This window comes from Elaeis guineensis, chromosome 6, assembly GCF_000442705.2.
Source record: "Elaeis guineensis isolate ETL-2024a chromosome 6, EG11, whole genome shotgun sequence".
Taxonomy (NCBI): domain Eukaryota; kingdom Viridiplantae; phylum Streptophyta; class Magnoliopsida; order Arecales; family Arecaceae; genus Elaeis; species Elaeis guineensis.
The window spans coordinates 8824048-8896136 of NC_025998.2; the positions used below are offsets into that span (position 1 = coordinate 8824048).

At 38.9% G+C, this 72089-nt stretch overlaps 4 protein-coding genes, 1 long non-coding RNA gene, 2 other non-coding genes and 1 pseudogene across 9 annotated transcripts; 4 read left to right on the forward strand and 4 right to left on the reverse strand.

Annotated features, from left to right (window-relative positions):
* Nucleotides 1–959: 959 nt before the first annotated feature.
* On the reverse strand, nt 960–1032 carry TRNAV-UAC (transfer RNA valine (anticodon UAC)). Its single transcript has one exon. It is a non-coding gene; the product is annotated as a tRNA-Val (tRNA).
* A 2995-nt stretch (nt 1033–4027) lies between these two features.
* On the forward strand, nt 4028–6499 carry LOC105047406 (inositol oxygenase 1). 3 transcript variants are annotated; one of them, XM_010926322.4, is made up of 11 exons: nt 4028–4255; nt 4368–4461; nt 4548–4629; nt 4737–4941; nt 5166–5225; nt 5335–5387; nt 5475–5597; nt 5703–5772; nt 5875–5953; nt 6075–6156; nt 6240–6499. In XM_010926322.4, exons 1-11 carry the CDS (start codon nt 4225–4227, stop codon nt 6264–6266), a joined length of 906 nt encoding a protein of 301 aa, XP_010924624.1. In that variant the 5' UTR covers nt 4028–4224; the 3' UTR covers nt 6267–6499. The 3 variants fall into 3 exon arrangements, with proteins under 3 accessions (XP_010924624.1, XP_073116074.1, XP_029121035.1); XM_073259973.1 differs by having other exon boundaries at nt 6075–6123; XM_029265202.2 differs by having other exon boundaries at nt 4374–4461.
* A 1446-nt stretch (nt 6500–7945) lies between these two features.
* Nucleotides 7946–22753, forward strand: LOC105047304 (uncharacterized). The gene is made up of 7 exons (XM_010926176.4): nt 7946–8149; nt 9744–10080; nt 10878–10922; nt 20508–20559; nt 20707–20785; nt 20972–21004; nt 22392–22753. Exons 1-7 carry the CDS (start codon nt 7946–7948, stop codon nt 22443–22445), a joined length of 804 nt encoding a protein of 267 aa, XP_010924478.2. The 3' UTR covers nt 22446–22753.
* Nucleotides 10929–13068, forward strand: LOC140858439 (uncharacterized). Its single transcript, XR_012142009.1, has 3 exons — nt 10929–11617; nt 12200–12285; nt 12586–13068. It is a non-coding gene; the product is annotated as an uncharacterized lncRNA (long non-coding RNA).
* A 5600-nt stretch (nt 22754–28353) lies between the features above and the next one.
* Nucleotides 28354–30333, reverse strand: LOC105047305 (transcription factor MYBS3). Its single transcript, XM_010926177.3, has 3 exons — nt 29849–30333; nt 28990–29186; nt 28354–28927 (listed from the first exon to the last, which is right to left on the reverse strand). Exons 1-3 carry the CDS (start codon nt 30150–30152, stop codon nt 28583–28585), a joined length of 846 nt encoding a protein of 281 aa, XP_010924479.1. The 5' UTR covers nt 30153–30333; the 3' UTR covers nt 28354–28582.
* A 5000-nt stretch (nt 30334–35333) lies between these two features.
* LOC105047306 (probable acyl-[acyl-carrier-protein]--UDP-N-acetylglucosamine O-acyltransferase, mitochondrial) lies at nt 35334–45162 on the reverse strand. Its single transcript, XM_073259055.1, is given in 12 exon segments — nt 35334–36572; nt 36644–36730; nt 39139–39243; nt 39965–40048; nt 40148–40264; nt 40337–40429; nt 42781–42818; nt 42821–42888; nt 43487–43611; nt 44564–44625; nt 44628–44642; nt 44740–45162. Coding segments are annotated over 12 exon segments (1011 nt in total). The 5' UTR covers nt 44837–45162; the 3' UTR covers nt 35334–36452.
* A 14811-nt stretch (nt 45163–59973) lies between these two features.
* Nucleotides 59974–60080, forward strand: LOC140858914 (small nucleolar RNA R71). The gene has a single exon (XR_012142318.1). It is a non-coding gene; the product is annotated as a small nucleolar RNA R71 (small nucleolar RNA).
* Nucleotides 60081–70529: 10449 nt separating this feature from the next.
* Nucleotides 70530–72089, reverse strand: part of LOC140858712 (probable E3 ubiquitin-protein ligase LUL4) — a 4414-nt pseudogene continuing 2854 nt past the window's right edge.

The following is a 72089-nucleotide window of genomic DNA, read 5'->3' on the forward strand; positions in this document are numbered from 1 at the left end:
CTCTACTGACGTGATACCATCTCATACCTACTAGTAGCTAGTTTAGTGTAGAATCACCAAAATAATAAAGCTTCTCAGATTTATCGATCTAAAAATATGTGTTTACTGGAACAAAAAAGACCTAAAACATTTGAGGATTGGGAATTATTAAGTGGATCTTCAAAGGCTTTCTTCTGCTTCCCACCATGCCTGGCAATTGTGAGAAGAACAATGCATTTTTCCAAGAAAGAATTATATTTGTCCACTGCTCCTTTAAAGTAGGTGTGCCATCTTCATATTAAAACTAGTCTAAACTCTACATTGTCTAATCACTTAGACTGCATGTGGAAGTGAATTATAAGAAGTCAGACCAAGTTATTTCAATTTTTTGGAGCCAAACATTCTTTGCAATACTCGAATCAAATCACTTTTCACAAGAGCAAAACGAACATTCTAAAAAGTTAGTATTTACTTTCCAAATCCATTTACCCGACTTAATTTAGGAATTCAGCGTCAGAATAAGGGAATAAGCTAAATATGTACTCCAATTAAACTTTTTCTCTTCTAAATGTAGTTTTAGCTTAACTTTAAAAAATAATTACCATAGCCGCATCACCATGGTATGATAGGCATACGACCCTTTTCAACCGAAATAGATCATGGTATGATAGGCATATGGCCCCTTTCAACCAAAATAGATTACATCAAAGCTAGAATTGTATAATTTTAAAGTACTAAATTTAGGTGAATTTGTATCATATTGTGTTTACACTTTAACTTGATTTTAAAATTTATTTTAATGTGTTAAAAAAAAAAATTAAAAAATAAATAGAAAATAAAGATTGGTATTCTTTCTACTATTAATAAAACTCAAGATAAAAGTATTATTTTTTTTACATTTAATTGATTTAAATTAAGATAAAAACATCAATTAGAAAATTAATGGAAAAAATGGGTAACTGAATTAAAAAACCAAAACATGTTGCTGCCCAGGATCGAACTGGGGACCTTTAGTGTGTAAGACTAACGTGATAACCACTACACCACAGCAACGGGTGCAGATCTTGAATTGTTTTCTATTTCCTAGTGATAATAATCCAGCATTTGACTGCAACAATGCATTTATTTTAATATTGGATTAGGTCCAAGTATGATAAGTCAGTTCAAATCAGAATCAAGAAAATGGGTCCAACTTAAATTTAGGAATTACAAGAATTTTTTGATTTCTTTTTTGCCAGTATTTTTTGTAAGGTACATTATGACCATGTTCTTTGATCTCAGAATAAGAAAAATCTTAGGCTTACATATTCACCAAATTATGCATGGGATAAATTTTTCTCGTATATATCTCATGATTGGATGAATCACAGAGACCGACATGTGATCCAAATACAAGTGCCGCTAATCCATATATGCAATGCTAAGCTGTTTTTTCTCAGAGCATGGCACCAAGATATGATTCGAGGGTTACTTGGACTATTAAATGATTGAGAATAGCCACCAAATGTTCCAAGGAACCTCACATTTGGAAGGGTGTTCTTTAGAGTGCTCTCTCTCTCTCTCTCCCCTTTTTTTTTTTATTGTGAAAAAAAAAGGAAGGTTGAATCCAAACCAGACCCACAAACGCTCAGATCCGGCTTCTTTGGACCAGTTCTGAGACTAGATATTCCAATGCCGTATGTTGCAAACTGGGGAAAGTTCGGGGTGTTTGGATATTCCTACAGAATTAGGTTGAAAATTTCACATAATCAAGTTTGTTTCGATATTACAATAAGATATTCGGTTTAATCTATAAGAACAGCCAAATAGGTCCTAAAAAGGTGAGCATTTATTTTGGAGATAGGGAAATTGATGGTGCAGTGACCACGACAGGCTAGGTTTAAAATAAATGGATGCATCATTGAAAACTTGATGGATAACCAAGTGAATGGTCCGCTTTGCATGGGACCAAGCTAATGCTCACAAACCTCATAAGATGGTCCACCTACGATTCAATACTGTATCATTTGATTTGTGTTTTAGCTTTTCCTGAATTTTTATGCACTACAACTTAATTGGCTGATCCAAATGAAGTCTGTAAACCAGTCCTCAAATTGACGGTTGAAGCCATATTGATCACAACCATAATGAAATTACTTTGATGGGGTGATGTAGAGTTGATTCATGTGGTTGACTGGTTTGTAGAAAGAAATTCCATTTATTAGCATGACTCTTTAATTTGGTGCTTCATGTAAACATGGATGCAAAGTCACTCAAGGTGCCCATGATTTAAATAGACCCATTAACATGCATGTGTGTCCAGTGCACATATTACACCAACAGAAGATAACTCAAGTTTACAGAAGATAAAGTAGTATATACAGTTGCAAGAAGTAGCCTACTTATTATGTGCATTCCCTGTTGTTTGTCTTCCAAACAAGTACATTGAATGCTGTTTTGAATACAATATATCAAATACAAGAGAAATAAATAGCAGATTTTGTATATATATAAAGTTATGATTGGATCATAATCTACTGAAGTGCAATTGTATTTCTACCTAATACAAATTATTTTCTTCAAATTTGTGAAGGAAATAACTCCAGATATATCACTTAAAGCTCCAAATGAGATTGTCATGAGGCAGCAGATGAGGGAGGGCATTCCAGAGAGAGGCAGGTACTGCTACTAAGAAATGGTTTGAAAGATGGTAGAAGCAAATAACTCGAGGAAATCAGAAGGCTTTCTATGTAGAATGGATAAGAAAAGTAGAGAAGGCAGCTCTATGGAGGATAAGAACAGTGTGGAGGATAAGAAAGGAGGGTGTTCAGAGAGAGCTGAAAAACTACCTCCACTCATTAAATGTCTCCCAAAAAAAAAAGGGGGAAAAAACCCGGCCTCTAATATGTTCTCGGTTGATGTTTGTACTGTTGGCATCAACTTCTTCACTTATTGTTCCTTTAAAAGAAAAAAGAAAAACGAAAAAGAAGAGAGAAAGAGAGAGAGAGCAACTTCTACACTTAGTGTGGAGCTGAGGGTAAACAACTTGGTATATACTGGCTTCCAAACTTGGATATTTTTTTTTTTATTCTTGTGGATGGGCATGTTAGAGGCACTCTGTTATTCTTTCAGTTTGTATGTGCTAGATGATCTACTGAAAGAAGAGTCTAGTTATAATGATTGCTTTTGTCCCTTACTTTGGCATGCAACCTCGTACCACGTAAGAGCTTTAGAGCAAAATCTCCTTTGTATGTGGCCATATCACACTGTCATTCTCTCTATACCATTTGGCAATGGCTATGATTCCATCAGTCCATCCTATACTAATAGAATCTTTGATAGATGAATAGATGGATTGGGTCCACGGCCATTGCCTTTGATAACTCTAATGAGCTACAGTGCCATTACTGATCGATGTACTTGTTTCTATTCTCTCTCTGATTTGCTTTATATTGTCTTATCTGACAGAGGCTTATTATCTTATCAAGGCTTTCTGGCAGCAAAGATACATTAGACATAGGAGACAAATTAATGCAAAACCTTTTTTATTTTCATTCTTTTATACCATTAGTTGTTGGCATGTTATATGTGTGTTCTGCTTAACTAATTCAATAGGAAAGAGTATTAGGTGGATAGCCACGATTCCACAAGTCCATCTACTAATAAAATCCTTCATAAATTAATGGATGATTGGTTATCGGTCATTGTCTTTATTACGACAATTAGCTCCTTTTCCTTCTCACCCCAACTTAGATATGCATAGATAAGATATTTTTACTACTCCTGCATTCTGATCTCCAGCCTTCATCCTTACTCCTTTTACTATTCTAAGTTTATTCCAGCCTTCATCCTTACTCCTTTTACTATTCCAAGTTTATTCCAGCTGTTTCTAATTTACGCAGTCAACCCGTTAAAGCTGCGTAGATCTCCAACAATTCTGGAATTTCCACGCCATTGCTGACTCATCCTTCGAATCGTCTTATCTTTATCCTCTAAATCTTTAACAATTCTCAATCCTCCAGTTAATATCTTCTCCACTTTTCCTTCCCATAAATAGTCATCAAGGCCCTATGTGATCTCTAAATGAATGCCATGTTTCCAGATATTGGTTATTGCCACGCTTCTACTCATTTTTAGGCTCCTAAAACCCCACTCCATCTTATATATACCCTTCCCTTCCTCCTCTTTCTCCACACCAGGCAGAAGAACCGCATTGCCGTAATCCCATCCTTATTCTTGGAAAAGATTATCTAACCTTAAAAGAAGATGACTATTGTCGAAGAAAAGCCTCAACCTGGTAAGTTCATTGGGCTTCCCTTGTTTTCTCGTCAAAGTTGGTGAAGTTAATGCTTGGCTTTACCATCAATGATGTGTTATGTTTCCTGATATTGTTTCTCTTTTAATTTTAGCAACAGGAGCTGAGGAAAAGAAGCTCCCTATCGACTTGGTGTCGAATGCTGGATTTGTTGTTCCTGGCAATAACGCGTTTGGCAATACTTTTAGGTACATTTTTTCCCCTTAGTTTGTCAGCCTCTCTGCTATATATATAAATTCCCATCAGTGCTTAACCCAGAGAGAGAGCATTGCAGGGACTATGAAGCCAATTCAGAGAGGAAGGACACCGTCGAAGAGTTCTATCGGAAGCAGCACATGTATCAAACGGTTGAATTTGTATGTAAAACATGCTTCTTATTTGTTGATGGTTGAATGTTTTTGCTCCTTTTCAAGCTATGTGTTTCAATTTTTGGTCATAGCAATTACACTTATTGTTTATGCAGGTAAAGAAGATGAGGGAGGAGTATGGCAAACTGAACAAAGCGGAGATGAGTATTTGGGAATGCTGTGAGCTACTCAACGAGTTTGTGGATGAAAGCGATCCCGATCTCGATGAACCTCAGATCGAGCATTTGCTCCAGACTGCTGAAGCTATTAGGAAGGATTATCCTAATGAAGATTGGTTGCATCTCACTGGCCTTATACATGGTGCGTGCATGCAATTCTACTCCAACAGCTCATATAATAACCACAACCAGATGTTCTAGTCTCTTTCCTCCAAGGAGCACTGTTTGATACGATTTTCTTTGTTCAACACAATTTCTAAACATCTCAAAGTTTTTATATATGCGTCTTTATGGGATAGAGTGTGCCTTTGAAACTTCTCAATGGAAGAAAAATCTAATTGGCTTTCTTTTTCTTATGTGGTTCAGATCTGGGAAAAGTTCTTCTTCATCCTAGCTTTGGACAACTTCCTCAATGGGCCGTTGTTGGTGAGCAACATATTTTACATTTTAATGTTCTTTGATTCTTTTAAGGAAGCCATTACTATTGGCTCACCTGTTCTTCTCCTCAAATTACTAATAAGGATCCATTTCGTAGGTGACACGTTCCCTGTGGGTTGTGCTTTTGACGAATCCAACGTTCATCATAAGGTTTATCCCTTATCTAAATTTAACAAATTAGTGTTTTGCATGGTTTGTAGCAAATATCTAACTTGATTCCATGGCAAATTACCGCAGTTTTTTCAAGAGAATCCTGACAACGACAATCCTAAGTACAACACCAAGCACGGAATCTACTCTGAAGGATGTGGACTTGACAACGTATTGATGTCATGGGGGCATGATGGTTATATGCACATGGTAATTATGCAGTAACCTCCATATCCTTGTCAATCAAACATGAAATAATTCTCCTTATGTTTGCTAAAGTTGGTATTATATCCCTTTTGTTGGGTTAAATTCTAGGTGGCCAAGGAAAACAAAACTACTCTACCTTCAGCCGCATTGTTCATTATCAGATACCATTCATTCTATCGTTAAGTCTCGAGAACTTAATAGCTTCTTTGGCAGTCTCTCTTAAATAGATTAGTAGTTCCCCTTATTTGAAACTAACATTATATATCCCGTCATCATTCAGCACTGCACAAGGAACGGGCCTATAAACACTTAATGAATGAGGAGGATGAAGAAAATCTGAAATGGCTGAAAATATTCAAGTAACATCTATCTCTTTGTAGCCTAAAATTTAGATACATTGGAGTTTAAAATCCTGCTGTTAATTTAGATATATTAAAAAAAAAAATCATCTCTTTGACTAATTTTTCCTATAATATACAGCAAATATGACCTCTACAGCAAGAGCAAAGTTAGAATTGACGTTGAGAAGGTGAAGCCATACTATCTATCCCTCACCGAAAAGGTCGCTACATTAAATTGAAAGTAGTTTTTCCTTTTTCTGATATTATTCGATACATGTTTACTGATACGGAATTTATGTTGCAGTACTTCCCTGCCAAGCTGAGATGGTGAAGCACAAAATCCTACTCTATTTGGTGGATAATATATTTCATTATCTTGTTCGAACCCATGGCAGCTGGTGAAAGAAGAAGCAATCTGTTTGAAAGCCATAATAATATGCTTCTTCTCTTTACTTTTCCTCCTCCTCTGTTTGAGAGTGAGAAAGTGGGGCAAAGATCAGTAATTAATCCATAAAAAAATAATTGTCCAGTCATGTAATTAATCCATGTTGATGGATTTATGTATATTTTAAATTATCCAATCTCTTTAGCTATACTTGAGAATCTTTTTAAGGGAAAAATCTGAATTTTTTCAAAAATTTTAATGAACTCGAAATGAAAAAAGCTTACCAAGATCTAATCATGGCATGCGCAATGCACTTTGAAATAAAGAGCGGTTGGGATAGGGAGAGAGAACATTTTAAATGTAACTATCCCTGTAAATTCGTGCAAAAAGCTAAGTACAGCTAGGTGCTATTTACAATCATAGCATGATGGTACTGTTGATATCCTAGTCCCACTTGAATCTGGCCTAACATGGATATTTAGATCGCCTAGATCTAGCAATCAAAAATTTTATGGCAATAACCCTGGCACTTGAGACAAGAATGCACTATATTACCCGAGCTAGACTCACCCCCTCCAAATTTTAAGGTAGACTCTTATAAAAGATTTAGAAGGTATTTGGATGGAAAAAATTGGGGTTTAGAATCGGAATGTGAATAGGTGGCTCCAATTCCAATCATTTGGTTAGAAGAAGTCCCATTCTGATTTTGATTATGGGACGGAATTGGAATGGTTCCATCTATTTAAAACTCAATCTCTATTTTTTCTTAAATATTCAAATTTTTATTTCGATTTCGATTCTGGTCACAAATCAAATGTTTCGAAGAATGTGACCATTGTAATTCTTATTTTAATTTTGAATTTAGTTGCCAACCAAATATCTTCTTGATAGAAAGAGGGAGAGATCCCTCAGAAAACTCTTACTCGGTGGAAGAAATATCTCAACTTGGTGATGAAACCACCGAGGGCCCATGGAAGGATGTATGGCTGCACTTAGCATCACGTAAAAAAACAGGCATCATGATCCGAGAAAAAATATCCAGCAAGTTTTCTTTTTTTTTTTTCTCGAAAGGTAGGAAAAATATCCATTACAATTTATTGCCTTCACAAATAAACTCAAAAGTTGTATTGTAACCTCAAACCGATGGCTCGGATAGTATAATATTTGTACTGTCATATAATATTTATAGGGCTGGAAATGGGCTTCGATTGGTCCGACTTCGGACTAAATTCGAAACAGTTCAGACTGGATTTGTACTGAATTATAGAGCCCATTTATCTTTCGGACCGGATTCGGATATACCTTTGGCCCAATCCGGGCCCGATCCGAAGTTCAGCTCATCATTTTTGGCCCAAATCCAGTCCAAATTTCAGCCCGTTAGCCCAAGCCTAGTTCTTAATTTTTATGAGTTACTCTCCTTGGGCCTGGGGCTTGAGCCAAATAGGATTATAGCTAGTCATCCAGCCCCTAGCCTTTCATCTTCAAATTTCGATCTTCCCAAATTTTTCATACGATACCCTAGCCCCTAGCCGTGTAGTGGACCGTTGTCCTTGTCCGTCCACCGATCATCATCGTCTTCGTCTTCTCACATCGCCGACGAAGCAATCCATCGGCCAAAACTTCCAATGGCAATGAAGCCTCCTCCTCCCGGGAAGAGACTGAGGGCCCTCGGCTTCCCCATCCACCGCATCATCATCTCCTCCTTCCTCCACTACCTCCAGACCGCCATCGAGGCCGTCTCCGCTCTCTGTGTCGATGTCGATGATGAAGCCCGCCTCCTCGTCATGGAGACTAGCCAAGACGTCATCATCAATCTCTCCCACGTCAAGGTATTTCAGTCTGTCAAGGTTTTGTCCTCTCCCGATCTACCTCCTACTCCGCCCAGCCCAGGTGTCTAGTACATGGTCGCCGCCACCGCGGCGGCCCCCTCCTCCTCCTCCTGCACCCCCGACGAGTCGACATGACGGTAGTGGGTGGGCACTCCAACGGTAGTGGGTGGATGCGACAGCGATCATGCGGGTGCGGCTGGGGGATAGAGAAGACATGGAGGAGGGGGGTCGGTGCAATCAGGCTCGGGTTGGCCCAATTGGGCTCAGGCTTGACTTGAGCTTGGGCTCGGGCTCCTTTTTTTTTAAAATAATCATGTGCAAGCTCGGTTCGAAGTCTGAAAAATTTTTTCGGACCGAGCTCGACTAAAGGTCTGGCCCAACCTAGTCCGACCCAGTTCCAACCCTAAATATTTCAAATATTCTTCTGTGCATGCTTATTATTGGTAACACAAAATATCCATTACTTTCGCTCAAAAAATAATTACTTTGTTGCTGCTATGCTACAGCAATTACTATTTGACATTTTTATTTCTTATTCAATTGAATCAACATATGCAATTCAAAATTTTTCGACCACCTAAAATTATATTTATTTTATGAATACCTTTTTTTGTTAGCTTACATGCATGTTTTTTGCATCTTAAGTATGGTATTCTCAATGTTAGCTTATATATATTAATTTTAAAAAATAAATTTCAAAATTAAAATTTTTTTATTACTAAATTTATTAATTTTATAATTAAAAAATATAATATTCTCTTTCTTTATATTTCTAGTACATATTTCTACCGATACATGCTATATAACCATATGATATATACTAAATAAATGAATCATTATGTAAGTCAATACAGATCTCCAAATAAATCAATACATAGTTTTCAAAATACGAAATTCACCAATGCATAATATACGGCTAGGTAATATATACTTAGTAAATTAGTCATTTTGCAATCCAATATATAATTTCAAGTAAATTGGTACATAATTTTTGAAATATTATATTTATTAATACATACTATATGATTTGGTGATACATATTCATCGACTTTTTGATACATACTGTAAACTTCTTTGATACATATTCAACAATGATCTAACATATATCCTCAAAAAAAAAAGCATGTCCTAAAAATCGTATATGATTTATTTGAATATGTGTATTAGATTCTTACTAGATATATATCAAAGAAGTTTGTAATATGTATCAGAAAATTGATAAGTGTATATCATCGGGTCATATAGTATGTACCAATGAATATAATATTTTAAAAATTATATATTAATTTATTTAAAAATATATATTAAATTACTAAATGACTAATTTATTAAATATATTTTATCAATTATATATTATATATTAATAAATTTTATGTATATCAATTTATTTAAAAGTGTGCATGGCTTACTTAATATTTGTAGCATATATTTTGTAACCGCATAGCATATATTAATAAAAAAATATATATTAAAAATAGAGAATAGAGAGAATATTATTTTAAAAAAATTATTGGAACGGCAACTCTATTAATAAAAAAAATCTGTAATTTTCAGTTTTATTTTTTAAAATTAATATTAAAAAAAAAAGCGGTAAAGAAATTTGTCCCGCGCCCGTTGCGCAAGAACCACCAGTGAGGGCATACGGTGGCGATCTCACTCCCACTCCCCGCCTTTTACCAAAAGGCGAAATTTCCCCGTCTGTATTTTCTGCCTCACGCTCGTCTTGTTTCTCCCTTTCTCCTCCCAACTCTCTCGTCTTGTTTCTTCTCTCCACGGCCTCCTCTCCGCCCCCGGCGGCGTTGGCGGCTGCAGGGCGGAGCGGAGCAACGCGACGGATGCGTTGAGGGCATTGCCGGCCCACGAGAGCTTTGCCAACATGATTGATCAAGCTCTCAGGAAGGAATTCCCCGAAAGCGAGCAGACCGATGGAGGTCCATAGATCTGATTCCCTCAAAATTTCTTCCCCTCGAATCTCCCTTTGTTGGCTTCGCTTGATCCCTTCTGCTGGCAAGGTGATGCAAAAGGAGTTAAAATTCTCAAATTAGGGTTATTGATCATGGAATTAGGGATTCGGGGGGATCTTGATGCGCGGTGATCCAGCCCGTGCCTCGCACTTCCTCTCTTGGTCTTTAGAGTACTTTATAGTGTAGATATTTTTCTAAATCTAGTGCTAATTTGGACCAAGATTAAAGAAAAAAGTTATGTATAAAGATTTTGTTTGCATTTTGCTTTATTTGATGCTGAAATGCGTACATGAAGTGCCTAAAAATCTGGCGCTAATTAGGAAAAAAGATTAAAGAAAACAGTTCTTTAGAAAGAATTTGTCTGAAACGGCTATATGAAGTGCTAGATCTGATTGAATGTTTGTAAAGTTTTTTGTTAACCAAACACCCTCTTATGCCCTTCTTGGTTTTATGAGGATTCACTCACTCTCCCGTAGCATTTAGTATTCTTGGCAAATGATATGCCTTTTTTGTTATTTGGGAAAACAATTTGGTCACAATTCGTTATCTCTGTTCAAAGAGCTCACTGGATTTTTTTTTTCTCCCACCCAACATCATTATACAATGGATTGAAAGTATTCAAACATGGCATCATTTAGGCAGGTTGTTCTCTCGTAGTGTTTCATAGTTGGAATATGCACTGAAGAATAAAACGAACACTAGTATTTCACAGTACATAACATTTTTGCCTGCTCTGATTTTTTTATTTTTAATCTATTTCACAGAAACTGATCCTGGTGGCTTCTACGAAAAGTGTTGCCAAGGAACACGTTAGCTTTCTTCTTCTTCTTTGCATGTTTTTCAATTCCTTTCTTTCTTTCTTGTTTTGCATAAGTATGAGATAAGTAAGTTGAATGGCATTTCTTTGCAACAAATGAAGGATGTCATATGTATATGACCTATCTTCTTATATATGACCAAACGTCCTCATCTGGTGAATTATAATCTGTATCTTACCCCCCCTCTTTGTTAAGTGGGTGTCTCTGTTTCTTTTCCAGCTCCAGGAAATTTATTATTGGCTAGAGGAAATGATTATAGTCTTTCATAGGACAATCTGTTGCCTAGAATTCAATTCTTTTTTCCTTCTTATTCTTCACTCTAGCTTCTATGCTATTGTTTTGTCGAAGTAAAGTTCACCTAATGTAGCAACCCGTTTACTTGGGCCTGTAGCCCAGATGGCCCAACAACACATAAAAAAAAAAAAAAAAAAAAAAAAAACAAAACAGAGAAGGAGGAAGACTCCTAGCCGGAGTCTTCTTCCTTCACGATACCGGCAAAATCGGACTCAAAGAGTCCGGCTAGGGTAGGAAACCTCCTGTATAAAGATCCCCCGTCCTCTCTTAGGAAATCACAACCAAAAATTTTGAAGTAAATCAAGGGATTTGAGGGATTTTTCTCAGAGATTTCCGTGGTGGTTGATCGGAAGAAAAGAGGTCGCCGGAGCTGTTTTGGCCGCCGAAACAAGGTATTTCCTCTTCTCCTTGTTATTCTCCAGTCACCGGTGTTTTTGGAAGCCGGCGAGGTGCCGGTTCGGGCTTCCGGTTCGGGCTCAAACAGGGATACCCTGTTTTTGTGATTGTCTTCCTTCTCTGCCGCCGGCAACGAGGAAGGTGGCACTGCCACCGACTTGGTAGCATCGCCGGCGTCGGACGCTGCCGGGGAAGGTGGCCGGAAGAGTTTTCTTGGTCGGGATGTGGGAAGAAATTCGGTGGGGGCTCGGGTCCCTGTTTTTTTTAAAAACGTGGAGAAGAGAAGAGAAGAAGCCTCTTCTCTCTTCTCCAAATAATATATATATATATATATAATAATAAAATAAAATAATAACAATAATAATATATGTATATATATGCATATATTAAATAAATAAAAAATAATGAATAAAAATAAAAAATAATAAAGATATATAAATACATAATATATATATATATATGTATATATATTTATATATATATATATATATAAAAGGGGGGACATGGGTATGAGTTAGATAACCTCAATATATATATATAAAATTTATTTGATTAAATTAATTTATTTTATTTGATAGGAGAGCAGTCTAACGATCAGGGAGACAACGAGTAGGACTTGATTTTCGGACTATAAGGTTGTGAATTTGAATTCTCAATTATCGAGGTAAGAATCCTGTACATGATCATCGCTAAATTTATGTTATTTATTTGTTAGTTTTATATGTTGAATTTGCAATATTGAAATTATAATCGATGAATTTTTTATGTTTGAGACATTGAGATATGGCTTATATGAATATTTTTTTTTATATGAGTATATTATGAAAGAATTTTTATGATTGATGGTATGAATCTTATGGACATGATTTATCAACTTATTCATTCTGTAATTTGAAATAATTCGATAAAATTCAGAATTGAATGAAAAGGGTATGTTTTGGACTAACCCCGACATATGAATCAGCCGGCCAGGAGCTTATGCCTGGGACAGCCCCCACTGGCTTACAGGTGGATCAGCCGGCCAGGAGCTCATGCCTGGGACAGCCCGCCAGGAGCTTATGCCTGGGACAGCCTCTCATGGGCTTTCGTACGTGGGACAGCAGGCCAGGAGCTCATCCTGGGACAGCCTTGAAAGGCTTTTATGAAAGAATAATTGGATTGGAAAGAGATTGAGGTATGGTCTGGGTTAGTCCAAAGCCAAAAAGGGATGAAACATTGACAGATCAAAAATATGAGAAGATACAATATGAAATTCAACAATGAATGAAGATTCCACCTGATGATGTATGATGATACATATGCATATTTGTGACATTATTCTAGTTATTGTATACCTAGAAGATTTCTCAATTGCATTGGTTTTAGAAATATTAATTCTATTTACTGGCTTGATGTACATGTGCAGTGATTCTTACTGAGTTGGAGAAGCTCATATTTTTCTTCTTATTTTTTTTCAGACTCACAGGAAACTTAGATTGGATGGTTTGGACGAGAGCAAATGAGGACTGAAGTCTTTAGTAATTTAGTTAGTTTAAAATTCTCTGATGCCAAAGAACATTTGAATAGTTGTATTGAACAAGTTGCATTTGATTTGAAGTTGTGACATTGGTTGATTGATTTGGTATTTAATTAGTTATTTAAAATTTTGAAGTGTTAAAATTTTAGGCCTTACATGATCCTAGGGTGCTGCCCTAGGGTTTGTGTGGCCGTGTCATGTGCCCAACTCAGGTATTGGGTTTGGGCGTGACAGAGTGGTATCAGAGCCTAGGTTTAGGAATCCTAAGGTTTATTTTAGAGAGAGAGTTTATGGGTAGACCTTTAGATGGAAATTGACTAATATGAAATACTATTCTTAAATTTTTGACTCAAGTGAAACTGTGTAGGTTGTCATGGCAAGAGGGACTGAGCGTGGGCGAAATCGGAGACCTACTCGTTTTGCGGATGGCTCTAATGCTTGGGAGCCAGCTACACCACGAGAAAATGCTCCACCCTCATCGGATGATGAAGCACCACAACAAGAACATCCTACTGAGCCGGCAGAGGTCACTCCCGGGGAAGAAACTCCAGGAGAACCTGAAATTCAACCTGGGGAACAAATTACTACAGCTCAGTTAATGCAAGTACTGGTTCAACAACAAGTGGCTGCAAGGGAAGATATGAGGAGGATATTGGAGGTGCAACAGGGACACCAACAGCAGATCATACAACAAATATTTCAGGAGCGGCAGTCCCAGCAGCAACAAAGAGCTGAAAATCAGTATGAACGTCAGATCAATTTATTAGATTTCAAAAAATATGCACCACCGGCATTCTCAGGAACCTCAGATCCTATGGAAGCTGAAAGCTGGCTAAAAGCAATAGAGAAAGTTTTCCATGCTTTGAGATATCCTGCTGAAGACAAGGTCACCTTTGCCACATTTATGTTACAAGGTGAGGCAGCCGATTGGTGGGAGATGAAATTGGAAAGCTAGGGCCAAATGATGTACCTTTTACATGGGAAGAATTTAGAAAAGTTTTCTATGAGAAGTATTTTCCCCAGAGTATCCGACTCCAGAAATTTCGAGAGTTTGATCGACTGGTTCAGGGCCACATGACAGTTGCTCAATATGCAGCCAAATTTGAAGAATTGTCTAGATATGCCCCCGCATTAATAGCTGAAGAAAATGTTCGAGCCAGAAAATTTGAGAATGGATTAAGGGATAGAATCCAATAGTTGGTGACTGTCTTTGAGCTGCCCACTTATAAAGAAGTCGTAAACAAATGCTTAATAATAGAAAAAGGACTCAATGATGCTCAAGCAGCAAGAGAGAAAAGTATGAAGAAAAGGGATCGAGCAACTGATTCTCAAGGTCAAAGTAGCAAGGCCTTCAAGCCAAAAACCCCAAAACCAAGCCAGTCTGCAGTTGAAAGTAAAACTCAATATCAGGGGAGCATTATATGTTATAGATGTGGAGGACCCCATCTTAAACGAGATTGCACATGGCCTGGGGGACAATGTTACAAATGTGGACGAGATGGCCACAAAGCAATTGTATGCCGCAATGGAGGAGAATCTCAGAGACAGCAGATGCCTCAAAATTATCAGAATACTCCTGCAAATCGAGCACCCCAAGATGTACAAAGACAAGATGCGGGACAACAAAAATCAAAGACCCAAGGACGAGTCTATGCACTTACACAACAGGATGCTAATGCTTCTAACTCAGTGGTGACAGGTACTGAATCGATCTCTTAAAAAATTCTTTTATATATATGTCATGAATTATTATATGCTTAGATATATAAGGACATATAGCACTGAATGATAAATGAATATCTGACAGGTATGATTAAAATTGCATCCAACAATGTCTATGCTCTATTTGATCCTGGAGCTACCCACTCCTTTATAGCAACTAGTTTTATTAAGAAGAATAAAGAGATGTCTCCTACACCTTTAGAAAATAATCTCTGTGTCTGTACACCAAGTGGAGAGGTGATCTTGGTAAATTCAATTTGCAAAGATTGTGTGCTAAGTATCGAGGATAGGGAGATGAAAGCAGACTTATTAGTCTTAGAGATGAAGGACTTTGATCTAATCTTGGGGATGGATTGGTTAGCAGCATATCATGCTACAGTTGACTGCTTTCAAAAGACAATAATGTTTCAAATTCCAGATCAGTCAGAGTTTAGTTTTAAGAGTACTAAATCTTTCTTTCACCAGAAGTTCATCTCGGTTATTCATGCTCAGAAATTTCTTAGAAAAGGATGTGAAGGATTTCTAGCCACTGTATTAGAAACTCAGAATGAAAAACTCAAGTTAGAGGATATCCCTATTGTGAAGGAATTTTCTGATGTTTTTACTGATGACCTACCTGGACTACCTCCTGATCGAGAGATTGAATTTTCTATTGACCTGATCTCTGGTACGAGTTCAGTTTCTAAAGCTCCTTATCGAATGGCTCCAGCAGAATTGAAAGAATTACAAAAACAATTGCAAGAGTTGTTGGACAAAGGATTCATTAGACCTAGTGTGTCACCTTGGGGAGCTCCAGTACTTTTTGTAAAGAAGAAAGATGGTAGCCTTCGGCTTTGCATAGATTATTGTGAATTAAACAAGGTAACAGTGCGAAACAAATATCCTTTACCACGAATCGATGATCTGTTTGATCAGTTGCAAGGGGCTCAGGTCTTCTCAAAAATTGATCTTCGTTCTGGTTACCATCAGTTGAAGATACAGCCGGGAGACATATCAAAAACAGCCTTTCGGACTAGATATGGGCATTATGAATTTTTGGTCATGCCTTTTGGTCTGACCAATGCACCGGCAGCCTTTATGGATCTTATGAATCGAGTATTTGCATCATACTTGGATCGATTTGTAGTTGTATTTATTGATGACATTTTGATTTACTCGAAAAGCTCATTCGAGCATGAAGAACATTTGAGGACTGTATTACAAACTCTGAGGGAAAAGAAGCTGTATGCAAAGCTACAAAAATGTGAATTTTGGATGAGCAGTGTTACTTTTCTCGGGCATGTCATCTCCAAGGAGGGTGTCTCAGTTGACCCAAGGAAAGTGGAGGCAGTAGTTGACTGGAGCCGACCCACTAACGTATCAGAGATACGCAGCTTTTTGGGATTAGCTGGCTATTATCGAAGGTTTGTGGAAGGTTTCTCTAGTATTGCTATGCCTCTATCTCGTCTAACACAGAAACAAGTAAAGTTTGAATGGACAGACGAATGTGAGCAAAGCTTCCAAGAGTTAAAAAGACGATTGGTGACTGCTCCAATCTTAACCATTCCATCTGGGACAGAGGGTTTCACTATCTATAGCGATGCTTCTCGTAAAGGTCTCGGTTGTGTTTTGATGCAAAAAGGAAAGGTGATAGCTTATGCCTCTCGACAACTGAAGTTATATGAGCGGAATTATCCTACTCATGACCTAGAATTAGCAGCTGTAGTTTTTGCTTTAAAAATATGGAGGCATTACTTATATGGAGAGCATTGCGAGATTTTCACGGATCATAAAAGCTTAAAATATATCTTTACTCAGAAGGAGTTAAATATGAGACAAAGAAGATGGCTGGAACTATTGAAGGACTATGACGTGACAATAAATTATCATCTCGGGAAAGCAAATATTGTAGCCGATGCTCTAAGTAGAAAATTTTTTGGTGAATTGGCTGCTCTAATTACCTCACAAAAATCTATATTGCTGGATTTGGAGAAATCAGGAATTGAAATACGACCACATGATTCTCAAGTTCAGCTTGCAAATCTTGTACTACAGCCTACTTTGATTGAAAAGATTAAAGCAGCTCAAAAGGAGGATTCAGAGTTACAAAAGGTCATAGATGCAGTGAAATCCGGTATACAGACAAAATTTTGGATACATGAGGATGGGTCATTGAGATTTGATAACAGACTATGTGTTCCCAAGATTTCAGGATTAAGAGACGAGATCCTAGAGGAAGCTCACTGTTCGGCTTACACTATGCATCCTGGAAGCACAAAGATGTATCAAGATTTGAAAAGAAATTTTTGGTGGTCTGGTATGAAAAGGGATATTGCACAATTTGTAGCCCAATGTTTGGTATGTCAACAAGTAAAAGCTGAACATCAAAGACCAGCAGGACCACTGCAGTCTCTTCTTATTCCTCAGTGGAAATGGGAGCATATTACTATGGATTTTGTGATTGGATTACCAAAAAATTTCGAAATAATAATGCTGTATGGGTAATTGTTGATCGATTGACGAAATCAGCACATTTCTTACCCTTTCGGATTGGTCTCTCCTTAGAAAGATTGGCAGGCTTATATATAGAGCAGATTGTACGACTGCATGGAGTACCAGTTACTATTGTGTCAGATCGAGATAGTAGATTTGTTTCGCAGTTTTGGAAGAGTCTTCATAAAGCTCTTGGAACCAAATTAAATTTCAGTACAGCTTTTCATCCTCAAACTGACGGACAATCAGAACGAACCATACAGATCCTAGAGGATATGTTAAGGGCTTGTGTCATGGACATAGGCGGAGCATGGGATAATCACTTATCATTGGTTGAGTTCGCTTATAATAATAGCTACCAAGCAAGCATTCAGATGGCTCCTTTCGAGGCATTATATGGAAGAAAATGTAGATCGCCCATTTGTTGGGATGAGGTGGGGGAAAGAAAACTGTTGGGACCAGAAATAGTGCAGCAGACAGTGAAAAAAGTACACATGATTCAGGAACGACTTCGTACGGCTCAGAGCAGGCAAAAGAGTTATACTGATAATAGAAGAAGGGAGCTGGAATTTCATGTAGGCGATCATGTTTTTCTGAGAATTTCTCCCACTAAAGGTGTAATGAGATTTGGAGTTCGTGGTAAGTTGAGTCCAAGGTATATTGGCCCTTTTGAAATTTTAGACAGAATTGGAGAGGTTGCATATCGATTAGCATTACCACCGGCTTTATCTGGTGTTCATGATGTATTTCATGTATCGATGTTGAGGAAGTATATTCCAGATCCAAGTCATGTGATGAGTTATGAACCTTTGCGTCTTCAGAAGGATATGACTTATGAAGAATATCCAGTACGGATTGTTGACAAGAAAGATCAGGTGTTACGACATCGAATTATTCCTTATGTGAAGATCCAATGGAGCAATCATAGCGAGAGAGAGGCTACATGGGAACTCGAGACAGAAATGAAGATCAAGTATCCACAACTCTTTAAAAACTCAGGTATGTAAATTTCGAGGACGAAATTTTTTTAAGGGGGGGAGATTGTAGCAACCCGTTTACTTGGGCCTGTAGCCCAGATGGCCCAACAACACATAAAAAAAAAAAAAAAAAAAAACAAAACAGAGAAGGAGGAAGACTCCTAGCCGGAGTCTTCTTCCTTCACGATACCGGCAAAATCGGACTCAAAGAGTCCGGCTAGGGTAGGAAACCTCCTGTATAAAGATCCCCCGTCCTCTCTTAGGAAATCACAACCAAAAATTTCGAAGTAAATCAAGGGATTTTTCTCAGAGATTTTCGTGGTGGTTGATCGGAAGAAAAGAGGTCGCCGGAGCTGTTTTGGCCGCCGGAACAAGGTATTTCCTCTTCTCCTTGTTATTCTCCAGTCACCGGTGTTTTTGGAAGCCGGCGAGGTGCCGGTTCGGGCTTCCGGTTCGGGCTCAAACAGGGATACCCTGTTTTTGTGATTGTCTTCCTTCTCTGCCGCCGGCAACGAGGAAGGTGGCACTGCCACCGACTTGGTAGCATCGCCGGCGTCGGACGCTGCCGGGGAAGGTGGCCGGAAGAGTTTTCTTGGTCGGGATGTGGGAAGAAATTCGGTGGGGGCTCGGGTCCCTGTTTTTTTTTAAAAACGTGGAGAAGAGAAGAGAAGAAGCCTCTTCTCTCTTCTCCAAATAATATATATATATATAATAATAAAATAAAATAATAACAATAATAATATATGTATATATATGCATATATTAAATAAATAAAAAATAATGAATAAAAATAAAAAATAATAAAGATATATAAATACATAATATATATATATATGTATATATTTATATATATATATATATATAAAAGGGGGGACATGGGTATGAGTTAGATAACCTCAATATATATATATAAAATTTATTTGATTAAATTAATTTATTTTATTTGATAGGAGAGCAGTCTAACGATCAGGGAGACAACGAGTAGGACTTGATTTTCGGACTATAAGGTTGTGAATTTGAATTCTCAATTATCGAGGTAAGAATCCTGTACATGATCATCGCTAAATTTATGTTATTTATTTGTTAGTTTTATATGTTGAATTTGCAATATTGAAATTATAATCGATGAATTTTCTATGTTTGAGACATTGAGATATGGCTTATATGAATATTTTTTTTTTATATGAGTATATTATGAAAGAATTTTTATGATTGATGGTATGAATCTTATGGACATGATTTATCAACTTATTCATTCTGTAATTTGAAATAATTCGATAAAATTCAGAATTGAATGAAAAGGGTATGTTTTGGACTAACCCCGACATATGAATCAGCCGGCCAGGAGCTTATGCCTGGGACAGCCCCCACTGGCTTACAGGTGGATCAGCCGGCCAGGAGCTCATGCCTGGGACAGTCCGTCAGGAGCTTATGCCTGGGACAGCCTCTCACGGGCTTTCGTACGTGGGACAGCAGGCCAGGAGCTCATCCTGGGACAGCCTTGAAAGGTTTTTATGAAAGAATAATTGGATTGGAAAGAGATTGAGGTATGGTCTGGGTTAGTCCAAAGCCAAAAAGGGATGAAACATTGACAGATCAAAAATATGAGAAGATACAATATGAAATTCAACAATGAATGAAGATTCCACCTGATGATGTATGATGATACATATGCATATTTATGACATTATTCTAGTTATTGTATACCTAGAAGATTTCTCAATTGCATTGGTTTTAGAAATATTAATTCTATTTACTGGCTTGATGTACATGTGCAGTGATTCTTACTGAGTTGGAGAAGCTCATATTTTTCTTCTTATTTTTTTTCAGACTCACAGGAAACTTAGATTGGATGGTTTGGGCGAGAGCAAATGAGGACCGAAGTCTTTAGTAATTTAGTTAGTTTAAAATTCTCTGATGCCAAAGAACATTTGAATAGTTGTATTGAACAAGTTGCATTTGATTTGAAGTTGTGACATTGGTTGATTGATTTGGTATTTAATTAGTTATTTAAAATTTTGAAGTGTTAAAATTTTAGGCCTTACATGATCCTAGGGTGCTGCCCTAGGGTTTGTGTGGCCGTGTCATGTGCCCAACTCAGGTATTGGGTTTGGGGCGTGACACCTAAAAGCCTAATTTTTCCTTGCTACATGCATGTATCAGGGAAAGTGATTTTTTTTTTTTTGATTGACTAGGCAGTTCTAGAAACCGTAGCTAGAGTTTCATCGAAGAAAAATGACACCAAAGAGAAGTATGCTTTACTATTCTGTTAATCTCTGCAAATATTACATTATTCACATTCTTAGAGATAGTTCATATATTTCCAAATTATTATATCAAGCATGTTAGCTATTCTTCAAATTGTTGATATATCAGATCCATATTTTTGTTATCGTAGGTTGTTTCAGTTTCATGATGTTTTCAATTTAGACAATGAGAATCTGGCTGAAGATGCCCCTACCTTGATAGACTGGAAGGTATGCTATGATAATTTCATATTGGAAAGCCCTCTTTTTCCCCCAAAAAAAAAATTACTTTGACACTTGAAATAGATGAATTTCCCAATCAGTTTGATTTTGCATGTTATTATTTAAGCTATTTTATTAATTGCACAACACAAATTTGTAATTGCAGCATAATGTCTTTATTATATCAAATCCCAGGTAAAAATATCCTGTACGGCAGTGAGACTTGAGGTATGTCTTCTCTGTGTTGTCCATGATCACAAGGCTTATGTTTACTCAATATAGATTGCCAATTTCTCACCCTTCTAGTTAGTCTCTTTCTGTATAAATTAGACCTTAGCTATGAATTATTCACCATTTGATCCTATCCAGCACTTCCTCCCTGGTCAACTGAGCATTTTCTGTTCTCTCATTTCTAAGTTTGTCTTAGATTTTAGCCTTTGCCATCCTGAAATGCAAGCTCCTCCATCATAATGCCTCCTGTAATCTTTGGTATAAATTTCCTTTTCATTAGTTGATTTTTCCACCATTCAACCTATGGTTTATAGTGTATACTTTTGTTTGGAACTCTTTGGCTTGGTGTTTCCTTTCAGGTCACATGTCAAATAAATTGGTTCTGTATTGTCAATGATCAAAATTTTGGCTGAAGTTTTAAACATATATGTTTTTTCATGCATGCGTGTGTCCCTAATACTTATCGAACCATATGTGCTAGCATGCGACCGATTTAGGTGAAAACAACATCAGTTCTGGTTGTCTTGGTTCAAATGGAACCACTTTCATTGTGAATGAATCCACTAGTAAGTTGTATGCGATGTATTAAATAGGTCATAATCCCCATGTTTCTTGCAATAGCACTTCTCTTCTATAGCTTAGTTGCTAGAAGTGAGTGCGAGTGCAGACGTGGGAATGGGGAACTGGCTGTCATAAAAATGAATTTTGGTAAGAAATGCTTGTTCTTGTTCCCATTGCACACATTTAAACTATCTGGCGCACATGGATAAATAGGAGACAATTTTTTGTATGCGGTGTAAGACAAATTGTTATAGTATAAGTGTTATTCACATTTGGACCAACCAGTTCACGTATTTATCGGCACACAAAATATGGAACAGGTCCAACCGTCTGTCCAAGCATGTAGCTCTGTTACCATGTGACTTTCGATCACATCATAACAAATGCATTTTTAAGACATAAGAACTTTCTGCTCATTGCATACGGTTGATGATGGTATTTACAGAAGTCATTTGTTGTGTCTAGCTTTAAACTAGAAGACGTCAAAAAGTTTCGTTATTATCTATAGTAGTATGTGCAGAATATTTTTGGTAATGGGTGACCCACGTAGCTGACTTATCTTGCATCTCTTCTTTAGCAGAACAATTCTCTAGAGGTTTCATTCTCGTCAAATTTTCAAGCAACTATATATGTTATTCCATTATCCAGTATGTTTCACATTAGATTACCTTCCTGTTAAGAGAAAACTAGGTTCTGATGGTTACTTACTGAGTCATCTTTCCACCAGGTTGATTGTACTGTTTACTTTCTTGGTGCTACTTTCTATGCTCTCCTGTAAATGTGTGCCTTGGTTTTTTAAGCTGATGATAAGTCTTTCATTCAGGTATGTTTTATTTATCCAAGGTTTGGGTGCCATTCCAGTGCTATACTGGCCTAGCAATGGCTTGATATGCATCATGCTGTGAAACCATTCTAGTGCTTGGCATGCATCATGGGCACACACTGGCAGCAATGCGTTGTCATGCAACTGCACCAATGTGTTGTTAGTCCTAAGCTGGCACCATACGTGCTGAGTTGTGCTGATCCTTGTCTTTAATTTAGAAGGATTGTTGCATAAAAATGCTTTCTTGTAGTACATTGATGGATATGTCATTTTGTATTACAATTCCTGTATCTGCAATTCGGACCTGATTCTATGTGTTATTTCTTCAGACTAATGAACTTTACCAACTAGCATCAGTTTCATTCTGTTTGTTGCTTGGATTTGTCTCTGATCACTTCATAATACCAGTCATTACTTGTTTCACATTACTTTTGCTCAGTCACTTCAAAACTGCATGTGTCCTTATGAAAACCCTGTGTATCTCCATTTAGTGAGCTTGTTGATGGGCACCATTGCCAATGGCCTATGAGGAGGTCATGCGATTAAATTTTGCGGCATTAAGTGAGTCCGAACATACATTTCGAAGGGAAAAAATGCTGAAAGAAACTATCTGATGTTTCATCAGGTGAACATTCTGAATTTCAGAAATCCTAAATGTTGATCCTTAGACAACTTGCATAAAATAATGTGGGAAGTCATGCAAATTATTATCATCATGGCAGTTTTTGTTGTTCACCTAATTTGAAATTTGTTTATTATTTCTAACACTTTCAGACTACTAAAACTTTTCCACATATTGACTTACCAAATCCAATGATTCTCTTTTTCTTAATTGTGTCAAATAATTGGTTAACCTCAATATCTTAAGCTGATAGGGAAAAAGATAGACAAGAATTATGACAACAGATAACTGGATATAATTAGATAGATAATTGGCGTTGGGGGGTTTCGAACTGATGACCTCCAGTAAAACTGAGCTCTCATACCATGTTGAGTAATCAATTGACCCCAAAAGTGTAAGCTGACGGGGAAGGTCAACAATGTATGTCGGGCTTAACAAATTGGATTATGAAGTAGTTAAGACTATTCTACTGGTGTCTCAACTCTGACATTTGAAACAGAATTCTTATGCAGATCTGACAGTTATTGATTATAGAATGAGAATTTTCTACAATACCTTCTTGCTGTGGATACTTAATAACATATTTTGCAAGCCTTTTCATATCAAATATAATATTTAATAGCATATGTTGTAAGCCTTTTCATATCAAGTATACTATGAAGTGGCACAGAGACTTTGCTTCGACATTTTATGATTCTCTACCCTCAAGTTCTATCACACATTATATTTCATCCATTTTTTAACCTCACCGCATTATGCACTCTCTGAAACATGGTTTAACAATTCATTTCTTTAGTAAAATTTCCTTCTACTATTACAGGGAAAAGCTTAAAAAAGGAGTTTGTTAATTAATTCATGTTTTTCAGTAAGGCACGATTGAATTTGGACATTCAGTTTTTGATCTTTTCATATCTCGATGGCTTCTCATAAATTCAACAGATCTTGTAATTTTTCAGATAAATGTATCAGTATCATTATTAATATTTAAAATCACCAATAAAAAAACATGTAATTTCAACAAAGGGGTTAACTTGATGTTAGAAATTTGATTGCTTAGATCTCTCCCTCTCTCAACCGCCCACCATCATGCCCAAATTTATTCATGCATGCATGCCATAAAAAGAGTATTGAGACATCTATTTTCATGATGGTATGCACCATGAGAACAAAGTGTTGGTGAGAATTATCTGCTAATAGATAAAGGGAGCTTACATATACAATTCCTGAATTCAGTACCCTCAAATGTAATGCCCTCAGGTAACTAATGAGCAAATGATGCATGAAGAATATATATGAAACGATAAGATGAACCTATTATACAGCTTTATACAACTGAACTCCAGCATAGCTTGAGTTTATGGCAATTAATTTTAAAATATGAAATACCACGATCTATTTAAAAAAATAACCATGTTTTACAATGTGAACAAGTTTTGAATAAATATAATAAACCTTAACTATATATTAGAAGTTGATGCTGCCATAAACCTTGATATCCGTATTTGAATCTGGAAAGAACCTTGATATCCGTATCCGATTCCGAATCCCAAAAAAAAAAAAAAAAATCTTGTTATCCATATTTGTATGTAATATCCAGCAAGTATATATCTGGATCTGTATCCAAGTTTGATCGCATACAAGAATTTCTATCCAAAATCTGTTCTGAATCGGATAGGAAATGGATTTGGTGGGATAATATCCAATTCGTTTGTAGTCTTAGAATCCTGTCTGGATTTCAAGGAAGGGACAGCGTTGGAGCAATGCTAGCAACAAATGCTGCTTCCTAACTTCTCCTGCCATTGTGGCAGAACATGTGAAAGCCAAAGCTTCTTTCTTCTCTTTATATATTTAAACTGGCCTCGGATTCTTCTAAGGCTGGGCCGTATGCCTGAATATTGAAGATACTAACATATGGGTGACCTTTGTTAATTTATATAATAAATAGTTTGCATAATAGTTTACATTCAAGTTGCACTTCAGCAATCAAACTTAAATAGAATAGCACGAGGGACAATTTTTTTAAAAATAAAAAGATAATGAGTATATTTTATTATCCAACAGCTATTTGTTGGACATAAAAATAAAACCTTGGACTGTCTCTTACTGGCATATATGCTGGATCCTGTGGCATGGCATCATAATCGACACATTAAAAGGAGTGAAGGCCCGTAATCAGAGGTCTAACACATTTTGCCCTTGCGTGGATAGACTTCCATCAAGGATCAAACAGCAGTTTACCATTCGCACTCACACATCTTTCCGTTCGGTTTCCATCGAAAGCAAACAGGACCACAATGGCTATTAGTCCAAAAGGAGGACAAGGATATCCATGAGCTGTAATGTCTGCTGGCCATCTCTGATGTTCATTACTTGGACTAAATCCACGGGGAAATATGTGGACCAAGAATCCATTAGGTGGTATCGTCCATTGCAACAAGATGCGCTTTTGAATTTGTCATGTAGCAAGACATGGTAGTTCCCCTGTCGCCATCCTTCAAAAGTGATTGATGTTCGAGCACAGAATAGGAGCGGCCTTCATCATTTGGAGCCGGCTTAGCTGAAAAATCTTGACCTCAAATTTATAATATGGTTATTCAAGGTCTAATTTAATACCTCTGATTTAATTTGCAATGATTGATCTCGCAACTTAGAAAGGAAAGAATCGCCAAAATACTGTAGGCACATATCTGAGATAGGAACATGAACTACTTATGTAATAGTATACTAGTTTTCAAGTATCACTTGATTCACACTTTTTTTTTTTTAATGTCAATTTGCTTGTTTGAGAGTTGTTTTAAGCCTTACCCCCCAAAAAGGTGTAAATGGTTCTATGCTGGTGCAAAATTATTAGTAAATAATGATTTACAATAAGGTTGTACAAAAGCTTCTACTTTGGTTGTGAGCTTCAGGATCATTGTCGGTTTCTTTTTGAGGTAAAATGGAGGAAGCAATTAGCTTTCCTCAGTTATATTAAAAAGGTAAAGAATATCCAAAGAAGAGATAAAGTAAAGATTACAGAGTAGATGAACAAGCTTCAACACAACAAAGCTCTAGATTGCAAGTCAAAACAGAAAGAAGAATGAATCAAAGAACCTAAACATTATCTGATCAAGAGAGATCCCAGAAGATTCCATATTAATTGATGATTTTCTTTGGATTTTCAGAGCAAAGATGTTCCCATTTAATAAAGGAAAGCAGAGCTTTTTGGAGAGTGGCATTGATGGAAGAATGTTTGTGAAGGAAAACCCTTGAATTTCTTTCATGCCACAAGTGCCAGCACACTGCCATCGCCAATTGATCCCAACCATCTCTAAGGCTACAATGTTTGTGAAGGATCATTGTCGGTTTCAAAATTCTATCTTCACCTAAAACAACAAAGGACAGGATTGAACAATAAAAACCAGAAAGAGATGTCGATAAGTGGCCAATCAAAAAAGAGTGGTCCAAGGTCTCCAAGCCACCAGAAAAAGGGTGCATATTGGAGCCCACATGAGAAACATTATTCTTGTTCTTCAAATCACTTGTGATAGGCTCTCTGTCTCTCTCTCTTTGGTTTCTCTCTTGTCGTCCATATGTGTGATAGCAGTTAAAACTATCGGATAAGTGAGATATGGTAGACGGCCTATCCCTTTGCACGCAATGCACGTTTCCTTGGTTACCAAGCCTTCTTGATCCCTTGACAAAACCCCACTATTTCGATCGATTTCATTTTTTGTAATTATTCCTTATCTTTCTTTTTCCTGAAAATTGAGTTTGGATTCTTATTTGTGTTGCTTTGCTAGAATATGTTAAGAAAATTCCTATATATCTTTCAAGATCAGATCAATGCCTCACCACCAAAATTCATTTTCTTTGGTGATCTAGATAAGATTTTGTCTTATCTTATACAATCCTTAACATTGGAAGTGCCAAATTTTGGAGATTTAGCAAGCACTATGAGACCTTAATAAGTCAAATAACTCAAATTCGTCTAAAGGGATGGGAAAAGTGGAGGATGTTGCTCGCTTGCTATTCTGGTAAAGTTCTATGGTGCCGAGACGACAGAAGTGGTTCAAATCCTACATGCCTCCACTACGTTTCATGATCAAAGTCAGTTTGGTGGGCCTTGCCTCTCTTTCATCCGAAGGGAGAAGGAACAAATACAATAATAAAAGATGATACTAAATAATTATGTATGAAAGTTGCAAGAAAGAAAATCTTTTGAGAGCTAATGGAAGAACAATGGATGGAAAATGAAGGATTGGTTGTTCTATCTAAAACGATTGGAAAATGGAGACAAAATCATATGTATGGAAGCTGCGATAGAGAAGATTTTTGAGAACTAATGGTAAAGAAGAATCGATGTAAATGAAAGTATTGGTTATTCTGATAGCGGCACCTTCTATTATCAAGACCTAAAGCTGTAGAAATGGATGAAACAATCATGAAATAAGCATTTTGCCATTTTATTTTTTCTGAACTACTGTGGCAATGCCACCACCAAGGTTTCACCTTGGATCTCTCCCAGCAGGATGAGGGGAGAGATGTCGACTAGCTAAGCTGAGGCAGAGAATGATTTCATGTTAACTTATCATCCTCGATGGCAATCATATGTTGCATATATGCTGTCCGCCACTTGAGCAGAATGCAAACCAGAAGGAGGTGATTTTCCACCATACACATTTGGATAAATATTTTGATTGTGCTATGACATCAAGTAGCATTGCTGCGGGCTGATAAAAAAAAGAATCAAATGCCTCTGATTTTTTCTTTTTTTATTGAAGGGATCCCACATGAAAAGCCATCTAATAGTCATGATAGGCATAAGGAAATAATGGCTGCATTAAGCTAGAATTAAACTGTCAATAGAGTTTAAATTTACTTTTATTTGAAGAAAAAATCATATTTACAAATAACTTTTATGAACTTGAGGAAAATGGAAGTGATTCAGAAGATTAGCATTGGAACAACACAGGTGTGTCAGCTGCATAACCTAATCCTGGTTATAGCAAGAAAAGCCACCAAATCATTTGCTTGGGTCCCATGAGCCACCATTTTTGTTTGAGGAGACATTAAGGAGAGAAAAAGAAACCACATTTATGCAAACATTGTTTCCAAATAAATAACAAGCGCAGTCACAAAGGAATTTGTCTTAAATGGGCACCTTCACAAGGAACATATCATGAAGTTAATTTGATGTATAAATGCGCATAATATCCCAAGCTAGGGGGTGCTAGGGACAAGGTGAGCAAGTCAAGGTTAGTAGATTGGTTTTCATTTTCTTCCTGTGTTGGCCCCCTCAATAATATGAGGCCGTCGACTTCACTTTGACAGCTTTGTGAGATGCTGAGCTTGCAATCATGTTTCAAAAGGTTCCAAGAGTGATGGTAAATTCATTAAAACATCATGGAAATCAAACTCAAATATGTAGTGAAAGCCTTGCCCCTCTAGCATGTGATCGTACATATACCTTAATTAATTATATAATAATGTAGGATCTTATGGTCGTATAACCTCTCCTTCCACTGTTATGAGTCTTGAGGAAACTTGAACTCCAAATGGTGGTCTGTTCAATGTCTTCTCCAGCCACTTAGGTAACTCCAATTGTCTCGGCAAAGAGAGAATTTGGTGATGAATTATTTTGATCCAAGGGTCTTGTTGAGGAAATGCTGAGCTCTAAATTCAGTGGTGAGAGGTGAACACAAGGCCTTTCCACTAAAGATGACTGTGGTAATGGACAAGCAGATGAATTAGGCATCAGTGTGAGGGAAGAAGGCAATCGGGTTTCTTGTTCCGAAGAGTTGAGATCGATCATCGTGATCTGAGAAGCTCCATAATCTTTTGTCAAAGTAGGAACATACACTTCACTTGAGATGGAAGGCTCTTTGAACTTGGAAGAATCAGTGACTTGAGCTGCCTTATGACAATTTGCAACCTGAAAGAGAAGCGATGAGAACGAATCCAAGCTCTTGTTTCGAAGGAAGGTATGATATTTACCACATCAAAGAGGCTAGATCGGCGGTTTTTCTTGTTAAGGCTGTTCTGTCGTAGAAAATATTTTTGAGCATGACTAGCCACTTGAGTTGGGGTCCTTGTGGTGACAAAGTTTCGGGAGATGCCTCGCCAATCTCCTTTTCCAAGGTTCTCAAGCCCAGCTAGAAATGACCTATGCTCTTCCTCAGTCCATGGAACTCCTAAGGACCATAGGACCAATTAAATCATCCAAATTGAGAATATGATGAGATATTAGAATAAAGTCGGCAACTAGAGCTGAACAGAGAAGAACGAAATTAAAAAGTATTAATAGGATAGTTGGGAAAGGTAACCAAAAAAATCAAGACAACAAGAAGTATGGATTTATGGACCCATTAGTTCATTATTATGAAGATGATGAATGATACAAATGAGGCAACTCAGGAAAGAATGTCTGCAAACAATTTTGAGCAGCAGAATATCACATATCAGTTGTCCAAGTATGATACTAGCCACATATATAGACATATATACATGCATGCATGCATACATACATGTGTGTGTGTGTACATACCACAAGCACAGCAGAAAGATAAAAAGACCCCTAAAAAATTTATTTAAACTTCAAGCTTGCATGTGGAAATATCAAAAAAGAAAAAACAAAAATAACACTAATATACCTAAAACTTGAATTATGGGTGCAATACATACAGAAAAGATCAGATGAAAAGACACAGAATTCAAACATATAGTTAATGAGAGTCTCTTCTTCATCATGATCATGATACTGCTGAATTTTTATTAGATCTTTATCCCCAAGGGGAAACAAATAGGGGGGGAAAAATCCTCGAGCAAAAGAATGAAAGAAATAAGAGAATCTCACCCTTTTTCCTCTCTGGTACTCTGCCGAGAAGGCCATCCGAGAGATAACCGCTAGAAATCTTTTTAGTGGTTTGATCAATAGAAACCAGTGAAGAAGAAGATGTTGATGAAGAGGAAGCAGAAGAAGAAGCAAGATAAGATGAGGAGGTCAAGCATTCCATGCTAAAGCTCTTCTTCATAGGGGAAGTTATATGGAGATGCACCCCAAATAGCCTCAGTCCACTACTACAGGCCACACCTCTTGGGCTGCTGCATGTCCTTGAGTTGTGCCCATTGTTCCCACAATGAGAGCACTTCCTTCCCATCCTTTAGCTCTACAAACCTGGAGACACCCACACACTTGAAGGGAGTCTTAATGATATTGCTGGGTCATAGGGAGGATGTGGATCAATAAGACCAGCCAAAAACAAGGGAGGGATGGCTGGACAGGTTTTATTTGTACATACACATCATGGGTTGTGTCATCATAGGTGACACACTGACGCCTCTTACATGTGTGTGACTGCTTTTTTATTGCATGTGGGTGTACATATGTAGAGTTGTAGACTTAGACATGAACGCATGGGATCACGTACCTTATGTGTATTATTTTTCTCCTTCTTCTAAAATCTAGGACTTCTGATTTGGATATTAGCATAATTTTTCCAAGTCTAACAATCAGAAGTCAATTCATGAGCTATTGTCAAGTAAGAATTATACAATTAACTCTCTGTTTTGCTGAGGAAAGATTCTTTTTATAGATAGGACATTGGAATCCCTCATATTAGATGCTTGCACTTGTGTGTGGTGGGATATTGTCTTGAGATATTGGGGGGTGGTTGGAAGAAGACAAGATACACCAATAGTTTGAAGGTGAGTAGCTGGAGCAAACATGGTGTGGAAAGAGTGGTTTGAAATTTGGATGATAGTGAGGCACTATTTTATTTGGTTTGCTAAATACAAGAATTCTTTTTGGTTTCCCCCATAATTCTCAATACATCCTTATAGGCAGTGAGAGTATCTTTGACCATCTTATAGACAGATCTATGTATGGATTGGCTAATGAAATATTATGTATCTGCCATTGACTTTGGAAGTTCAAATTCTGAACTTCAACTAGGAAAATTTTCAGGTAAAATTCCATTAAGATGCTATTCAACATCGGTTGCCAGATTTTTACTTAGAAATCATTGTCGGTTAAATGGACACATTATCCACCTTCGAGTGTAAACTTTTCTCAAAGTCCTTGGCAAACTTGTGGGTGAAGTATGTTTTAACGAAAAACCAGTTCATTGCCCAAACCATGTGAATGAAAGAAAAAGAAAATTAAGTTCTTCTCATACAAGCAAGTGCAGAGAAGGCTTAAAGAAATGCAAATGGACATTGTGATATAGGATTCTCATGGGATATTGGGAAGATATTTGTCCTTGCTTTGCCTAATCTTGGGGGAACTATTACTCATGGGCCAGCTCAACAACCGACATTAGTTAATAGCTTTCATGATTCCATGTATGCCCAAGTTGGGAGTACAAAAATATACACAGCTCCTTTGTACTTTAAAAAAAGCCCCCACTTTCATACTCCAATTGTGTGATCATATTTGCAGGCATCTTCTTTCTGGGATAAACATTTAAAAATGATGGGATAAAAAGTTTAAAAATGCTGCTGAGGAAGTCCTCACTGAGTGACTTGTTTTTGTTCACTAGCTTTCTGAAGTGCTTTATTATACTAATGCCTCGAGCTGGGATTTTTTATGTGCTTTTGCTTTTTGATGAGACTGAATCACTACTCTTTATGTGTTATCTGCTTTAGATAACAACCCAAATGCTCCTTTACTTTCCAATCTAATAAGTAATACAATAATACAAGGTGCTAAGTGCTAATCACCTGTGAATGGTGACCAATATTTATATGCCTTTCTGGGAAGATAAGATGGCCATCAACTGCTTATTTAGATAACAAGCACTGTTTAATATCGCATCAAAGAGCAGAACAATTAAAAGGTAATATCCCATGTTATATTAGATTAGAGAATCCAATATATGGTTGGTGATCAAATATGAAACCTTTTAGATACTACTATGTTAATTCCTATGAAGTCTTTTCACCTGATCTCTTTCTAATTAACTTTCTTCACCTTCCGACATTTTCAAGGAAAGTAGCTGAAGGCTTTGTTTCTTCTATAGGTCATATGCCACCTTAGGGCTTTCCTTAAAGTTGGTGGGAAAGTAAGACACAGCATTCAGATCCAAAGTAAATGCCAAGTGGGGGAAGTTTTATTGTTGGGTTGCAAAGGCTCCAAAGCAGTACAGTCCAACATCTGAGATGCTTGTGGAGGTAATTTTCAGCAAGGTTTATGCCAAGATATCCCTTGCCTTGAACTCATCTACTGAATTTGGTGGAAAGGGCCGGCTGACATGGAACACACCGCACTGCAATGCACATGCTTGCAAAAGGACTGGATTTTTATTATGATAGATGAGATCTCCTACATAATCATACTACCACTACTACATCATTGCGAACAACTCGAACAATCTGAGGCCTTAAGTCATTCAGTAATATTGATGTCAAAGTGCATAGTGGGCCATCTGATATCAAGAACCCATATAGAAAATCATGATCAACAGGGATTAAAAAAACTGAAGACTTTATTCCGATAATGAATGATGGAAAGGATGCCCCATCTTTTACATTTGATTAAAAAAAAAGGGACAGAAACTATCATTGAGGCTTTTCTTCTTGTACACCAAGTGGTCATAAATGGATGATCGAATTAATAGATTTATTTGATTGAGATATAAAAATTTCAAATTTCTAGAACTGCAAAAATTGCTTGGTTTGTGGTTTAAGATTTGTTGAGCCTAACCAGTGCTGCAGATTCCAAATTTAGAGTGCCCACCATGGTCTTAACCATGATTTGTTTCATTAGCAAGTCAGCATTTCTATGCTTCCTCTCTTTGTGTCTACATCTTTGGACCCTAAAAAGCCTGTTAATGCCCTGAACAAAGGGACCTAACCTATCCATAATTTGATCCTTGTTAAACTAAAGAGCATCCACCAACTTACCTGAAAAAAAGAAAAGAGCATCCACCAATTCTTGAGATTTTCAGAAGTTGACATTATCTTGCAGTTGCTGGGTTTCAGCTTTTAAAGCACTAGATAGCCTAAATCTGCATTGCAGCGCCGGCACCCCTGCAAATGGTGATTGGAGAAAACATCATTATACTTTTTGCATCTTGATGCAATATTCTTATCGAGAATCCAGTTTCGGGCAATGCATGTCAACTCATTCTGTCAAATAGAAGCCATGATCAGCATGATGCACTGGCCACGATATTATTTAACTCATAAGATTAACCTGTAACACTTTTTTGTCATTAAGTGGTGCACCATGATGCATCGAAACATGTTATTCTGTTCACTGAAAGCAATTGCCATGAACTTAATTGAATAATTATGTCAATATCAACTTTAAATATTTATCTAACAAAGCGAGCGGGTGATCATAGTTAATTCCATGGATCAGGATTATTGAATCAATTCATATGGTTCTTCTGCTCGACAAGGACATCTCCTCTAACCAATTCTTATATAGTTTTTAGAGAAAGTTCTGCTTAAGAAACAAATCAGGTTGATTTGTTTATAATTATAGAAAACTTGGGATTAAAGAAGGAATGACATCATAATCACCTGATGGGTGTTGATGAGGAGCACCACCACATGGGTCACTTTCAACCCTTCAAGACCCCACCAACTCAAATCTCATTGGCCTTCCATTCCCATTTGATAAAGACGAAACCATACACATGCTGCGTTTACGCTACAAGATACATCACCAACCCTCCCTTATTTATTTATTTATTTATTCTTTATCCAAAAGAAAAACCCTCCCTTATTTATTAATGTCTCCATCTCACACACAAGTTGTTGTACGGTTGTGTTGGATTCTTCTCCCTTCATTATCAAATTAACATGGAGGGAAAAATTTATGGACCGAGTGGCTCATGTTCAGAATGATTGGTAACGCCACAATAGCAAGAGTATGGGTGGTTGGATATTATTTAGTTACCGATGCAAAGAAACGCATCCTACTGAGAAAATTATAAAATTGATTAAACAATGATGTTTCGAAGAAAGTATACAGGCAATTTTGTTCTTGTAAGAGGAAAATGGATAATATTGCCCTTCTATTTTGTGTTGATCTGGTTGGTGCAAATAGGAGAAGTTTTGGCTATTTTACCCCTCATGGACATCAAGTATAATATTCGATGAAAAAAATTAGCATTCCCTCCTTATGAATAGCGTTCTCCTAAAGCTAGAGAAATATTAACCTACCCATTATACGACATTGAAAGCTCCATTTGAAAATTTGAAATTTCCGTACCGTCACATGTTGAAACTTGTATATCATGACAGGTTACAGCTGTGATAGCACTACGGTTGGTAATGGTTGAACATTTTTCATCTATAATTTATACTTGGCAGTGTCTCTTTACCTAAAAAATAGGGAATCAGAAATTAATGCGCGCTACCGTCGGGTGGATTTGACGAGAATCGAGTACTAAAAAAATTAGCACTCACGAGTTTAAATTTTTATCCAACTATTTAAACCTGGAACATTCATTTGGAGGAGGGGTGCGGAACCGAATTATTATCTGGTTCATACAATGAAAATTCTATGAACCTTAGACGTTTCAAATCCCACAGTTCTAGGTAATCTCATTTGAAGTATATGAATGTCCGGAGAGCCATGCTCATAAGTTCCACAATGCTTTCCTTCATTGATGAAAATTCATAAAAATAAAAGTTTTGTAGTACATGTATCTTTTTTTTTTTTTTTCTCTTTTTTTGTACGTGCGTGCGCGCGCGTGGTGTGGGGTAGGTGTTGTGGGGGTGCATGGTACACGTAATTCCACTCAGAAACAAGTTCTCCAAGACAAGGTCCAATAGATTTTAGCTGAGCACAAAGATTACTAAAGCCTCCTGTTAAATACTAACATGCTTGTTTTTCTTGGTGCAGCATCCATCATTCCACAACCGTTCACCCCACTCCATATGTTACAAATACTGACTTTCTTTTAGGTCATTAACTCTGATCAATTCTATGCTGTGCTGTCTTACTTGTACGATGGTGCCTTACATTAAAAGGTTCTAAGGGTGTAACAACTCATCCTTCATTACGGGCTTCAAAGTAAGACAGCATAGCAACTAAAAGATGTGAAGTTCAGCTACATGATTAAAGAACTATCCACATCAAATTGTGGCCGCCTACCTCAATATAGCGACCTATTTAGCACATTACATTGATGCTAGTCCTCAATGATCAATACATCCTGGCCTAACATCCACCTACCTGATGGTACAGAAAGAAATTTGATTTTAGGATAGACTGCCAAATCCCACTGCCCCTGTACCAAACTTTTTGTACACGCCAGCAATGTTCAAACAGAAAGCAGCAGTTTACACAAGCATGACAAATTAAATCATCATAACTCGATTACATAAGTATAGCAAAACAGGAACTCAATCCAGAGTTCATTGCTTTCAATTTAGAAATGAGAGGAAGATAAAGCTCAGCATTGCAATATAAGCTCCCTAATTACAGGTCACACATGGTTACATACTAAAGAGTGACTACAAACTTGGGAGTTGACAAATCAGAGCACAAAACTGATGAAAGAAATAAAGAAGATGGAGTGCAAACTAAATATAAGCCACCATGAAAGAAATACAATGAATTAGAATACACTGATGGTAATTGGCAGCGACTGATTCCTACCCTCTATACGCCGGCATGAAGGGAGAAGGTTCTTTTTATATCCTATATTTGGAGCTATTACAGACACGAAGTGAAGGTTTTCAACTCAATGATGCAATACAACAAACTTGAAGGAAGAAGAGATGATAGCCACACTTGAATCCATCATTGTTATATTGCTTGAACCACCAAACCTGACCAAAGAAACAAAGGAGATTGATAAGAGAAATACCCATACCATCCTCGAAACGTGAACTAAAAGATAAAGATAGCAGATATACGACTAAATGGACATGATAGACTGCTACATCTACTGCCACTTCGAACAAGTCTTCATACAGGATTCAGCAAGCATGCAGTGTGTACAGAAACAAGTGAACAGCATAAGCAGAAAGGTAAACACGAAGGAAAATGAAATGATGATTGGAAAAGAATGATGGTAAAATTACAAGAGCATTAGTTCAGGCATATGTCAGAATACTATTTATTAAATAATATCATGACTTTAGCCATGACGTAATATCATAATCATGACTTGTTATAATCACGCAAGATGAAATTATTTCATGACATTTAAGGAAATAATGTCTAAAATCCAAAGCTTCAACCAGAAATGCAACAAACTACACATGATGAAACGGTTGTGGGAATTAGGATTGCAACAACGCAATATGCAGGATTGGTAGATAATTGCATACATACAAAAAAACTATGCTGGAATTTTCATGCTGTGATTTGAATAGTTATCATGTAAGGCTCCAACTATACTTTGAAAGTCGATATTAAAGTCAGATTTGTCTTTCATCTAGATACTGAGAAACTGCCAACCAAAAGGACATGGGAAAAAGCCACCATTATCAAGTCTTCAAGAACCACTCCAATTTCTGAACTTGCATATTCCACGACGACTTTGCTGAAATGAATTGCGGATAGATTGCACCATAGAAGACACAGCAGAAAATTCAGCTAATTCTTTGTCTTGTTCCTGTCAAGTTAGATCACTTCTATTATTAAGTAATATTGAGGATTAAATAGAATGGTCATACGTGTCTTTACCACTTCAGCAAGTCGGTCATCCAGGCCCCCTGGGTTCATATCACTGGACATGAATATCTTTTGGTAAGCTCTCCTCATGCCTCTAACCTTTAATTTCCCAAACAATCAACAATTCAAAATAAGATAAAATTGGATAAATTGGAATTGAAAAAGAAGAAGAAGAAGAAGATGGGTTAGAGAAGATGAATTGGAATTGAACCAAAAAAAGAATATGGGTTCAATCAGAAATAACAATTTATTCTTTGGAAACAGGAACAAATGGTCATACTCGAATCAAACTAACAGATAAGTTGACCATTGAATGAGATCCAGTACTATCCAATATCACTGCTCTAATAATAAGACATCAAGTTCATTAAAAACATAATAAGACCACAAAATGTGGTTGACCAAATGAATTCATAATAACTGTGAACTGCAGAACAATCACTCTGATACATCCATTCCTAACAGGAGGCTTAACAAATTATCCCCACTTGGTGATATCCATAACTTGATTAAATTCCTTTCTAGTTAATTAGGGCAAACTTGATAACCAATTGTTCAGGATTTATGCTCCAGCAGACATAAATTTTATCATACTAATATGCAAATTAAGATGGCAACTGGAAGTTAGTGAGTCAACAGAAATACCCAGTTGGAAAGTTCGGTAGAAAATGTTACTTCATCTCCAACAGTGCTGGCTATGCAATCATAGAAAATATTCTCATGACTTTGTTTTTTTGAAATGACATTTATAAGTAATATCTTTGAGAGACTATGCTCGAGGTTGTATGATAATGCCCAAGCACCATTGAAGTGGCATGCTCAAAAAAGGATATATCCTACATGAACTGATACTCTACTATTCTTTTAAAATGTGGTGCATAAGGCCACATATGCAGCCGGATATGCATATGTGGTCTCCTAACCACACCGTGTATCCTATATGCAACTTCTATGTGCAGTTAGGTCATATATGAGCCAAAAAGATGATTTACTTGGTACTTTGTGGACACATATATTACAGAATTAGCATTGTGCAGGTATGCATGCAACCTATTTATTATTATGCAACCATATATGTGGCCCTTTTAGTACCATACGACTATCTATGTAGCCACTCTTATACAGGCCCATGCAAACAAACCTAATGGTTGTTTTGGATGTGGGTTTCAATTAAGCGATTTATGCGTATATTTCTAATATCAATGTATTGATTATACTACAATTATTGCTACAAAGAATTCGGTACTAATAATAATTGCTCGATGTTATTGTTAATTTAATATAAACATTACTTATAAATATTACTATTATAATTGTATTTGGTATATTGTATTCATTTTAGATATTTATAATACTAACCACATATGTGCCCACATAATGCAAATGCGCTAGCGATTCTTTGACTGCCTGCATCCCACAGTGTCTTAGAACATTGTACTCTACTGAAAGAAAGATGGACAAGAGCTTGCCTTAATTGATGTATTATTCGAGAAATAAACAGGAATTGAAGTATTCAAAAACACCTAGTGGGATATGTATGCGCATGTGATTGCTTAGTAGGTACATTAGAAAGATACAAAGTCAAATTGCCCTGTACATGGACTATTTTGAAATGAAGCAAAATCCATCTTACATACCATTGCTCACTTCTAGCCCGGATGTCTACAAACTGAATGCCCTGAAAAATTTCCAATTTGTACCATCCTTAACAGATGCATATTGCTTCCTTCCCACATAGATTAATGACTGGGTCTTGATCTTTGACAGAAGAAACATAAAAATTGTTGAGTGATGCTACAGGGCACCCATTTTATGCACATGAAAAGATCCTCCTGCCACACAGTAAAAGGGCATCGGTGTAGCTTGCAGGGATTGGTGTGATACACGGTGGGTGGTTGGACACAATGTTGCCAAACCACTATTGCATCAGGATAAGGAACTTTTCTTGCCCACTAATAGGCACCCAAAGCATTTTCCAAAATTTATTATAATATGTATTTCTTCCTTCATGAAGACATTAGTTTCTTCTATTTCACTTGGGTGAGCCACTTGTCAGTATAAGGGAACAGCAAATTAGTGGAATTATAGGAATGCCATTGTCTTCGAGAGATGACACTCTTTTCCAGATTCTCTTCCCACACACACATGCACGTACAAGTGCATGCAGAGACATGCAATCTGTCCCAAGCAATATGAGTCAGATAGGACCTAATATAGGCTTATCCTTTGTCACAAGCCCTGCTTAGAATTGCGATTTAAGCTAGAGAAAGATCAAGGTGTATAAGCACTTGGGTTGTGATAGAAGGCTGGGTTAAATAAAGGCCTGTCTGGACTAAAGCCCAGAACACAAGCAATTGGATTTGTAAGACATAGAATGAGGTTCATGATTTATTTCTCACTAATGTAAACTGAAATAATTTTATGGTTCTTTTTTTAGTAATACAAATCCAAATAAATTCTGAAAACAACAGAGATCAATAAGCTCTACATAAGTACATATGACTGACCTCCATGCTTGAAAATCCATGCCGTCTAAGCCCCTCTAGATTCAAACCACGAAGCTCTGCTCTATCACCAGAAACCATCATGTACTTTGGTACATCTTGTGTAATCTGTCTGCATAAAATTGAATTAATAAATAGCATCGAAACTATATGTGCAAGTAATTATCACCTCATTAATATTTCAGAACATGGTAATAACTGATATTCAAACCAAGGTTTAAACAAAAGGCACATTAAGTATCATATGATCTGGTGAGACCTTGCTAGCATGATATACATAGTTCATATTTTAGAGGTACATATCAACCTAGTATTAAAGGTATCCCTCCATTGTCTGGTGTATTGGTGTCTGACAATATGCAAAGAAGTATAGGTGTAATGTCAATGCAGTCAAGTTTTCTTGGACACATCCTCAGTACCCTGGTTTTTGTTTGAGTGTTTCTATCCTAAATTCTTCTGTATTACCTTTAAATGTATATTTAGCAGTAGTGATAGTATCATTGTATATATATAGCTAGATCTATCGATAGCAACAGCATGTCCAAGGGGATTCATTCCAAGAATATGTATTAGAATTAACTTATTGTTCTATATCTATAATCATTATGAGCCAAGATTAGTAGCCTATATTAGTAATTAAGCAATTTTTCTCATATATTTGGAGTTATACATGACAGATTTGTTCATGCTCATCTATGCAGTTACCAAGCTAAGCCCTGACAGATGCAGGCATGATACATGAACCCTTGATTCAAATCAGAATTTTTTCTTCGATACAACAGAGAACAAAGATGAATGAATAGGGTCAATAGCCAAAAGGTTAACATACCACAGAACCCCCACCGGCAAAAGAATATGATCCTATGTGACAAAATTGATGAACAACAATAGCCCCTGCAGTATGAGCATAGTCCTACAACGAAAGCATTTATTGACTTCAATCAGCTAGTGTTATTTAGAGAAAACAATTAAATTGGGCAACCTTTAAAATAAAGACAAAGGAATAACTCACTTCCACCACCACATGGCCAGCTAATAGAGTATTATTAGCAAAAATATTGTTGTTACCAATCTTGCAGTCATGAGCAATATGACAAGATCCCATAATAAGGTTGTTGTCACCAATAACCTATATATTGAATGCTAATCAGTGAGACAGTAATATATTAAAAAAGTTTACAAATATAAGTTTTAAAAATACCGTTGATTCACTTGATTTGGAAGATCGATGAATGGAGCTATATTCTCTGATGTCATTGTCGCTGCCAACATGTAGAAAACACTCATCCCCTGGCTAAAACAAGCAACAGGTCTTATAGTGGTTTGTTCATGAAGAAACACATAAACATGATATCAATACAAATATACATACATATAACACTTTTAAAAAATTAACAAAAGGTGGGAAGGGGATTTGTTGCAGATGGAAAAATGTCAAACAATTTTCGTTTTTTTGATATGCACGTGTGAACATGATACAAACAACATGTCTACTGCCAAGAGAAGTTCTGAAGGGTTTCTATATGTTGTGTTATTTACAAGAATCCACCATATTTAACTCTTTCTGATTATATAAATCATGGATACAAACAAACATAACATTTCGGGTAACATTGACATGCAAAAAACCATAAGTAAATAAAAACCTACAAATACATCATCGGAGACCAGAACTGGCTTCAACTGCCCAGATCTATGCACTCTAGCCCCACAAAAGCTACAAATTAAGCATACCAAAATGCGAAAGGAGGCTTAAAGAGATTCAAGGGCAGAGCCAGGACTACACCTCAGGGGGTGTTCAGTGTTAGATATAAAAAGAAGGAAAAGGGAACATTATAATACTAACAACACAATTTATTTCACCAAATTTATGGAATTGATTTTAAAGCCATCGTAAGAGGCTAAACTGGAGGGTGAGCAAAGATTAAGGAAAGAGATTTCTTTTCATAATTATCCTAACCTTTTTTTGTTTTTTTGAACTGAAGATATGTCCTTCTCTTTTAGAATATTGCAGCATAAACCTCATAACTCTTTAGAGCATCCTGACCAAGTCCCTGCACCTATTTTGTCACCATATACATGACCACTACTTTATGTGCATTAGTTCTAGCACTATGCATGGTAATACTGCTTTAGTGTGCATGAATCCAGTAGCCTAAAGCTCAGCACAACTCGATTTGTTTGCACTTCATTTTTTTCTCATACAATCAATTTACTTAATCAAACAAGTCCTTGAGTTGATACCGCAATGCTAAACTAATTTATGTTGTGACAAATATTAGTGCATGATGCCAAACCAGTGCACGTAGAACTACCAATACAAATAAAGCCAAAATAGTGCACTAGGATATGCCAAACCCATCTTCATTGACACATATGAGTTTTGCTTGGACTTGATCCTGCTTCCCCAACCGATCAAATTTGAATGGGATTTCAAGGATTTCATATACATTGTGTCAATGAAGAGTCAAAATAATAAAGCAGGGTGAATATAGTATTACCCACAATATTGATCAATACTGCACAAGGGTGGTCTTTGTGAGAACATATCACTGAAACGCTAGGCTACATGCTGACAGAAGTGCATTTTGTGCTCATCTTGCTTCATATTGTTTATTTATTGGCGGTATCATTCTTGCAAAAAGATGAATATCTTAGACCACATTTTAGTATATCAGCTATCAAGTAACAACATGTTTTTCATGTGGTTTTTTCTTTGTATTTAGCATTCCTTGTTTGATTTCATACCATTCTAGTTCATGCTAGTTCCTGTGTAGCTTTTATATATGTGTATGTGTATGTGCATGTGTATATGTATCAAATTTTTTGGACATGTATCAGCAAAAAAACAGGGTTACAGACCTTTTATATGAGTTAGAATGTTATATTTGAATTTATTTGTTAACAGATATTTTTAGGTATCTTTTGGGAGTCTATCATCTTATGCCAATGCATGTAGGGTGTCTGAATGATGTTATATGATAGGCAGTAGGCAGACCACACTTGACACCTAACACCAACCTTAATCCTTAATTCTCACCTTCATAAACATTGTCTCAACATGCATGCTTATGCTAATCTATTTTTTTCACTCTAAGCCACTTAGCTCATGGTACATGAAAAAAATAGCTCCAACCTCCATGCTTGTGATAATATCCTATAGGATCTGAAACTGATAAGCTCTTAAGAAATGAGGGAAAGGCAAATGTGCAAAAACAGATGCCAGTAACAGATTTATGTTGGCAATTTTAGGAAGTTATAACAGGTATTTTGACTTGTCAACTTGTATGCTTATCACTGTTGATGACCGTCAGTTAAGCCTAGATGATTGAGGCTTGATGGTCATTACTATCAAACGACTTGCTGAAATTTATGTTTTGCAAGCTTCTATATGCTCCTTTGCAAGTCTAGTAGAGATTCAATTCAGACTCATGAAAACTTTAAATTCAACATAATGGAGAAAAATCTTAACACAAAATTTCAAAACAAACATAAAAACAAAATACTTTGAAACTTTAAGGCACCTCTTACTAGGAAAAAGGCGGCCAAAACTTTGAAATGTAGTATAACATAACAATACTTGCCACAAAACAATAAAAATAGCATCCAAGCACCATATAGCATGTCACTGGTCATTGGGAGTACCTTATATTTCAAATCTTGGGACTTTACTCCAACCACGCATGGTGTCCAATAACATTGTTATTTCCAATAATTGTTCTACCTGGTATATCTGCACCAACAATAGCACCACTGTCTAACCGTTTCAAACTCCAATTTGGCTAAAACAAAATAAAAAGAACTAGAATAGGAATCAGGACAGATAATCATTTCAAAGTGATATGCAATGCACAATGGGTTCAAAAGGTTAGAAAAAAGTAGTACATATACATATGAAAGTTTCTAAGTTTGCATATGCTTTCTAGGAGCCAGTATTGTAAGAGACAAACAGCACTGGATGATTGCATCTGGCCCAACCCAGCCAAAACTGAACTCTTACCCAGTTCAGGAAAAATTAAAATTCCAGATATTTTTGGTCAAATCAACAAAAGGCCACTTAACCAGCCACTTCCAGCCTTTTTTCCTTGTGCAACTAAGATCATATTTCTACATATTTTTCACATACCAAATAATGATTAAGAGAACAAATAAAAAACCTCTAAAAGATAAATTAATGGCATTTACCCTGTATGTGAAAAATTATATTCCAATTCTTAGTCTCTTTTTATTGAGTCATCCACCCAGCAAAGATTATATTTAAGACCAGAGTGAATGTAATACTAGTTCTACAGTATATCAATGTCTCCCGCATAAAAACAATAGAAGATGAAAACAGCAGTTGCAGACTTACTTTAGAACAGTACAGTCTTCTCCTAACTCTGTGTTTCCCATGATATGGCTCCCTGCATGCAATTGGCAAGCATTACCAATCTTTACAGCAGATCCCACCGTACAAAAAGGACCAATGGAAACACCCTGCGGATGCCACAAAATAAGCGGTAAGCAAGTTTTTTACAATTGACAATCTGTTTTGGGAAATTAATGAGCTTTCACTCAACAAACATATAACATAAATATCTCAACTGTTGCATCATTTTTTGATTTAACTGTAAGACAAGGATGAATGACCTTTAGTGGGACATCTATGAGATAGGCCAGTTTAACAGGATTTCAAACCTAAAACATCGAGATTAGAGTGGCCCTAATGGATCAGCTTAATCAGTTTCACCTAACAGGACCACTAAGTGCTTGCTCGGGTGGTATCAACTCTTAACCCTTGGGCAAGGGGGCGGGGGTTCAATTCTAGGTGGCATCAACCCTCAGTTCAACCCTGATTAAAAAAGCCCTGCTTCCATGAGCTTTGACTCGGTCCACCTAGGGCTAGACTCCGGCCTAGCGGCATTGGGTGGGTACAATTAGTAGCAGATGGGTGTTAGCCCCTCCCGATCTGGAAGAAAAAAGTTTCACTCCGTAAGGAACTTCCTATCTAGTCAATAAGCACTAGGCCCTCTTGATCAAACAGACCTTCGTTACCTTCTGGTCAATTTATCGAATTGAAAAACTCTATGAATGAAGCATGGATTACTTCTTCACCTGGAAGCCACATAAACCTATGCATAATTAATTTGAATTCAAAGCACTACACCATGGAGTTCTTTCAGTTATACTAAAACTCAAAGTATCACTCTGGTCAGTACATGTCAAAAATTAGATTTTATTTTCTTTTAGTTAAAGGCAGAATAATTCCGATGAGTTTGTATTCTACAAGACCGAAGTTTTATCGGCCAATATAACAAGAAACATATCAACAAAATCGAATGCAATTGCTTCTACTTGAATAGATGAAACGAACATGACCGAATATAGTCGGGAACAAACCAAAAACTTGAATCAAACAACGACAAAAGGAGGGGAAATCAGAGAGAACCTGTCCAAGAACAGCATCGGGATGAACAACAGCAGTCGGATGAATGAAACTGGACTCCTCACTCTCTTTTCCGAACAATCTGGTAGCAAAGAAGTTCCAGCATAGATCAATAGGGGGAAAGATACGATTTCGGGCATCAACTAAATGGTTTTTAGCTGAGGATAAGGAACAAGAACCTCGATGGAGCCGACGCGGCGAGAACCCTCGCCGGACGGCGAGAGATGAGAGGCCGCCGGAGACGGAGAGGGCGCGGAGGGCTCTCGAGGCGAGCATGGCGCCACCCGAGGGTTTGAAACGAAGGGGAAAGTCGGTGCGGGAAGAAGAATAGGCCACGGGAGCGCGTTAAATAGACGCACGCGTCGTGCAGGGCTTCAAGCTTGTGTCGGGCACGTGCTTGTACTAACAGAGTGTGCTATGTGATGGATGGCTGAGACTCCACCATCAGTTGCCGAATTCTTCTCTGATGCCAGTGCTATATGCTCTCCATCCATGCAATTGATGTGGATTTTTTTTTTTTTTTCCGGATAACAGTGAGGAGCTGAAGCTTATATTACTGCAAACCAAATACAAGAGAGTCCAATACATAACCAACCCCCATATAACTCACATATCGGCAATATAACAAACATACACCCACCATAACTGACCCTGCCCCCAAACAGCAACGTACTAACATACAAGGAGTTTGCTGCAGTATTTTTTTAATAATATTTTTATTATAAAAAATATTAAAAATATTATATTATATTTTTATATTTTTATTATTATTATTTTAAAAAATAATATTTTTTAAATTCTTCTTCCTTCTCATCTTCTTCGTGGCTCCTCCTTGCCGCCGCCCGCTTCTCCCACTGCGCTCGCCTATCCCCGCCATCTCTCTCTATCGATCGCGCCCGCCACTCACCACCCCACAGTCCATGCCTCCCTACAATAGCCACTCAAGCCCAACGCCCCATTTATCCTCCATCTCCGTTGTTTGCCTTCCCACAACTACACTGTCGCTTGGGCCCACCCCCTTCCTCCTCCACCTCCATTGCTCTCCTTCCCGTAGTCCCACCATTGCTGCTCGAGCCGACCGCCCCCTTTCTCCTCGCCTCCACTGCTGATCTTCCCCCAACCACTGTTGTGCGTCATCGAGCTTGCCACTCTCTTCCTCCTCAATCTCTGCCGTTGCCTTCTCGTGGCCCCACCACCATCTCTCGAGCTTGTTGGCCCCCTTCTTACTCTTCACACTCAAGCCTGCCACCTCTTCCTCCTCTGCCTCCGCTTTCGTTTTCCCAAAGCCACGCGTTCCTTCTTCCTCCTCCACCGCTTGGGTTTGCCATCCGCTCTCTGCCGCCACATGCCAACCTCCAACGGGAAGGGATGGTGTCCATCGAGATGGAGAAAGGAGAAGAAATGAGGAGAAGAGCACAACTTCGAAAATAGCCCAGGAGCCTTTTGATTTCCAGATTACACTGAAGTTTGAATTATTTTCATATGAGCCATGCACAACATCAGTTAAAACTGATTGCTTATGAATAGATCAATATCATTCATTTTAAAATGAATGGATAAAAAATAACTGACGGTAAAATGATTAAAAGTGATTTGAAAGCACCGTAACAAAATCCAACATGCAATATTCTATCAAAATGAATAATCTGCTTAACATACAAAACAAAGCCTACTTCCGAGTAACATTCAGCAAACAATGGCAACACGGCCATAGTAGTAAGAAATTAAGGGTGATATCAAGCCCATTCCAACACTTCAGTAGGATATCAACGGGTAAGATTATATTGTAACGGAGCTTTGCCCCCAGCCACACAACCTTTCCGCCGCTTGTAATGCACCCCAGCCGCATCAGCCTGCAAAATTGAAGAGAGGACATCATGAATAGGATCATCAATCTTCCAATAGCAATCCCCCTGCAAAGCCTTCTTTGCCATGATGTCCGCTGCTTTATTGGCTTCATGATAAGTGTGTGAGTGACAGTAAAAATTTATGGCTGCCAGACTTCCAAATGAGATTATCTCGGATCAGTGGGTTATTCAAGTTATCATCCAGTGTCGAGTTGGCAATTTCTTGCAGCAACCTCGTAGCATCTCTCTCTAGCCATATCTCTGGTGCTTGCAGGTCAAGAATAGCAACACGAAGTCCCATCCAAGCAATTTAGAGTTCAGAATATTTCTAACAAAGTATGACCACTAGCTCGAATTAGCTTGCCATCACAATCCCAAGTGATAACTCTAACTGCAGCCTTATCCCCATTAACGGTGGCATCGAAATTTACCTTTATCGTTCCCCAAGAAGTGGGCTGCCAAAATGAAGTGTTTGAAGAGATACCTAAAAGAGGTAGCTTAAAGCCTCCCCAATGCTTCAACATAATTTTGAGGTACTACAGCTTATTGTATCCGTGTTTGAAATAAGATAGGTGACCGCTCTTCTTACCATCTGTGATGGGGATTGATCGATTCTCTAAAAAAACTCTTTTATTCCGGTCCACCCATAGTAGCCAAGGCAAGATGTCCAACATTGATTGACTCTAGCTCTCTACCCCAGCAGTAGATAAAGTAACGACCATACTTGGCGAAGAAGATGGTACATAATAATGCCCACCATTTTTTTTTTAGGGACAATGAAATCTCACATGGTTAATATCCTCCGTTGACTCGACACACAAATCGCAAATGCATTCAGAAATCCGAATAATGCCTCATCAAGAAAAAAATAAGGTTGTATTTGGTAGCTAGCCATTATATCCAGATTGCTGACAATTTAATGTGATAATTTGGATGACTTCATTTTGTATATTTTTTGGATGGTAATTTAGATTACCTTAGCAATTCAGATTGTCTCATAGGAAACGATTTGGATTGCTTTGGAAAGGGATGGCTATCCAGATTACCATTTTTTTGGTAATATTATAATAAAAATTCTGGATAAAATTATCCCTAAAAAGAATCACACAAATCCATTACCCAACACTCCCCCCCCACCTCCCTCCACGTGCGCCCTTGGCCTGCAACTCCTTCATCTCTCTTTGCCTACCCACGGCTCCTCCGTCCTTGTCCTCCACCACCCTCGTGGAGGAGTCATCCCCACCACTCCCACGACTTCACATGCGCTCGCCCCCTCTTCACCCCTCCCAGTACATGCGATTCCCCATACACTTCGGCTCTTCACTTCTCCGCACCACCATCATACCCGCATCACTTCCATTACTTCTCATCAGGAAAAAAAAGAGCACCATAACAAAATTATTGAGGATGTTTTGAAAATTTAATTTCACATTACCGGTAATCTGATTGTCACACCAAATATGTTAATCAATATTTTTAGTAATTTTACTACAATATTACCTATATATACCAAACACAATAATCAATATTACTGGCAATCTATCATGAAGGTAATCCACATTACCTTCTGTTGGGTATAAAATTCCCTCGGCCGAAGTTCTTGGCGGGATCGACCCCCTGTACTTTCGACTACTGTTGGTGAGCTCCCGTCGCTCCGTCCACGACTTCTACCGCAAGGAAGACTCCGTCCGGACTCCTACGGGAGCCGGACTCCGTCCACGATTTCTACTGCAAGGAAGACTCCGCCCGAACTCCTACGGGAGCCGGGCTCCGTCCACGATTTCTACTGCAAGGAGGACTCCGCCCGGACTCCTACGGGAGCCGGGCTCCGTCCACGACTTCTGCCGCGAGGAAGACTCCGCCCGGACTCCTACGGGAGCCGAGCTCCGTCCACGACTTCTGCCGCGAGGAAGACTCCGCCCGGGCTCCTACGGGAGCCGGGCTCCGTCCACGACTTCTACTGCAAGGAAGACTCCGCCCGGACTCCTACGGGAGCCGGGCTCCATCCACGATTTCTGCTGCAAGGAAGACTCCGCCCGGACTCCTACGGGAGCCGGGCTCCGTCCACGACTTCTGCCGCAAGGAAGACTCCGCCCGGGCTCCGTCCACGACTTCTGCCGCAAGGAAGACTCCACCCGGACTCCTACGGGAGTCGGGCTCCGTCCACGATTTCTGCTGCAAGGAAGACTCCGCCCGGACTCCTACGGGAGCCGGGCTCCATCCACGATTTCTACTACAAGGAAGACTCCGCCCGGACTCCTACGGGAGCCGAGCTCCATCCACGATTTCTACCGCAAGGAAGACTCTGCCCGGACTCCTACGGGAGCCGGGCTCGGTCCACGATTTCTGCCGCAAGGAAAACTCTGCCCGAACTCCTACGGAAGCCGGGCTCCATCCACGACTTCTGCTGCAAGGAAGACTCTGCCCGGACTCCTACGGGAGTCGGGCTCCGTCCACGACTTCTACTGCAAGGAAGACTCCGTCCAGACTCCTACGGGAGCCGGGCTCCGTCCACGATTTCTGCTGCAAGGAAGACTCCGCCCGGACTCCTACGGGAGCCGGGCTCCGTCCACGACTTTTGCCGCAAGGAAGACTCCGTCCGGACTCCTACGGGAGCCGGGCTCCGTCCACGACTTCTACTGCAAGGAAGACTCCGCTCGGGCTCCTACGGGAGCCGGACTCCGCCTACGACCCCAACTGCAAGTAGACTGCATCCGGACTTCTATGAGGGTTAGACTCCGTCTTCTATTCCGACTGTGGGAAGACCTCGCCCAAACTCCTACGGGTACCGGACCTCGCCACCGACTCCAACCGAACTTCGGCCGACAAGTCTGGACCCCCTGACAAGCCGTATTAGCGGCCACGACTCTGCTCCACTCCCTGCGGCGGACCCTGCGTAGCTCCATTACTTCCTGACAGGCCGTATTAACGGCCATGACTCTGTTCCACTCCCTGCGGTGGATTCTCCGCGATTCCACCACTCCTTGATGAGTCACGACAGCGGACGTCGCTCCACTCTCCGTAACTGATTCCACGTGGCGAGCCACAGCGATAGCCACGATCCCGCTCCACTACCCTCCGCAATAAATTCCTCCTGGTTCTGGATGGCCCACGACCAGACGGTTTCAGGCGTCATTATCAATTTGTTGCCCCCTCCGTCTATAAAAGGGGAACCCAGATACATTATTATATAAGCTCTTGTTTTTACCTAGAAACTCTGCAAAAATTTTCATTCGAGCGCTCCATTCTTGTTGAGGCAGAGAACTGACTTGAGCGTCGGAGGGTCTTGCCGGAGCAACCCCACCTCCGGTTTAGACTTCTTTTGCAGGTCCCGACGGCGACCGCGACTCCCTCGACTCTAGCTTCTCCGACGCAAGCGAATTTTTGCACCAACAGGATTGGCGCTAGAGGAAGGGCACTGTGTCTTCGCAGTATCCTTGTTCTTAAAGGAGCGCTCAACGGGGCCATCTCTGATCATCTTCTCCGGCACCCGCTCCTCCTTTCCCCCACTGGGTCCTCGCCCGATGTCTTCTCGCGAAGCATCTGCACAGCTACCCACGGTCTCCGTAGCCATACCTCGGGCCCCGGTCCCGCCTCTGGTTTTTCGGGCCCTGCATCCTCCGGTAATGGTCACCGGCATGGAGTGGTCAGATAATCGGCCTCCTACGGATTTTGCTAACACCGTCTCGGGAGGATCCCGACAGGAAGCAACCAACGTACCAGCCGTACCCCCCAAGCGGCAAAAGACTGAAGAGCCCATAACCTTCACTGAAGGAGATGCCCAGGGAGTCCAATTCCCTCATAACGACGCGATCGTAGTTTCCATGAATATCGCAAATTACGACGTCCGTCGCATTCTCGTCGACAATGGAAGCTCGGCCGACATCTTGTTTTACGACGTCTTTTCAAGAATGTCCATCCTTGACGGCCATTTGAGACCGATTAGCACCCCTCTGGTAGGGTTTACCGGCGATGCTGTTCCGACAGAAGGAATGATAACTTTGATTGTGATCGCAGGTCGATATCCAAGGCAATCCAGGGCTCTGGTGAATTTCTTGGTGGTGAAGGCACCGTCAGCCTACAATGCAATCCTCGGCCGACCTGACCTCAATGCTCTCCGAGCCATCGTGTCAACCTACCATTTGAAGTTGAAATTCCCCACTAGCCAGGGCATCGGAGAGGTCCGGGGAGACCAAGCCCTAGCCAGGCACTGCTACAGCATAGCCCTGCAAGGAAGCAACCAATCTGACCCCTGTCCCATTGATGGATTGGATGCTCGCGATGACCTCACCGAAGAGAGGGGCGCCCCAATTGAAGATCTGGTACCAATCCCTTTGAATGACGGGAATGCGGAGCATGTAGTGATGATCGGCTCCAACCTGGAGGAGGAGGTGCGAACGTGGCTCATTGATTTTCTACGAAGGAATGCGGATGTTTTCGCTTGGGTCCCAGCAGACATGCCAGGGATTGACACGGAAGTCATGGAGCACCGCCTGGCCGTCGATCCAAAGCATCGACCGACAAAAAAAAAATCTGAGGTCATACACTGGAGAGGCAGAAGGTGATAGCCGAGGAAGTGGACAATCTTCTTAAAGCCGGATTCATTAAGGAAGTCAATTATCCTGATTGGATCTCCAACGTTGTCCTAGTCAAAAAAGCAAACGGCAAGTGGAGGATGTGCATAGACTTCAAAAAGTTGAATAAGGCATGTCCAAAGGACAGCTACCCCCTTCCCAGAATCGATCAACTGGTGGACGCGACCTCGAGCCATGAGCTCCTCACCTTCATGGATGCGTTCTCCGGCTATAATCAAATCAGAATGGCACCGGAAGACGAAGAAAAGACCGCTTTCATCACTAATCGTGGCCTTTACTGTTACAGGGTCATGCCTTTCGGCCTCAAAAATGCGAGCGTAACCTACCAACGGCTGGTGAACAAAATCTTCAAGGAGCAGATCGGCCGTAACATGGAGGTCTACGTAGACGATATGCTCGTAAAGAGCAAATCTTTCAGAGATCATGTCACCGACCTCGAGGAGACCTTCGACGCTCTCCGAAAATATAGAATGAAGCTGAACCCAACTAAATGTGCTTTCGGGGTAACCTCGGGAAAGTTCCTGGGCTTCATGGTGTCGGGGCGCGGGATCGAGGCCAATCCAGAGAAAATTCGCGTCATCCAGGAGATGGCCGCCCCTAAGTCGATAAAAGAAGTTCAACACCTCACGGGGAGGATAGCGGCCCTGAATCACTTCATCGTAAGGTCGGCCGAACGGTGCTTACCCTTCTTTCAAACCCTCAAGCAGCCCAAGAACTTCTGTTGGACCCCTGAGTGCCAACAGGCATTCGAGGAACTAAGGAGCTACCTCAGCTCACCCCCGCTGTTGGCGAAGCCGGAGCCTAGGGAGGAACTATTTTTATACCTGGCGGTCTCTCCCATGGCTCTCACGGCTGTCCTTGTCAAAGAAGAAGCGAAAGTCCAACGGCCAATCTACTACGTCAGCCGCGCTTTGAGGGACGCCGAGACCAGGTACACCAAATTAGAAAAACTGACTTACGCCTTGTTGATTGCAGCCCGGAGGCTCCGGCCCTACTTTCAAGGGCACACCGTGACGCTGCTCACTGATCAACCGATCAAAGCGATTTTGCACCGGGCGGATGCCTCTGGGCGGCTGGCAAAGTGGACGATCAAGCTCACAGAATTCGACATCAACTATCGACCCAGGCCAGCAGTGAAGGCCCAAGTGCTGGCAGATTTCATAGTGGAGTGTACTATCCTAGAGGAGGCTGAACCTGAACAAAGTAAAATTGACGACCTGAAGTCCCGACCGAACTCTCCCAAAGAAGAAGCAGATCCCTCTGATCGCTTTTGGGCCCTCTATGTGGATGGGTCTTCCAGTATGTCAGGCGCGGGTGCAGGCCTAATCTTGGTCAGTCCGGAGGGAATCGTCGCGGAGTACGCTCTGCATTTTGAGTTCCCCGCAACAAATAATGGGACAGAATATGAAGCTCTGATTGCAGGACTAAGGGTCGCCAAAGAGCTGGGAATAGACCAGCTCTGGGTCCACAGCGACTCTCAATTAGTAGTGGGACAAGTCAGCGGAAGTTACGAAGCGCGGGAGGATAGTATGGCCAAATACCTTGAAAGGGTAAAGGAACTCGTCTCTGCCTTTAGCAGCTTCAACATCAAACAGGTCCCAAGGTCGAAAAATACTAGGGCTGACCTTCTTTCCAAGCTGGCGACGCTAGCTCCGGCCGAACTGCCCAAGGGCGTTCTCTTTGAAGTTCTAAAGCGCCCGAGTATAGAAGAGTCGCGGCCCGTGATGAAAATTGACCACGAGCCCAGCTGGGTCGACCCCCTGGTAATCTATCTCAAAGATGGAGTTCTCCCCCAGGATGCGAAAGAAGCTCGGAAGCTCCGAAACCAAGCCTCCCGGTACATCCTTTATAAGGGCAAATTGTACAAGAGATCATACTCCTTGCCCCTCTTAAAATGCCTCTGATGTGCAAATCTTAAAATTTGTAAATAAAACCGCAAGCGCACGGTGTGCAGAGTAGCACGACCAGCGAGTACGGATCGATCCCACAGAGACTTGGTTTAAAAATGATTTTTAAATCTATGCTCAAGCGAGCTTTAACAAAAATCGAAAGTCGAAAGTTGTTTGCTAAAGACAATAAGACTAAGGATCTAGGGTTTTTGAATCCACTAGATCTAGATTAGGGAATTCTACCTAGAATTTTTTTTATTGATCCTAACGACTACTCCTCTTGTCTTTTCCAAGCATAGATTATGAAGGGACTAAGGCCCAACGATAACCCATCAAGATTCTTTATAGGGGAGTAGTGACTAGGATCCCTTAGGATTTTCTCCTCCTATGCACTGAATCAAGCATGAACTATGAAGGGACTCTGACCCAACTGTAGTTCATCAAAAATTCTTGGCAAAAGAGGAAGAAAAAGAAACCCTAAGAAAAAGAAAGAATCCTATGTAAAATTCCTACTCATGATCTAGCTTCATCGCAAACCCTAGAAGGGATGCTTAGCTAGACATGATCTAAATCTACTTGCAAAATTTAAATGCAGAAAAATAAACTACCATAATTTCATAAATTAAACTATCCTAATTGCATAAATTTAAACTGCATAATTTAAACTAACCTAATTGCATAAAATTAAATTGCATAAATTAAACTATCCTAATTGCAAGAAAAATAAATTGCATAATGTAAAGAGATGAAATTGCATAAAAATAAGATTTTATATATAAAAAAAAATTATTACAAAAATTTCAAAGCTCGAGGCTTGAGAAGAGAGCTAAAAACCCCACTATCTAGGGTTACAAGCTTGATCGGAAGGAAGAATACATAAAACAAGGGCCTTTGGGGGCTTTTTATAGGCATTTGGGGGTTATAAGGTTTTCAAAACTTTAGATGTGGGACTAAGAGATTTTAGAGGATTATTAGGGGGATTTATGGTGCGCCGATGGGTCCATGATCCATGCGCCTGTTGCTGTGGACCAGGCGGCTAACCAGATCACTAAATTAGTTAATTTTTGATCAATTTTGATCTGATTTGACTCGGGTTTGACCCAATTGAGTCTTCTTTCTTCATTCTTCAATTCCTGGGTCAATTTAACTTCGTTTTGCATAAAATTTACGCCGTTAGAATTCTCTTTCCTTGTTCTTTCTATTGATGATCTCTTCTTCTGCAAAATATAATAACAAGTATCAATTTCTTAATAAAGTTAGATAATTTAGATATTAATTGATACTTTTTATGTCAATTTGTGACATAAATCACACCCCCCAACTTAATCATTGCTAGTCCCTTAGCAATGTACTAAAATAAGATCATATTTCAAAAAGATCCTTCCTTTGCAAATTAATTTAAGATCGAAATTCAAGAAGTTTTCTAGTATTACTAAGTAATGAGCTTCGAATTAGAATCTGTAGTCAGTCTACTTAGAAGCTTTCTTAGAGTACACTTAAAGTTTTATAGCACTTGTGTGAGTGATAACTAACTTAGTATTTCAATATTAACTTGTACAGGCCAATTGTATCATTTTTCATAACTTAGTTCGATTAATTTTCTATACACCCCAGATTAAACAAAGAACTAAGGTAGCTTTCACACTGTTTTTTTTTTTTTTTTTTGCTGAGCATCCTGGCCTTCCCACCACCGTTTGACGTGAATCTCAACACTTGACTTAGGTGAAGAGATCCGGTTACTAGGCTTAGGGCAATCCACATTTACTCTATGTTTTGTATTTTATTTCAGGCAGGTAGCTCTTTCTTTAAATTCAAATTTCTTCAATTGGGGTGTAGAGAAAATTATCTAATTTAAATAATACTCAAATCCTTAATTGGCCTTACAATTAATATCTACTTTACCTTGTTAGTGTGCATGTGCAATTGGAAGTGCTAATAGTCTTTAAATGACCTAAGCCACCAAGAGTCTAACCAGCTAATCTTCTCCGTGACTCACTACATTAGCAAATACTTTTTAACTTACTCTTATTTCTTTTATAGATTAATTTATTTCATATATATATATATATTTATTTTTTATTTTTTTTACATAATATATTAAATACAAGAAATAACTCATAGTGGAAGGAAAAGGAAATGATAACACCTGATTTTGTTCAAGCTCTCCCCCCAACTTGACCGACATTGTCCCCAATGGAGTTTATCTAATTTATTTGTCCTAAGCAAACTGAAAACAAAGAAAGCATTAGAAATTAAATAAGCTGGGTTGCCTCCCAGAAGCGCTAAGTTTTATGTCTTCAGCCAGACCAAACCTCGAAGCAACTTAATCAGAATAAGTTGGTTCATAAAGAACCATGGCATCTTCAACAGTCTTGACAGGTAATTCCAAGAATGGTTTTAATCGTTGACCATTAACTTTAAAGATAACACCATTACTTGGGTTTTCAATCTCAACAGCTCCGTGTGAAAAGACTTTCTTTACTAAAAATGGTCCTGTCCATCTAGACCTAAGCTTTCCTGAAAACAGATATAATCTAGAGTTATATAAGAGCACCTTTTGTCCGATATTGAAAGTTTTTCTTATAATTGATTGATCATGAAATGCTTTGGTTCGTTCCTTGTATATCCTTGCATTTTCATAGGCTTCATTTCTAAGTTCTTCTAATTCATTCAATTGAAGCTTCCTATGGTTTCCAGCGTCGTTCAAATTTGTATTTAGTTATTTGATGGCCCACATGACTTTGTGTTCTATCTCAATAGGCAAGTGACATGGTTTACCAAACACAATCCTATAAGGAGACATTCCTAGATTGGTCTTGAAAGCGGTTCGATATGCCCAAAGTGCATCAATTAATTTCAAAGACCAATCCTTTCTATTGGCACTAACAGTTTTTTCCAGGATCTGTTTGATTTGTCGGTTTGACACTTCAACTTGCCCACTAGTTTGAGGATGATATGGTGTGGCTAATTTGTGGGTGACATTATACTTTTTCATCAATGTTGCAAAAGGTCGGTTACAAAAATGGGTTCTCCAATCACTAATGATTGCCCTAGGAATACTGAAACGGGAGAGAATATTTTCTTTAAGAAACTTAATGACCATTTTGCTATCGGGTGTTCTACATGCAATTACTTCTACCCACTTTGAAACATAATCAACTGCTACTAGAATATATTCATTTCCAAAGGAATTTGAAAATGGTCCCATGAAATCGATCCCCCAAACATCAAAAACTTCAAATACCAAGATTGGGTTGAGTGGCATCATGTGTCGCTTGGTAATTCGACCCATTTTCTGACATTGAGCACAACTTTTACAATATTCATGAGCATCCTTAAACAAATTGGGCCAATAAAAACCACATTGGAGAACCTTAGCAGCAGTTTTCTGAGACGCGAAGTGACCCCCACATGCTTGATCATGACAAAAAGATAAAATATTCATGACTTCGTTATCTGAGATACACCTTCTAATAATTTGATCAGGACATTGTTTAAAAAGATAAGGATCATCCCAAATGAAATACTTCACTTGGGCAAAGAATTTATATTTATCCTGCTTAGTCCAATGAGAAGGTATCTTACCTATGGCTAAATAATTTACAATATCAGCAAACCAAGGTTCAGTAGACACAGACATGAGTTGCTCATCTGGGAAAGATTCATTGATGGATGGTTCACTAGATGGTGCGACTGGAATTCAGGACAAATGATCTGCTACAATGTTCTCAGTGCCTTTCTTGTCCCTAATTTCTAGGTCAAATTCTTGAAGGAGCAAAATCCATCTGATTAAGCGTGCCTTGGCATCCTTCTTTGCTAGGAGATGTCTAATGGCTGAGTGATCGGTGTAAACAATGGTGTGGGTCCCAACCAAATAAGATCTAAATTTCTCTAAAGCAAAGACAATGGCAAGGAACTCCTTCTCAGTTGTGGTGTAGTTAAGCTGCGTATCATTTAAGGTTTTACTTGCATAATATATCACTCTAGATAGCTTATTTATTCGTTGACCTAAGATTGCGCCCACAACATGATCGGATGCATCACACATTAATTCAAATGGTTCAGACCAGACAGGAGGATGAATGATTGGAGCTGATACAAGTGCAATTTTTAGAAATTCAAAGGATTCCAAGCACTCATGAGTAAATTCAAATTTGGTATCCTTTGTCAAAAGATTAGTCAGTGGACGTGCTACTTTGCTAAAGTTGGCAATAAACCTTCTATAGAATCCAGCATGACCTAAAAATGAACGTATTTCTTTCACAGATTTAGGTGGTGGAAGACTTGCAATTAGATCTATTTTGGCCTTGTCCACTTCAATCCCCTTTTTAGAAATGACATGGCCAAGAACTATTCCCTGTTTGACCATAAACTGACATTTTTTCCAGTTGAGAACTAGGTGCTTCTCCTTACATCGTTCTAGAACTAATTGCAGGTGATTCAGACACTCGGAGAAGGTTAGGCCAAAAACAGAAAAGTCATCCATAAAAATTTCTAGAAATCGTTCTATCATATCTGAAAACATGCTGATCATGCATCTCTGGAAGGTTGCCGGTGCATTACATAGTCCAAAGGGCATTCGTCTATAGGCAAAAGTACCAAATGGACAGGTGAATGTAGTCTTTTCTTGATCTTCAGCGGCTATGGAGATTTGGTTGTAACCGGAGTATCCATCAAAAAAACAATAAAACTCTTGTCCGGCTAGTCTTTCCAATATTTGATCAATAAATGACAAAGGAAAGTGATCTTTCCTTGTCGCAGCATTCAACTTTCTATAGTCTATACAGACCCTCCATCCCGTTTGGATCCTAGTTGGGATAAGTTCGTTTGCATCATTTTGGACCACTGTTACCCCAGATTTCTTGGGTACTACTTGAACTGGGCTTACCCAAGAGCTATCAGAAATAGGATAAATTATTTCACTATCTAGGAGTTTCAGAATCTTCTTTTTAACTACATCCTTCATAACTGGATTAAGCCTTCTTTGGGCTTCTCTTGTTGGTTTAGCCTCTTCCTCTAAGTATATTCTATGTTGAACTATAGAAGGGCTTATTCCTTTGATATCTGCAATGGTCCAACCTATTGCCTCTTGATTTGCTTTTAGAACTGACAATAACTCCTCCTCTTGCTTGGGATCTAGGTTTGATGCAATAATTACAGGCAAAATTTTTTTGGGTCCTAGATATGCATACTTGAGATGTTCTGGGAGGAGATTCAGTTCTAAATTGGGTGCTTCCTCTATCGATGGTTTAGGTGATAAGTTCACCATCTCAATGATTAGTTCAGTAGGAAGTGTCGATTCCTGATTAATCTGATTTTCTTTAAGTATTTCATTGACATCCTCAGACTCATGGATTAACCAGGGGTCAGACTCTAGGTCGACTTCATCATCACTAATGTCAATGGATTCATAAATACCATCTTGGACTACATTGACATCAGCATGAGAAGAGGATTCCTGTTCTAAGTAAAAAACATTAAGCTCAATGGTCATATTCCCAAAGGATAACTTCATTAGACCATTTCGACAATTGATTTCAGCATTGGCCGTAGCTAAGAATGATCTTCCTAAAATGACAGATATATGTCCTTTAGGATTCGCAACTGGCTCAGTCTCTAAAACAATAAAATCTACAGGGAAAATAAAATTTTCAACCTTTATCAGAACATCCTCGACCATTCTCTTAGGGATCCTGAGAGATCTATCGGCTAACTGTAATGTGATCCCAGTAGGTTGAAGTTTTTCTAATCCTAGTTGTTCATACACCGAATATAGAAGGATATTCACACTAGCTCCTAGATCTAGCAAGACCTTTTTTATATTGGTTTCTTCAATAACACAAAAAATTGTTGGAGCTCCAGGATCCTTATATTTAATTGGCACATGGCTAGATAGGTATGAACTGACACTTGCAGCCAAAAATGCTTTCTTTGGTACATTAGTGGTCCTTTTCCTAGTGCAGAGATCTTTTAAAAATTTGGCATAAGTTGGAACCTGATGGATTATATCTAAAAGAGGAATATTAACTTGGACTTGTTTAAATACCTCTAAAATTTTGTCTAAATGTTCAGATTTATTGGATTTCAGTCTGTTTGGAAAAGGAGCTCTAGGACTTTTAAGTACTGGACTAGGTGAATTTTCAGTTTCTGGTGCTTGAGGTTGAAAGGTAGTAGTTTTAGAAGGTGACTCGGCAGATGAGTCATCTATATCATCAAGTGCAACTACCTTATTGTCTATTTATTTTCCTGATCTTAAGGTATGAATGGCATTTACACCATTAACTTGGTTTCCTTGTTGGGGTCGTGGACCATTTTGGTTCCTAGGATTTGGCTCAGGTTGGCTAGGTAACCTACCATGTTCTCGTTCACTAATGATCGAAGCCAGCTGACTTACTTGCATTTTTAGATGGGCTATAGCTTGGGTGTTATTATTTATGAGTTGACCCGTGGTTTGCATAAAGCTGGTATGTGTCTTCATCATGGCTTCTAGGCTTTTCTCTAAAGAGGTAATTTTCTTGTCATTATCATGGAAGCCTGGCGGGTTGTTCATTACTGGGTTGGACCTTAGATTTTGCTGATTGAAATTTGGATTGCCTACATTAGGATTCTAGGACAATGAGAAATTCGGGTGATTCCTCCAACCTGGGTTATATGTGGGTGCATAAGGATTGTTCAATGGTCCTTGATAGGTGGCATTCACCTGTGCACACTCATTCGAGTAGGAACATTCTTCTAAGACATGGTCTGGTGCATTGCACCCTTTACACATGGGTGCAGATATTTGATTTACATTGGCTGGTCTCTGTAATTCTAAGGCTTCCAATCTACGTGTTAAGGTTGTAATCTTGGCCTCTGATGCTAGGGTTGGTTGAATTTGATGCATTCCTCCTCTTGAAGGTGTAGCTTTATCAGGTTCCCTAGTTGTTTCCCACTGTAAATTTTTCTCGGCTAGGTCTTCTAAGAATTGCCAAGCTTCAGTAGTTTCTTTGTCCATAAATTGGCCTTGGCACATGGACTCTAGCATGGTTCTTGAGTTTGAATCTAACCCCTCATAGATGATCTGGCATAGTCTCCAAGTTTCTATTCCATGGTGTGGGCATTGGGTCAAAAGATTCTTGAAACGATCAAAGTACTTCCAAAATGATTCACCAGCTAGTTGGTAAAATTGATTTATTTCATTCCTAATCCTAGTTGTTTTATGATGGAAAAAATACTTTTTTAAAAATATTCTCACAAAGCCCTCCCAGGTAGTGACAGAATAGTTTGGGAGACTATAAAGCCACTTCTTAGCATTGTCCTTAAGGGCAAAGTTGATTAATCTAAGTTTGACCTCATCCTCTGTTAATTGCAGTTTCATGGTTGCACATACCTCCTCAAATTCTCTAATAAATATATAAGCATTCTCTAATCCTGTGAATTTTGGAAGCATATTTATGATTTGAGGTTTGATTTCAAAATTGTTAGCTGTGGGTTGTGGCAACCTGATACAAGATGGTTGGATGGAGCCAACTGGATAACACAAATCCTTAAGGGTCATGGGTTGGATTGGTTCAGCCATTGGAACAACAGGAATTGACTCAATTCTAACTAGACGACCCGACACTCTTCTCCACACACGAGGTGTACAGTTCTCGATGTTTATACAATTTTTTTTTTTTCAAACAAGTGAAACAATAAATTAAACTCAATCTATCCTAGGGTTAATCTAAATCTAGACAGCTCCTAACTTGTTCCAAGATGACCCTTCAAGCCTTCCAAGTGGAGATTGATCAACTAGTTAGCCAGGTAAGTATAAGAGGTGGGAGGTTCACTCATCGTTGCCTTTCTAGACATCAAACGAGTTGGCCAGGCCAGCAACTGAACCAATTTAACAAACCACCCTCAGGGACTTGTCTAGACACCAACTAATCAAACAACTCAAACTTGGTAGAACTCTTAGGGTTCCTTGTCCTATTGAGCTCGAATTCCTTAAGGTTGACGTCTAATTGATTTTAAGATTAAAGGTCTAGGTAATGCAATATGATGGAGATGATTTTTGGGCTAAGGAAGGGTAATGCAATCCCCACCTTATCTTGTTAATGGGTTGATGCCCTTAGATTAATTATGAAAATGCAAATGCAAATAAACAAGATGACCAAGAATGTAAAAGATTTTAATTTAATTTTTTTTTTAATTTTGATATTTTACTTCACGATTATGAAATGTCTTTTGTTTTATTTTTTTTTTTTTTGTGATTAAGTAAATTCAAATGATTAGGTCTAAAGGAAAGTAATTAACTAAAAATAATAAAGAGAAATTAGAAGCGTACCTGAGTTTTCCAGCAATCACCAACTAAATATAGAAACCTAAAGGAAAAAGAAAGAGAGTTATAACGCACGAAGAACAAATATTTGAAAATAATTTAAAATGCCAAATTTCCGGCAACGGCGCCAAAAACTTGATGTGCAAATCTTAAAATTTGTAAATAAAATCGCAAGCGCACAGTGTGCAGAGTAGCACGACCAGCGAGTACGGATCGATCCCACAGAGACTTGGTTTAAAAATGATTTTCAAATCTATGCTCAAGCGAGCTTTAACAAAAATCGAAAGTCGAAAGTTGTTTGCTAAAGACAATAAGACTAAGGATCTAGGGTTTTTGAATCCACTAGATCTAGATTAGGGAATTCTACCTAGAATTTTTCTTATTGATCCTAACGACTACTCCTCTTGTCTTTCCCAAGCATAGATTATGAAGGGACTAAGGCCCAACGATAACCCATCAAGATTCTTTACAAGGGAGTAGTGACTAGGATCCCTTAGGATTTTCTCCTCCTATGCACTGAATCAAGCATGAACTATGAAGGGACTCTGACCCAACTGTAGTTCATCAAAAATTCTTGACAAAAGAGGAAGAAAAAGAAACCCTAAGAAAAAGAAAGAACCCTATGTAAAATCCTACTCATGATCTAGCTTCATCGCAAACCCTAGAAGGGATGCTTAGCTAGACATGATCTAAAATCTACTTGCAAAATTAAATACAGAAAATAACTACCCTAATTTCATAAATTAAACTATCCTAATTGCAATAATTTAAACTGCATAATTTAAATTAACCTAATTGCATAAAATTAAATTGCATAAATTAAACTATCCTAATTGCAAGAAAAATAAATTGCATAATGTAAGAGATGAAATTGCATAAAATAAGATTTTATATATAAAAAAAATTTATTAAAAAAACCTCAAGCTCGAGGCTTGAGAAGAGAGCTAAAAACCCCACTATCTAGGGTTACAAGCTTGACCGGAAGGAAGAATACATAAACAAGGACCTTTGGGGGCTTTTTATAGGCATTTGGGGGTTATAAGGTTTTCAAAACTTTAGATGTGGGACTAAGAGGTTTTAGAGGGTTGTTAGGGGGGTTTATGGTGCGCCGATGGTCCATGGTCCATGCGCCTGTTGCTGTGGACCAGGCGGCTAACCAGATCACCAAATTAGTTGATTTTTGACCAATTTTGATCTGATTTGACTCGGGTTTGACCCAATTGAGTCTTCTTTTCTTCATTCTTCAATTTCTGGGTCAATTTAACTCCGTTTTGCATAAAATTTACGCCGTTGGAATCCTCTTTCCTTGTTCTTTCTATTGATGATCTCTTCTTCTGCAAAATATAATAACAAGTATCAATTTCTTAATAAAGTTAGATAATTTAGATATTAATTGATACTTTTTATGTCAATTTGTGACATAAAATCAGCTCCCCTCTTGTGGGGTTCACTGGTGATGCAATACCCATTGAAGAAATGGTTACCCTATCAGCAATCGTTGGGTGAGCCCCCAGGCGATCTACAGCTCAGGTTGACTTTCTTATAGTTTCACGCTATCAGACATTTCAAACTTAATGCATGCACTCCGAGCCTTAGTGTCCATAGATCATCTAAAGATGAAGTTTTCAACTAAGTTTAGAGTTGACGAGTTTCAAGAGACAAGGTCCTGGCCCGAAAGTGCTATAACATCATAGTCCACGGCATAAAGCCCTTTGAAGTATATTCGGTCGATAGATTGGACACCCATGATGAACTAACTAAAGAGTGTGGAGAACCAATAGAAGATCTCGAATGATCCTACTAAATGATGAGAACAAGGAGCATAAAGTACCCATATCAAGTCAAACTTAGATCAGGTAACCAAAAAATGTCTCTTTTTTTTTCCAAAAAAATGCGGACATGTTTGCCTAGACCCTAGCCAATATGTCGGGCATTGATTCAGTGATGATGATGCATCAGTTAAATGTTAAACCAACTTATCAGCCCATCAAACAGAAAAAAGAAGCTTCGCACCTGAGCGGCAAATGGTGATAGCAGAAAAAATAGACAAGTTGCTTAACACTGACTTCATCTGAGAAGTAACTTATCCTGATTGGATCGCAAATGTGTTCTTTATGAAAAAGATGAATGATAAGTGGCATATCTGCATCGACTTCACTGACTTGAACAAAGCATGTCCGAAAGACAGCCATCCACTACCTCTAATTGACCAATTAGTGGATGCTACTTCAGGACACAAACTTCTTTAGTTTGTGGATGCTTTCTCCGGATATAACCAAATCTAGATGGCATCTGAAGATGAGGAGAAAATAGTTTTTTGTTACTAACAGAAATTTTTTATTAGAAGGTTATGCCCTTTGGCTTAAATAATGTAGGTACAACTTATCAGCATCTCAAGATCTTCAACAACCAGATAGGATGAAATATGAAGGTCTACATGGACGATATGCTTGTCAAAAGTAGAGCCTCGCAAATCCATGTTAAAACCTTGAGGAGACCTTCACCACACTTCGAAAGTATCGGATAAAATTGAACCCGATGAAATGTACTTTTGGAGTCACTTCGGTCAAGTTTCTGGTGTTTATGGTGTCAAGCCAGGGGATTGAAGCCAATCCTGAAAAGATTCAGGCCATACAAGAGATGAACCCACCAAAGTCTATAAAAAGGTGTTAGCACCTCACCTGATGAGTGGTAGCATTGAACCAATTCATCTCCAGATTGATCGAATATTGCCTCCCATTCTTCCAAGTCCTGAAACAATCGAGAAATTTTCGATGGACCGAAGAATGCCAATGTGTATTTAAGGAGCTAAAAAGTTATCTCACCTCTGCTCCACTCTCAACAGGCCAAAGCTAGATGAAGAGCTCTACTTATACCTAGCAGTCTCCCCCATTGCCATAAATGCTATATTAGTTAGGAAACAAGATAAGGTTCAAAGGCTAATCTATTATGTCAGCAAAACCTCTATGATGTAGAGACTAGATACACCAGGCTAAAGAAGCTCATCTTTACCCTCATTATTACAGCTCGAAGGCTTCGGCCATATTTTCAAGCACACCCAATTATGATCTTAACTGATCAACCATTGAAGGCGGCCCAACACATTGGTAGACTGGCTAAATGGGCGATTGAGTTTGTAGAGTTCGGAGTAGAGTTTAAACCTCAATCCTCCATTAAAACCCTGATCTTGGTGGATTTCATTATAGAGTGCACCATCCAGAAGATCAAAGAAGCCTGAACCAGTCCAGGAAACAACCAAACCTACTAAATGAGTCTCCTCCAAAAATCAAATGGATTTTGGGTGGTGCACGTTGATGGGTCCTTTGTTCTGCTGACTCCGATCAATGCCTCTTGGCCTTTCATACAATGGGGGTGGACATCTTGAGACTTTTTCCACAAGCATCGGACTAGAGAAAATTTTTGCTCATAGCCATCGATTACTTCACAAAATGGATGGAAGCCGAATCTCTTGCCAACATCACTGAAGCCAAAGTGAAGGACTTTATCTGAAGTTTATTATCTGCTGCTTCGGTCTCCCATGGGTGCTAATCACAGACAACGGCCATCAATTCATCAGTTTCAAATTTGTCAAATTCTATCAAAGCCTTCACATCTCTAATTATTTCATGTCAATAGGACACCTACAGGCCAATGGAGAAGTTGAAGTTACTAACTTCATACTCTTAGGGACTGAAGGCTAGGTTGGATCGGACCAAGGGATCTTAGGTGGATGAACTACATAACATGCTTTGGGCCTACTGAACCATCTAGAGAATACTCATGGGAGAGACTTCTTTCAACCTCTCCTTCGAATGGAAGTAGTCATCCTAGTAAAAATTGGACTCCCTCTGCAGGTCGAGAACTACAACGACCAAAATAACTTGGAGTTGCTCCAGGCCAACCTAGATCTACTTGAAAAAGTTTGAGAGAAGGCATCGGTGAGCATGGCAGCTTACTAGCATCGGATGGCACGATACTACAACTCCCGCATCTGTGGCAAAAAATTCAAAGTCGGCGATCTAGTCCTACGACACGTCGAGCATTACAACCTACGGAGCAAGAGAAGTTGTCTCCAAAATTGGAAGGCCCTATCTAGTAGATAAAGTCATCAGACTCGGGATTTATCGTTTGAAGAAACTAGATAGAACGCCCTTACCTTGACCATAGAATTTAGAGAACCTATGAATGTAATATTAATGATGTATTAATTATTTTTTAATAAAATAATCCTTTTTTAGGATACAGCCACCCTCTTTCGATTCTCAATGAAGACCCAATTCTAGAATGAATCCCCAAGGATAGCTGGGAAAAGGTGTTCGATGCTGTTCTGAACACCACAAGGATGCTTTGGGTAGCCACCCCAACACTGTCAAATAAGATCGACTAACCGAACCCCAGAAGGCAAAGTCATCCATGGATGCGAATTGATGAGCTGCCGAAGACTTCAGAGACTTCAAAGAAAACAACTGTTATAAAGAAAAACTCATCTATGGAAAAGGTACAGACAAAAATTCCTTCCATTCATTCATTTTAACATTTACAAAAGTGGCACAATAAAGGTGCTGTGCAACAAAACAAGTGGAGGAAGAGCAGAAACAAGGCAAACAAGGAGGGCCTAATCCTCATCCTCCAAAGAAAACACCCCGACTTCCTCATGACTATTCTCTGGGTGGAAGTGGTGTAGGTGTAGCTACAGCATCAGATACTTTACGTGGGTTTTGTAGTTCTCAAATCTCTAGATGAATCCGCCCGTTGAAGCATCGAGGAGCTCCCTATTGAAGGCTTCAAAGGCCTTGTACCCTACTATGCAGCGAAGTCGCACCTTCGCAAAGGCATCAATGATAGTACCTTGGTGGACCGCGCTCCCCAAGAATGGAGGACCCCTCACCTGAGGCCCTCAAGGGAGGCGGTGCTTAGCCATGCTCAGAGGCTCTGGTAAGGCAGCCTTCACCCTCTTAGGCAGAGACTTCCATAGGTATTCAACCTTCTTCTTTGCTACCTCCTTCACAACTCATGGCGATGGCTCCATCACTATAGAATATTCAAGGAAGACTAGCAGGAGCTCTGACAGATGCCTCTACTATAAGGGAGGCCACCTATTTATACAGGTTTCAAGTGGCACATGCCGACTAATCAATAATCGGATCACACCATGTGTCCATTCTAAAACACCAATTGCCTCACCCATTAACTGCATGCTCCTGTTACCAAGAAGCAGCCAGTGAATCACTTTGAGTTTCTCTTTGAGGACCATGTGGCAATTCGGGATTGACTTGAGATAATTTATTCCCTCAGAAAGTCCCGATTGCTATTACAATGGATGGAGTTTCGAAGCATACCACAGGCTAGCATTTGGATTCCTAGTGAGCGAGCTCCTAAGCCAACCTTGATCGAGATAGAGTCAACCATCGAACTCTCCAAACTGATCCTAGCAAACTTTGGGTTCACACACCAGAAGTCTTCGGATCAGATGGACCCCAACCAAGATGACAGCAATCCACCATAGAGAATCTTTAGATGTATTATTAGCAATATACTAATTATCTTTCAATAAAATGATCTTTTTTTAGGACATATCCGTTCTTTTTCAATCTTTAACGAAGACCTCGATGGCTATGAAGCAGAGGCCAACCAATTAAGGACCCCTGACTCCTCGCTTTTTAGTGAGTAGGATATCAGAAGACCTTAATCATATGAGAAGCTAAGGCTAACCCAGTGAGGACCTTTGGAAAGGGGCAAACCTAAAAGAACCTCCAGCACTCACGCGATCTCATATAGATCGAAGACTTTGATGACTAAGAAGCGAGGGCTAACCCATTGAGGACCCCTCTCCTTAGACTTCAATGAGTAGAGCATTAGAAGGCCTGAGTCGTAGAGAAATGAAGGCTAACCCAAGAGGACCTTCGGAGGGCAAATCCACGAAGATACTCAGCCCACCAACTCAAGTTGCACAAGAAATAAAGGCAAACCGAAGTTTCTCAAAGGTGTTTCATCTCTAGATGAATATAGCCACGAGAAGGGTGCTTTATTTATAAACTGAATATAGCCAAAAGTTTCTCAAAGATATTTATCTTCAGACGAATATAGCCACGAGAAGGATGCTTCATTTACGAAACATAAATATAATCGGGAGTTCCTCAAAGATGCTTCATCTCCGAATGAATATAGCCACAAGAAGAGTTTTTTTGTTTATGAACACGAATATAGTCAGAAGTTTTTAGAAGGTGCTTCACCTCTAGATGAATATAGCCACAAGAAGGGTACTTCATTTACGAATATGAATATAGTCAGAAATTTTTTGAAGGTACTTCATCTTCGGGCAAATATAGCCATGAGAAGAGTGCTTCTCTACCTCAACGAATGTAATCATGAAGGATCTTTGGAAGGCTAACTTATCAGACCATCTTTCAGATTCGATCTGATGCCTGCCGCCCGTCCATAAGCGAACCAAGAAAGTTCACCGTTAGGTCTAATGTCTCCTTAGTCGGCACATATAGATCGCTCGATGCAAGATGAGCTAGAGGCTTACTAGACATTAGACAAGGTACATCAACAGTAGCCATATAGGACAAAGATAAAAAAAGAAATGAGAAAGAAGAACATTTACTCCTTGAAAGTCAAATCATCATTACAAAGATGATAGTAAAGGGGAATACAAATAAGAGAAAGGACAGTGAAATCGCTAGTCAATTGCATCAATGGGTCTCAGCCACACAATAGGCCACTGAGGATCCCCATGCGGAATCCAAGCTGCACCAGTAGGCCACTGAGGATTCCCATGCAGTAATCCAAGCCACACCAATAGACCACTAATTCTCCCCATGCGGGAATCCTCCCGTCAGCAAAGGTCGCAACCCCCTCAGGCTCCACTTCAATGGCCAGGTGGCCATCCCTCTCAGGAGCATGTATCTCTCAGGTACACAGACAGGAAAGATCCGAAGGGATATGTCTACTGACCAGATGCCCCACAAAGATTATGGAAGAAGCCATCCCACCAAAGAGGAAGGAGGGACTCACTAAAAAGTCAAGACCTCCCCTTCGAGTGCTGCAGGAAAACATTCCCAATGACCGTGGATCCAAATCCTCCCCTGGTGCGGTGGAGAATTTCCAACACCTCCCATGCCAAGCCGAAGTTTGCATGATTGGCGAGTTCAGCTTGAAGAACCAGCTCCCCCAGCCACGGAGATATCTGCTGTTCACTGGAGAGAAGGATCATGCTGCCACGCCGTGAAGGATCGCGAGCGGATCTCTACTTTGAGATGATGAAGGATCCCTTCTATAAAGAAGATGGGGGTTAGTCACCACCCAACAACTCCTGCTTATTAAGAATGGGTATCGGTCAGGGAAGAGTCATAGAGATTGCCTCGATCGTCATCAAAAATCTGAATCCTATGCCCTTATAGGACTTTCATTTCCAGGCATGCGACGACAAAGCATGATGTCCTCGAGATTCCGTGAAAGCAACTTTTCAAAAAAGATTCTCTGGAGCTCTTAAATACCCTCATCTCTTATGAGAACCCTCTCTCATGTCGCAATCAGCCACACCTAAAACTTCAGCCCTAAACCATCTCCCAATACGAAGTCAAGGAACATAAAGTTCGGGTAATCAAATAAAACAAGAAATAGAGAAAAACAACATAGGTGAAACACGAGACTTTAAGTTAAATACTTTACTGATAAACTTGTTCGATTACAAAAGTCAAATTGCAAAAAATAAGCAACTACAAAAAAAAGACAAAGAAAATACGTCATTTTTCATATACCAAATCCCCCTTCGCCAGCGGTTGGCCAATATTTGGCATGCCTTCACTGGCCAGTAGAAGCCAACAGAAAGCTTATTATGGGCAATGTCCAAAACGAAGTGCACCATCCTTCAAATCCTGCAAACCGTCCTACTTTACTTGATTATGATTTGCCCCTGGCATGACCCTTTCTTTCTTCAAAAAAGTGCAGACACATCATTTTAGCTGTGATGGTAGCGTATCTCCAGTAGCCATAGATTAGCATACTCCCTTCATTCGAACTCTTTTCGATCGAACTCTCTTCGATTCGAACTCGAAAGTATGGAGCATGTGTTCGGGGATAATATGCCATCTATGTGGAAGACACATGGCAGTGGGGATCCCACTTCGAACCCATCCAATCTCCACTCTTTAAGGACACCACCTTAGTGTGGATCGGAGGTAAATGAGTACAATCCCAGTGATAGATATGTTATCTAGATTGTGGTAACTTCGGACCTATCCGATCCCCACTCTCCAAGGACACCACCTATCGATTGGAGGTAAATGAGTACAATCCCAGTGGTAGACATATTATCCTAGAACTATGAGAAAAGCTATGCTGAAGGAAGTCATTCAGTATATAATGAAGTAGTGGACCTCACTTCAGATCCCATCAATCCTCATTCTCTTATTGACCCTTTCAGATGAAGCTCCTGCAATGGTTGGTGGAAAATTTGGCCGATCTTGACTTCGACAGCCAACCTTTGCCTTGGCCACCAATCCCAGTTTCAGCCACTAAGCTTAGCTTGGCTGTCAATTGTAGCCCCACTTGCAAGTCCTTAGCCGATGGCTTCAGGGTGACATCTAGACATCGGATATCAATCCAAGAAGGATCTTGAGCCCAACAGCATCTTTGATCAAAAGATCCCCATCGATCCCTATTTCTAGCCACAGGCTATATTCCCTTCAACACTCGCTGGTTATCCCTTTGGAAGTGTCAACCTCCATGCCATCATATCAAGTCACATCGCTCCATGCGGGACCTTGCCACTCCAACGGCTGGCTGCACACAGGTGAGATCATGTCAAATCAAGCTATCCCTGAGAGTGGCTAACTACGCATCAGATAAGGTGACGTCCGCCATCAAAGTCCAAACCAGAAGAAATTATTACTTGGACTAGCCTGGTAGACTAATCAAATCCCATGGTAGATAACATGCCATAGTAACTCTTGTAATTCACAAACTTGGACATCATGAGTGGTATGGATAGAGAGGCCGAAATGGTCTCTCATCACTTTCCCCTTATGGCTCTCACCTCTTATATAGAAAGAAAAAAGAGATCCTCCAGGTATGTACATACGCGTGCCCTCTACCCTTCTTGCTCTTCTTTCATCTGTTGCATTTTCCTGACTTGGCCGTCGGAGGATCCCCATCGGAGCCAACTCTGACTTGAATTTTTTGTAGGTCTCGCTGCACCAATCATTTCTGACCATCTACAGTTACTCTGAGTGGAGTCAGGAATCTCTTGCAACAATACGTATAGATCTAAGATGTGCCAGGAGAAAGATGAAAATTATAGGATCTACCATGTTAGCAGCTCAAAATCGATAGCTAATGCAGCCATTTATGTCCTTGTCTTTTATTTGGTATCTCCATTACTGTTTCAATAGGTTGGTACATATAGGACATTTATTTGATTGAAGCCTTAATGCTTTTGTACATTCACTCCACATACATTGTAATATGAAACCAAGTTACCAACTTGAGGTTCTGCCATGTACATGGGAAAGAAGACAGGTGCGATTATATTCTTCAAGCCTCATTAAGCAACCTTTTAACTACTTAAAAGGATGAAAAAAAGTAACAACATCTTGGAGTTTATTGAATTCTCACCATGTGCCAACAAGGAAGCACAGCAGTATCCGTTGATTCAGACATACAAAAAACACATTCCTTTTCAGAATCACCACCATCAAATCCTGCTTCTACTAAAATCCCAACATCAAAAATTTCTTGCAATTCATAGCATTCACCATCTACCTATGATATTTGTTTTACAACATATACTTGGAAAGGCCCATTATTATTCTTTATAACTGCTTCAGTAATCTAAGCACGGGCAGCAGCAGCAGACTGATATATAAGTTCATTCTTTTGGAAGATGCAATGGGCAATCTTCAGCATAGACAACTAGTAAGATGAAACATTCATCTAATAGCTTTGGAAGTTCATCTAACTCAAAGAAACCCACATCAATACCAGTTCCTGAAGGCTGTGAAATTTTTGATACTCTCCTTTTTGAAGAGGTATTCTTATATCCATGCATGAGTCAGGATAAAACAGGGAGAAACAACAATTTAACCAATCCTTTGCAGAGCAAATATAGTAAAACTGTCATACAAAAGATGAGTTGCTAAGTAAGTTGCAAACTGATCATTTTAGAGTTCCTCAGATAATTTTATTTGCTTCATTCAAATAATAATAATAATAATTTTACTTGCAAGTTTTAATAGAGTAACAGAGAAATAGTTTAAGTACAGAAAATAAAATACTCACTCATGTCTTACTTTTGCATTTCATTTCATACATAAAACATTAAAATCCTCTTAGAAAGAAAGCTTATTCACTCCGATAACAACATAATCATGACCATCATCTGCTCTAAGATGGGAATGTATCACGATTACTCATATATTTTTTTTCTGTAGGGGGAGTAGTTCAAGATCCAAGGTTTACAATTTTGATACCGAGTACTATGCTCAAGGTACCAATATGGTATATATACTAAACCATACCTTATCGACATCTGATACAACAAATATGTACCAGTTCAGTATCAATTCATATCATTTTTGTCTTGTTTTCATTTGCTTATTTTTGAATATTATTTTAAGGTTTATGGATGTTGAAATTATGATGTTGACACTTATCTTAGACTAAACTATCACATGGGAAAACTTTTCATTCTTTTTTCACCTTCAGGACTACAATTATGGAGGATAGTTTTTATTGTCATGCATCAAACTTCCATGCACATATGAATGAACCTAGGCTACTTTGTTTCTTAGTGTTAAGATTATTTAACTTTTTTTAAATTGTAAGCACCAATATTTAAATCATCTTCCTTTTGACTGTCGGTGCTTTGTTAGCTTATAGTCCATCATTAGAATT

Coding starts and splice junctions, on each gene's coding strand:
- LOC105047304 (XM_010926176.4), top strand. CDS start 7,946: ATGGCAATGAAGCCTCCTCCTCCCGGGAAGAGACTGAGGGCCCTCGGC. Junction 10,081..10,877: donor AAGCGAGCAGACCGATGGAG/GTCCATAGATCT, acceptor TCTATTTCACAG/AAACTGATCCTGGTGGCTTC. Junction 21,005..22,391: donor GTACGGCAGTGAGACTTGAG/GTATGTCTTCTC, acceptor TCTTTCATTCAG/GTATGTTTTATTTATCCAAG.
- LOC105047406 (XM_010926322.4), top strand. CDS start 4,225: ATGACTATTGTCGAAGAAAAGCCTCAACCTG. Junction 4,942..5,165: donor TCTCACTGGCCTTATACATG/GTGCGTGCATGC, acceptor TATGTGGTTCAG/ATCTGGGAAAAGTTCTTCTT. Junction 5,954..6,074: donor AAATGGCTGAAAATATTCAA/GTAACATCTATC, acceptor TATAATATACAG/CAAATATGACCTCTACAGCA.
- LOC105047305 (XM_010926177.3), bottom strand. CDS start 30,152: ATGGGAAGGAAGTGCTCTCATTGTGGGAACAATGGGCACAACTCAAGG. Junction 29,187..29,848: donor AGTACCAGAGAGGAAAAAGG/GTGAGATTCTCT, acceptor TATGGTCCTTAG/GAGTTCCATGGACTGAGGAA. Junction 28,928..28,989: donor GATCTAGCCTCTTTGATGTG/GTAAATATCATA, acceptor CTTCTCTTTCAG/GTTGCAAATTGTCATAAGGC.